At 46.6% G+C, this 72,089-nt stretch overlaps 2 protein-coding genes and 1 long non-coding RNA gene across 3 annotated transcripts; 2 read left to right on the forward strand and 1 right to left on the reverse strand.

The window, feature by feature from the left end:
• Positions 1-16,069: 16,069 nt before the first annotated feature.
• On the reverse strand, positions 16,070-19,341 carry LOC123067101 (uncharacterized). The gene is made up of 4 exons (XR_006431519.1): positions 18,821-19,341; positions 17,823-17,974; positions 17,266-17,357; positions 16,070-16,316 (listed from the first exon to the last, which is right to left on the reverse strand). It is a non-coding gene; the product is annotated as an uncharacterized lncRNA (long non-coding RNA).
• A 38,303-nt stretch (positions 19,342-57,644) lies between these two features.
• LOC123067102 (myosin-9-like) lies at positions 57,645-59,816 on the forward strand. Its single transcript, XM_044490042.1, has 2 exons — positions 57,645-57,773; positions 57,881-59,816. Exons 1-2 carry the CDS (start codon positions 57,734-57,736, stop codon positions 59,767-59,769), a joined length of 1,929 nt encoding a protein of 642 aa, XP_044345977.1. The 5' UTR covers positions 57,645-57,733; the 3' UTR covers positions 59,770-59,816.
• Positions 59,817-60,613: 797 nt separating this feature from the next.
• LOC123068130 (cingulin) lies at positions 60,614-61,784 on the forward strand. Its single transcript, XM_044490609.1, has 2 exons — positions 60,614-60,644; positions 60,829-61,784. Exons 1-2 carry the CDS (start codon positions 60,614-60,616, stop codon positions 61,584-61,586), a joined length of 789 nt encoding a protein of 262 aa, XP_044346544.1. The 3' UTR covers positions 61,587-61,784.
• The last annotated feature ends 10,305 nt before the right edge of the window (positions 61,785-72,089 follow it).

The following is a 72,089-nucleotide window of genomic DNA, read 5'->3' on the forward strand; positions in this document are numbered from 1 at the left end:
GGTAGTGAATTGCAAAAGCAATGGGCAGTCCTGAAAGAGTATCGGAAAGTAACTTTGAAATCTTCATGTGCAGTCGGCGATCATCTAGACTGAAGGGGCTCTCCAGGAGAAAGCGTTTTCGAGAACCTAAAGTTAGATTTTAGAAAATCATTTAACCCGACTAGAAGAGAGATCAGAGTCCCAGAGTATAGACGAGGAGTAAAAGATCCTAATACCACCCAATGGCGACGTGGGCCCGTAAGGCACACAGCCAAGTTAGTAAAAGTTTTGCAATGGCTAGACTCACATTCGGCCAAGGAGTTGGAAAGGGGATTCCTACAGGCAGTCGGCTCTGATACCAACTTGTGACGCCCCCGATTCAATCGTACACTAATCGTGCACGCAAACGTGTACGATCAAGATCAGGGACTCACGGGAAGATATCACAACACAACTCTAAAACATAAATAAGTCATACAAGCATCATAATACAAGCCAGGGGCCTCGAGGGCTCGAATACAAGTGCTCGATCATAGACGAGTCAGCGAAAGCAACAATATCTGAGTACAGACATAAGTTAAACAAGTTTGCCTTAAGAAGGCTGGCACAAACTGGGATACAGATCGAAAGAGGCGCAGGCCTCCTGCCTGGGATCCTCCTAAACTACTCCAGGTCGTCATCAGCGGGCAGCATGTAGTAGTAGGCACCACCAGTGTAGTAGGGGTCGTCGTCGATGGTGGCGTCTGGCTCCTGGACTCCAGCATCTGGTTGCGACAACCAGAAAGAAAGGAAAGGGGAAAAAGGGGGGGAGAAAGCAACCGTGAGTACTCATCCAAAGTACTCGCAAGCAAGGAACTACACTACATATGCATGGGTATATGTGTAAGGAGGCCATATCAGTGGACTGAACTGCAGAATGCCAGAATAAGAGGGGGATAACTAGTCCTGTCGAAGACTACGCTTCTCGCAACCACCGTCTTGCATCAAGTAGAAGAGAGTAGATTGAAGTCCTCCAAGTAGCATCTCCAAGTAGCATCTCCAAATAGCATCTCATAGCATAATCCTACCCGGCGATCCCCTCCTCATATCCCTGAGGTAGAGCGACCACCGGTTGTATCTGGCACTTGGAAGGGTGTGTTTTATTAAGTATCCGGTTCTAGTTGTCATAAGGTCAAGGTACAACTCCAAGTCGTCCTGTTACCGAAGATCACGGCTATTCGAATAGATTAACTTCCCTGCAGGGGTGCACCACATAACCCAACACGCTTGATCCCATTTGGACGGACACACTTTCCTGGGTCATGCCCGGCCGCGGAAGATCAACACGTCGCAGCCCCACCTAGGCAAAACAGAGAGGCCAGCACGCCGGTCTAAACCTAAGCGCACAGGGGTCTGGGCCCATCGCCCATAGCACACCTGCATGTTGCGTGGGCGGCCGGAAGCAAAACTAGCCCCCTTAATACAAGAGCAGGCTTACGTTCCAATCCGGCGCGCGCCGCTCCGTCGCTGATGTCTGAAGTGCTTCGGCTGATACCACGACGTCGGGATACCCATAACTACTCCCGCGTAGATGGTTAGTGCGTATAGGCTCGTAGCCAACTCAGATCAAATACCAAGATCTCGTTAAGCGTGTTAAGTATCCGCGAACGCCGAACAGGGCCAGGCCCACTTCTCTCCTAGGCGGTCTCAACCTGCCCTGTCGCTCCGCCACAAAGATCCACACAGAGGGCCGTCGGGACAAAGGTCCTTTCAGCCCCCAATCCGTGAATCACTCGCGGGTACTCTTCGAGTTGACCCGACTTTAGTCACCAACTGTATAGTATGTATGTATGTATAGTATATACCCGTGATCACCTCCCGAGTGATCACGGCCCAATAGTATAGCAAGGCAGACCGACAAGAATGTAGGGCCAAAGATGATAAACTAGCATCCTATACTAAGCATTTAGGATTGCAGGTAAGGTATCAACAGATGTAGCAACAATGTCAGGCTATGCATCAGAATAGGATCAACGGAAAGCAGTAACAGGCTACACTACTCTAATGCAAGCAGTATAGAAGAGAATAGGCGATACCTGGTGATCAAGGGGGGGGCTTGCCTGGTTGCTCTGGCAAGAGAGAGGGGTCGTCAACTCCGTAGTCGTACTGGTCAGCAGCAGTGTTGGTCTCGTAGTCTACCGGAGAGAAGAGGGGGAAGAAATAATGAATACAGAGCAAACAAAGCATCACAAAATATAACAAGGCAATACGCGATGTTCGGTGTGCCCTAACGCGGTAGTAGGTGATACTGGTGAAGGGGGGAAAACATTCGGGAAAGTATTCCCGGTGTTTCGTGTTTTCTGACAGATGAACCGGAGGGGGAAAGTTGCGGGTTTGATATGTTAGGGGTGTGTGGTGGACGAACGGGCTACGTATCCGGGTTCGTCTCGTCGTTCTGAGCAACTTTCATGTAGAAAGTTTTTCCATCTGAGCTACGATTTATTTTATATTAATTTTTAAAGTTTTTGAATCATTTTAGGATTAATTTAAATATTTTAATTCAACATTATCCAGAATGGTGCTTGCTGATGTCAGCATGACGTCAACAGTCAACAGAGGTGTTGACTGGGTCAAGCTGACGTGTGGGTCCCGCATGTCATTGACTAGTTTAGTTAATTAAGTTAATCAATTAATTAGGTTAATTAATCTTAATTAGTTACTTTTAAAAGGATTAATTAAGTTAATTATTTAGTTAATTAATTAATTAATATTTAAGTTTATCTATCTATTTACTTATTTATTTATATTTTTAATTTAATTAAACTTTTTCTTTTCTTTTCTTTTTTTTTGAAACCGTTCTGGGGCGGGGCCCCCTAGTCAGTGGCCCGGGGGGGCCTAGCGGGTGCTGGGTACGGGGTGCGGGCGTTGTAGGCGCCCGACCCGGGTGACGAACCGCAGGAGCGGAGGGGGGGGGCGATGCAGCACGGCGTCGGGCGCCGTAGATGGCCGTGGCGAGGCCACGGCGGGGCGGGGTCGTGGCAAGGCAGACGGTCACCGGAGGAGGGCGCCGAGAGGAGGCCGCGGCCCGGGGCGGCAACAAGTGCGGCCGGGCGCGCGCGGGCGACGACGGGAGGGCGTGCGAAGGGCGGGCGCACGGCTTGCGCCGGTGGCCGTGGCCGGAGCGCGGGGGCTCGCCGGGATCCGCCGGCAGGAGGAGCCGGTCGAGGAGGCGCGCTAGGGAGGGGAGAAGAGGCGCGGCGGGGCGCGGGGCATGGATGCCCCAGGGGCACGCGGCACACGGGCCGGACGCGGCGACCGCGGTGTAGGGGCAAGTCCGGGCGCGGGCCGGAACGGGACAGAGGAAGGAGAGGAGGGGCGCGGCTCACAAGGGAGGAAGTAGGGTCAGGGCAGCGGGGCTCGGGGTGGATGCCGGGGACGACGTGCGGCGGGAAAGCAGGCCGGTGGGGGAGGGGCTCCGGCGGCGCGGTCCTCGTCCGATGTGGGGGCGAGGTAGCTCCGGGCGGGGTCCCGCGTCGGCGTGGTCCTGGACGGGCGACGGGGCGTCGGTGGGGCGCCAGGAGGGGCCGGCTCCGCGAGAGGGGTGACGGCGACGTCGAGGCGGCGATGGGGCGATGGGATCTGGGGGGTTGCCCTGATCCAGATCGGGGAAGGGCGAGAGGGAGGAGTGGGTGCGAGTGGGGGATCAGGGGAGAATTGGGGGTTAGGGTTTCGGTCTAAGGACCGAGGGGGTTAAGTGGTGGTGCGGGTGGGCTGGCCTGTTCGGGCGGCTGGGCCGGCCATCTGGGCCAAGGCCCAGTGTGGCCGGGGGGTGGCCTCCCTTGTTTCCCTTTTTTTTTTGTTTTTTTTGTTTTTCTTATTATATTTATTTTCTGTTTTAAATTTTAGACCCACATTATTTTTACTTAGTAAAATATGACAACAGCTCCTAAAATAACGTTTCAAAATAACCCTCAGCCACAAAAGGTTTTAACCCAAAATAAATTAGTTTTGTGTTTTATAAAATACCAAAGGCATTTAAAAAATGTTTTTGCTACTGTTTAAATCATTTTAGTGCATTTATACATTATATAAAAATGTGGATTATTCATCATAGTCATCTGTGCAATAACTGACACAACCCGGACATTTTGGTTTTTAATAATTGAAAACTTTTGATGTTTTCCTGATTTTGAATTTGAATTAGAATCGGTTTCGAACTAACGCAAGATTAGCATCAGTAATCAAGGTGACGTGGCATCATTAGCAAAGGTTTACTGTAGCTTGATTATCCGGGCGTCACAGTCACATCGGCTTTATTATTATCGTGGAAAAGAAGGTGCAACAGTTTTGTTTCCTTATGTGCTTTAGACACTAACTGCACATTGAAATGAAAAGGAGATCAGAAAACTTTTTCATGTGTTCTTAATAATAATATAAGAATGGCTGGGGAATACACTAACAGGGTTTCTCATGGTGTTGGGCACGTCATATCCATCATAATCATGAATGCAAAGCATTGATGCAAAGGAACTGTCTCGGCGCTTGACATTGAGAAGAACAACATTCAACCTCAAATTGAAGATGTCGACCACTGGCTAGGCGTAGCCTTGCTCCAAATAGGCATCGTTTACCTGCTCCGTGAATGTTCTATTGAAGGTTTGAAGCTCAGACTCTTCTATTTTCGAGTCAATGGCATGGAAGTGAGAGATCTGCTTTTTCACTATTATCAAGAAAAAGCACAATGCTTTCTTCTTGGTGAATGAGAGGACAAGATATCTTCCAAAACAAACATGTATTAGAATGTTTTATTATCATTGAGTGTATTGTCATTAAAATACTTGACCACTTACGAATTTTCATGATACTTTTTTTTATTGTTGGCTCTCCCAATCACTTTCATAATCTCTTGATTAACTTCTTGCCTATCTGCACTCAAAAAGATTTTGCTGACAATTAAATCTATGTTTCTTGCAACCAAAGCTATGTTTCTTGCAGAAAACTTACCAGCTGTTGTGGTGGGATAACGAATCTATAAGATTTGTCGAGTTTTTTTATTTTATCATCAGACTTGAGGCATTCGACGATAGTATTGATTATTTTTAGGGCACTCTTAGAATCATCTAACCATCTATTCAGCTCAGCCCCCCTCAGGGTAATCCCGCCCACTTAAAAACATCACAATATCAGTGCTTCACCAATAAAAAAACATTATATGACTTTATCGATAAAACTCAAATTAAAACTTTTAGTGAATAAATGAATAAACATACCATTCCCCTTTGATGATTTGCCAGATCTTGTCAGACTGATCGGTAGACAAGTCCTATGCTTCCTAGGCATAACAAACCTCCTGTTGCCAAGCAATTCCATTGGTGACTTTGTAATTGTATCAGGTGTTTTATTTGTACGAGGGTTAGCATTCTCCTCAGCCTTTTCATTGCCTTCTTGCACTTCTAAGGTATCGCAGTTCACAGGAGGATCTTCATTGTCCTTGACATCCAGGTTAGTTTGCTCACTGGCTAAAGTGCCATCCTCTTAACACCGTCATTTTTTCTGATGGACATCCATAATATCCGTATCGATGGAGTTGGCTGAACTGCCATCAGTATGAGCCTCTGGAGGGACCAAACCAAAACATGAGTTAATAATTGCAAGACTGTCTCAATTTGGCAGTAGGTGGGATCCCAACCTGTTGCATTGTTTTAATGCTCATCCATAATTTCCCCTTCAGCTGAGTTGGCTGATGGATCCATAATTTCCTGAACCTCATCTGCATTAGGGTCAACTGCAACTTCATCGACTATGTCTTTTTGGTTGCTTACATGATTGTAGAGGTACATAAAAAGCTTCTAACAAAAATCGTACACCTTATCCTGCATTTTTTAGGCATAAGTCATTTTTCTAGAATTTGGATAGAAAAAATTTGAAAAGCACTAGGCTCAATCTTCACCTTGGTGATGTCATATATATCTATCTACTCGAAGCCCTTGATATAAAGCAGAATGTGAAATGTGCAATCACGGCTGGAATAATTGCAATGATCATTTAATTATCACCAAATAATTTTAGGTATAAACAGAGACTATGTTTTGTTATTGGGTGATCACTAAATGATCATTGTAATTATTGCAGCCGTGATTGCGGATTCCATGTTGTGCTTTATATCAAGGGCTTCGAGCAGATGGATATATGTGACATCACCAAGGTAAAGATTGAGCCTGGTGATTTTCATTTTTTTTCTATTCAAATTCTAGAACAATGACTTATGCCTAAAAATGCAGGATAAGGTGTACGATTTTCGTTAAAAGCTTTCTATGTACCTCTACGATCATGTAAGCAACCAAAAAGATAAAGTCAATGAAGTTGGAGTTGACCCTAATGCAAATGAGGTTGAGGAAATTATGGATCCATCAGCCGACTCCGCCAAAGGGAAGATTATGGATGAGCATCAGAACAATGCATCAGGTTGGGATCCCACCTATTTCTAATTTGAGACACTCTTCCAATTATTAATTCGTATGTTGTTTTAGTCCGTCCAGAGGCTCGTGTTGATGACAGTTCAGCCAATTCCGTAGATGTTGAAATTATGATGACCATCAGAACAATGACGGTGTTTCCCAAGAGGATGACATTTTAGGCAGTGAGCAAAATAAATTGGATGTCGAGGACAATAAAAATCCTCGTCTAAACTGCGATACCTTAGAAGAGGGGCAACGAAAAGGCTGAGGAGAATGTTAACCCTCGCACAATAAAACACATGATACATCAGCAAAGACACCAACAAAATTGCTTGGTAAAGGCTTGTTATGCCTAGGAAGCGTAGGATTCTTGGCATTATTTTTGAACATGATAGATTATTGTCTACTGAACAGTCTGACAAGATCTGGAAAATCATCAAAGGGGAATGGTACATTTATTAATTTATTCACTAAACTTTTGACTTTTAGTTTATCCGTAAACTCATATAATGTTTTTAATTGGTGATGAAGCAATGATACTGTGATGTTTGAAGTGGGCTGGTTTACCCTTAGGGGGCTGAGCTTAATAGGTGCTTAGATGATGCTAAGAGTGCCCTAAAAAAGATCAATCCTTTCGTCGAATACCTCAAGTATGATGATAAAAAGAAAAAAAATCGACAAATCTTATAGAATCGTTATCCCACCACAACAGTTGGTAAGTTTTCTGCAAGAAACATAGCTTTGGTTGCAAGAAACATAGATTTGGTTGTGTGATAGAAAACTCTTTTTGAGTGTAGATAGGCAAAGAAGTTCAGCAAGAGATTATGACAAAGATTAGGAGAGCCAACAATAAAAAAAGAAAGTATTGCAGAAATTCCTAAGTGGTCCATTATTTTAAGGATAATAAACTCAATAATAATACTACATGGTAATACATTTTTTTGCAGATATTTTGTCCTCTCATTCACCAAGAAGAAAGCATTGTGCTTTTTCTCAATAATAGTGAAAAAACACATCTCTGACTTCTTTGACATTGACTCGAAAATAGAGGAGTCTCAGCTTCAAACCTTCAATAGAACATTCACCGAGCAGGTAAACAACGCCTATTTGGAGCAAGGCTACGCCTTGGCAGTGCCCGAGATCTCCAATTTGAGGTTGAATGTTGTTCTTCTCAATGCCAAGCGCCGAGACAGTGCCTTTGCATCTGTGCTTGCATTTAGGATTGCGATGGATATGACATGCCCAACACCATGAGGAACCTGGTTAATGTATTCCCCAACCATTCTTATTTTATTACTAAGAACACATTAAGAAGTTTTCTGATCTTGTTTTTATGTCAACTAGCAGAGTGACCCGCGCATTCACGCGGCTAGGGTTACGTGAGGTTTCTACTGCCATTTAGTTCTCTCTCTTTCTTTCTAACATTTATGCTATTTCGGTCATCCCTATTCCCACCGAGAAAACATGGATGTGTCTCCCTAGAATTGTTTTTAAAATACTTTTGTAGTCAGTTCTTATGATGGTAATAATATTTCATTTCAATTTTTGATTAACATTACAAATATTAGATTTAATTAAGTGATAATCTTGACTTTATGGATTTTACTCCAAATCATGTAGGGTTTATCCTTTTAAATAGTTTCATGAGAAATTTCCATGCCACTTATCGTTGGCAATGGCAAGGCATGCATACTGAATTCCAGACCATTCTTAAGTATGTATTCATGACCCTCGTGAGGATACTACTAATCAACTACCTTAGTGTTATAAATCTAAGTGGACGTTACCACCTCATAATGAAGCTACTTAGATTTATACCATCCGCCAATCCCGCGTTGCTAAATTATTGGCAAAATCACCTTTGATACATCATCCTCTACTGCCTAGACATCATGTATTGACTCATCTTATGACCTCAGCTGCACCATGATCATCACTAATAAAGGTATTCAAGGTCTCTACCAAATATTGTTAAGTTTTTCAAATTTCAGATTTATGTATGAACTTTTATGTCAGTAAAAACTTTAAGTCCGAACTAAATCAAGGTTTTTGTTCCAATCTGAAATTGGTCTTAAAAACATTTGTGCGTCTGTTGTGTTTTAACATGACACATCCGATCTCAAGACTTCAAGCGGGTCAGCCTACGGCTTCAACCTCCCATCCCAAAGGCGGAGTACTTCCCGTTAGGCCAGTTTAGTGAACTAAACCCGAGCGGCTTTAGAGAGAAATTAGGCCGTTTGGCGATTGACCACACACTCGAGTCGAGAAACGATTGGTAGAAAAAGACTTTTGCAACGACTAAGCAAAAAAAACACATTTACTATAAAACCGCTCAAATAAATTCTAGAGCCCCCAAATGACTTGGATAAAAGAATTTTATGTATAATGATTGTATGTACCGAAGTATTTATATAATATCTGTGTTCACTCGAACTTTAAACGCGTCTTAACCGACCGTCGGTTTCTCCTCTTCGGTCAAGGGCCGAAAAGTGTTATGTACTCCACCTGTCAAGAATTTCCACGGTGTTTCCGATAACCAGGCAATCAGGCCATAAGGCTGTAACAGACAAAGCGCGCTCAAGGAACTTATACTATATTACTGACGAAGTGTAAGAAGCATCTTCAAAGAAAATAGTACCCCCACCGATACCTTTCTTTGGTTGCTCATTGTTACTATGAGACTTGTGCAATACATTTTTTGTACTCATGAGTTCCATTGTGTGCCGACCATGATTGAAAACAATAAGAGACCTAGCTTTCGGCTTCACCCAGTCTGAGGTCCGAGCTCGGATGACCCGATCGTGACAATCGCAGAGGTGCTCCATTTACTCCCTAGCCGAAGAATCGGGAACGTAGGGGTAAACACAGGAGCAAGGCAACCCAGCTTGCGGAACACTTAAAGTCAACATGGTGCATATTGTAGCGTAATACACGAACAAGGAACAAACACATACAAGTATAATCATATACAAGAGGAAAGGCTTCATAAAGGAAGCCCCCAAGTAAACGGAGTATTTGAATTTGTGTGTCACAAACAACGTTTTGACAAGGAAGTCTTTTTTCACAAACAACTTTTTGCCAAAAAAGTATAATGCTTGGTCGAACCGAACAAAATTTAAAATTGAAAGTCTTTGAGCATTAAAGTGACTTAGCTGGTTAATGTGCTCGGTGTTGATGACGCGGTCCTAGCTTGATGCGGGACAAGGTCCTAGCCCCCAAGCCGGTCTTGAGGTGGCAGAGCGAAGAGCTCGGCACTCCGAAGTGGCGACATAGCATGGCCAATGTGACTAGGTGGAATCCCCAGTCCGACCGAGGCGGGGCAGGCCGACAGTATGACACTGAAGTCCCCAGCGTGGGTTAGTGAAAGGATGATGAAGCCTCCGGTCCAGCCGAGGTGGCATGGTACGTCGGTACGCCGAGGTGACAGTGCTGCCCAACCCAGATCATTTACCTGTGCACAGAAAATCTGCAAGCCGGAGATAGTAGTAATAATAATAAATTAAAAAAATCGTTGCATAATTAGTAATTTATGAAAAGTGAGTAATAAAATAACCCGTGTGCCGAACACTCGGTGAGGTAGCACTAGTAGGGAAAAGCCTAGCAGCAGCGCGGGTTCTAGGTATATCAGTAGCGCGGGACACGGCGCTACTAATAAGCCGCTACAGCTAACCTGTAGCAGCAGCGCATGCGCACCCGCGCTACTGATATACAAGTGTAGCAGCAGCGTTCTTCCCGGGAGCTCGCTACTGCTACTGTCGCGCTGCTGCTAACTTTTCTCCACTCGCTACTGCTAATTTTAGTAGTTTTGTTTTTTTTCTGCATATTTGTTTTGTATTTGAATAGGTTCGAGACCATAAATGTAATCATAGCATATACATACAAATAGTCTCATCATAATCATCATCCAACACAAAGTGGTATCTTGTCATCATCTTGAAAATAGCGATACATGCTAGTCTCGAATACTTGCAACTACAACGTCATCCATCTAAACAAAGGTATACGCGAGAGGAGCTATCACTATGAGTGAGAGCGGAACTATGAAGTACATGAGGTGGCGGTTACGAGTCCTCTCTCGTGCTAGCGTGGACCTCAAGTAACTAGCTTCTCCTTCTTGTCTGCTTTTGAAGCCTTTATGGCTGGCGCCCGAGAACCCATTCACTTGCGCCTGACACTCAGGCCACTCATTGTACACCCCCGGAACCTTTATTAATAAGATATGGTAAACTTCCCTTCTCATAGTATTCAATGGGCGCTTTGCTTTCGGAAACACTAACGCCCACACGTGTGGGCGTTCTCCAACTCGCCCACACGCCTGGATTGTCGTTGATTGTCTTTTGCATGAATCTTGACACGAAAAGGTGGAATTGATGTAGCACATAGGATGGGGCTGGTGTGTGGGCGTTGGAGAGTTTGATCTCTCTACAGAGTTGCATACATACGGTGTCATCTATTCGGCAGGGCTTCGTCGTCCAGAACAAGTTCCTGCCGGAACCCAGACAGCCTTACGGCTCTACGAAACTCTTTTTGTGGGAGGGAGAGAAGAATCCAGGTAATGCATGGCATGTGTATGAGAGCAAGGGATGATCGTAGTTTCGGTCTTAGTTCGTGAGTGCCTCCCGAAGGGCTGTCCGTGTGACCGTCCGAGTTTTGAAGGTCCTCCCGAAGGGCTGTCCGAGTGACCGTTCGAGTTTCGACGGTCCTCCCGAAGGGCTGTCCGCGACACCGTTCAGGGGGGGGGGGGCTGTTCGACCGCCTCCCGAAGGGCTGTCTGAGGAGCTGATGAGGGTATACATCCTTGCGGTTGGGAGGTTGTAAATCCTAGCTGCGGGGATCTACACCGGCGTTCGTCATCGACTCTACTTCCCGCTGCACTACGAGTCGGTAACAAAAAAGATCAAACCATGTATGCAGTCTCCATAGTGGTCCTGGGCTGGTGCGTAGGTTGGAAATTTTTTGTTTTCTGCTGCGTTCCCCTTCAGTGGTACCACAAGCGAAGCATATTTACACCGATGTGCCATAGGTGTGAAGTGCATTAGCATTAAACTAGATTATTGACTCTAGTGCAAGTGGGAGTCTGTAGGAGATATGCCCTAGAGGCAATAATAAATGCTATTATTTATCTCCAAGTTCATAATTATGTTTATGTTCCATGCTATAACTGATGTAGTTCCTGAGCCCGTATATCCATAAAGGCTCTGGGGAAACCCCATGTGCACGTGTGGAATAATAAACGGTAAAATGTATTCCTAGTCATGCCTTTAAGACTAGCTCAAGTGTTGCATGATGATTATGTTTTCCCAATCATGGGCATGTCTATGCCAGCAAGTTTGAGGGCACAATGTTAAGAGAACATTTGTGTTGAATCGACCCGCATTGATGTTATGCTATGATATTCATTCGTCACAAGTTAATGGTAAATAACACAGAGATGGTTAATGTTTGCATGATTCCTTAGGCCATGAGAGTATCGAGTTTCTTCATGCTTGCTTCATGAACTTTGGGGTTTGTTAAACGTTATCCGTAAATGGGTGGCTATTACGGCGGCTTACGGGTTCATGGAAAAGTATGTCAAGTAACTTGATAGCTCAACATTGGGATTTGCTCCTCCGACGATGGAGAGATATCTCTGGGCCCTCTCAGTGTTACGGTATCCATCATCGTCTGGCTAGACACTTTTTGATTTGATGACGGGGATGCCGGAACACGGTAACGAGAAAAGAGAACAATACCGGTAACGAGGTAACTAGCATAGTGGACAAGTTGTTGATCCACGGGAATGCCAACATGTCTCACCTCGGGTATTTGTAACATGTCGCGAAGCAATAGGAATAGCACACTGCAACTGGAGGTTCACTCGAATATTCATTCGTGTGGGTATAGGGGTCAATATGGGTGTCCACGGCTTCGATGTTGATCATTGATCGGAAGGGGTTCCGGGTCATGTCTATACTTCACCGAACCTATAGGGTCACACGCTTAAGGGTCATCTATCTGCTGAATACTAGAAAGGAGTCTGAGAGAAAATCACCGCAAAAGTTTCGGACACCGGAAAAGTTTCGGACAACGAAAAAGGTTCCGTAGAGAGAGGTCATCGGATGATTTTCGATGAAACTAAAAAATTGTTTCAGGGGATACCATTAAGTCAAATTGGTTTCGGCACATGCCTGATAATTCTTGGAGGGTGCCAGAATCATTCTAGAAGCTTTCTGGAATTTTCCGGGATAATAACCGGATATTCTCCGGAGCTGCCAGAACCACTTCAGATGCTTTTCGCAGATGAAAATCACTAAACCGAAATTGTTTCGGAACGCGTTGAAAATAATTTTGGTGGGTACTAGAAATGTTCTAAGCCCACATAAATATTTTCAATTCGAACGGACGCTGAAAAATGTCGTCGTGAATAGTGAAATGCACTGATTGGTTGCTTTTTGGGAATATATCTAAAGGGGATCTTTCCAAATGATCTAGGGATGACATGGATGGATTGGGAGGCCCTCAAGGGTGCCCTCCAAGGGGTGTGGCCGGCCACACTTGGGGCTCCACCTTGGAGCCCCTCTTGTTCCTTGGTTTTCACTCTTATGCCCTTGAGGAAGGACTTCATTCATGTGCATTTTAGGTTTTTGTGTTAAACTACCCTACCCCTTGGGATTTCCTATAAATAGAGGTGGAGGGGCAGCCCTCCACACTCATCCCTTGATCTCATACACATGCCATGCATTATCTGGCTTCTTCTCTCCCTCCCACGAAAAGAGTTTCGTAGAGCCGTAAGGCTATCTGGGTTCCGGCAGGAACTAGTTCTGGACGGTGAAGCCCTGCCAGATAGATGACACCGTATGTGTGCAACTCTGTAGAGAGATCGTAGTTTCGGTCTTAGTTCGTGAGTGCCTCCTGAAGGGCTGTCCGTGTGACCATCCGAGTTTTGAAGGTCCTCCCGAAGGGCTGTCCGAGTGACCGTTCGAGTTTCGAAGGTCCTCCCGAAGGGCCGTCCGCGACACCGTCCGGGGGGGGGGGGGCTGTTCGACCGCCTCCCGAAGGGCTGTCTGAGGAGCTGATGAGGGTATACATCCTTGCGGTTGGGAGGTTGTAAGTCCTAGCTGCGGGGATCTGCACCGCCGTTCGTCATCGACTCTACTTCCCGCTGCACTACGAGTCGGTAACAAAAAAGATCAAACCATGTATGCAGTCTCCATAGTGGTCCTGGGCTGGTGCGTAGGTTGGAAATTTTTTGTTTTCTGCTGCGTTCCCCTTCAGTGGTACCACAAGCGAAGCATATTTACACCGATGTGCCATAGGTGTGAGGTGCATTAGCATTAAACTAGATTATTGACTCTAGTGCAAGTGGGAGTCTGTAGGAGATATGCCCTAGAGGCAATAATAAATGCTATTATTTATCTCCAAGTTCATAATTATGTTTATGTTCCATGCTATAACTGATGTAGTTCCTGAGCCCGTATATCCATAAAGGCTCTGGGGAAACCCCATGTGCACGTGTGGAATAATAAACGGTAAAATGTATTCCTAGTCATGCCTTTAAGACTAGCTCAAGTGTTGCATGATGATTATGTTTTCCCAATCATGGGCATGTCTATGCCAGCAAGTTTGAGGGCACAATGTTAAGAGAACATTTGTGTTGAATCGACCCGCATTGATGTTATGCTATGATATTCATTCGTCACAAGTTAATGGTAAATAACACAGAGATGGTTAATGTTTGCATGATTCCTTAGGCCATGAGAGTATCGAGTTTCTTCATGCTTGCTTCATGAACTTTGGGGTTTGTTAAACGTTATCCGTAAATGGGTGGCTATTACGGCGGCTTACGGGTTCATGGAAAAGTATGTCAAGTAACTTGATAGCTCAACATTGGGATTTGCTCCTCCGACGATGGAGAGATATCTCTGGGCCCTCTCAGTGTTACGGTATCCATCATCGTCTGGCTAGACACTTTTTGATTTGATGACGGGGATGCCGGAACACGGTAACGAGAAAAGAGAACAATACCGGTAACGAGGTAACTAGCATAGTGGACAAGTTGTTGATCCACGGGAATGCCAACATGTCTCACCTCGGGTATTTGTAACATGTCGCGAAGCAATAGGAATAGCACACTGCAACTGGAGGTTCACTCGAATATTCATTCGTGTGGGTATAGGGGTCAATATGGGTGTCCACGGCTTCGATGTTGATCATTGATCGGAAGGGGTTCCGGGTCATGTCTATACTTCACCGAACCTATAGGGTCACACGCTTAAGGGTCATCTATCTGCTGAATACTAGAAAGGAGTCTGAGAGAAAATCATCGAAAAAGTTTCGGACACCGGAAAAGTTTCGGACAACGAAAAAGGTTCCGTAGAGAGAGGGCATCGGATGATTTTCGATGAAACTAAAAAATTGTTTCAGGGGATACCATTAAGTCAAATTGGTTTCGGCACATGCCTGATAATTCTTGGAGGGTGCCAGAATCATTCTAGAAGCTTTCTGGAATTTTCCGGGATAATAACCGGATATTCTCCGGAGCTGCCAGAACCACTTCAGATGCTTTTCGCAGATGAAAATCACTAAACCGAAATTGTTTCGGAACGCGTTGAAAATAATTTTGGTGGGTACTAGAAATGTTCTAAGCCCACATAAATATTTTCAATTCGAACGGACGCTGAAAAATGTCGTCGTGAATAGTGAAATGCACTGATTGGTTGCTTTTTGGGAATATATCTAAAGGGGATCTTTCCAAATGATCTAGGGATGACATGGATGGATTGGGAGGCCCTCAAGGGTGCCCTCCAAGGGGTGTGGCCGGCCACACTTGGGGCTCCACCTTGGAGCCCCTCTTGTTCCTTGGTTTTCACTCTTATGCCCTTGAGGAAGGACTTCATTCATGTGCATTTTAGGTTTTTGTGTTAAACTACCCTACCCCTTGGGATTTCCTATAAATAGAGGTGGAGGGGCAGCCCTCCACACTCATCCCTTGATCTCATACACATGCCATGCATTATCTGGCTTCTTCTCTCCCTCCCACGAAAAGAGTTTCGTAGAGCCGTAAGGCTATCTGGGTTCCGGCAGGAACTAGTTCTGGACGGTGAAGCCCTGCCAGATAGATGACACCGTATGTGTGCAACTCTGTAGAGAGATCGTAGTTTCGGTCTTAGTTCCACTACAAGAAATCTGTCAATACGTGACAGTCCCAATCCGTCACCGACCTGCACAAAACTGTCATGCATAGGAATACGTGACGGAACTCAAATCCGTCATGTATATCGCGTCATAATTTGACCACTGCACGCTCCATGACGGACCATCCTAAACCGTCATGACCCATGACGGTTCTTAGCCGTCATGGATGGCAGTTAACTGACTTGCACATGACGGCGTTAACTTATCTACCACGTCATAATCTGACATGGATCTGATGTGGCAGCCCATGTAGTAATCAGCCCACCACTTTTGTCGGCCCACTAAACTTCAGCTCGGTCCAAGAGTGTTTGCCCATATAGTAACTAACCCAATTATTAGAATTTAGGTCCATTTAGGTACAGCCCATTAATTTCAATCCAGGACAAGCCCACATGTCGTTTCTCTTGTCCATGGAAATTTAAGAAAATAATAATTTGACAGAAAATATATATGCTCATGTCATTGAAAAAACAAAAATATGTAAACACACTAAAAAATACATGTACATGAGCAAAAAAAACGACCAAAACAATATTTATTTTACAAGCATATATTGAAGAACACTATGCTACTCTACAATCAGCAACGCCCCCATCAAGCAAGGCCCAACGCTCGTCGGACATCAACCACAGGTCATCCCGCATTCCTAGTCGTTAGATCCACCCATCCACACCAGTCTTGAGAACACATGTCTTCGTTGTTGAAGATGCACCAATAAACAAATATCTGCCACATGATGAGAAATATGTCACAATATAAAATGGAGTTGGTAGTATACTCCACTGCTTATTTGACATGAAGTTCCAGGCTATCACTACACTAAATCTAAATCACGCTATGAAAACATTCTGAATTTCCTACGATGCAGTCTCTCAGGTGCTGCAAAATATAAGGTATGTGAAACTCTGAAAAAGTATGAAAAAGTAAGTTAAGAGGAGGCACTTTCGTACCCACTGTAAGAAATAAATAACATAAGCAATACTTTTTATTCTTGTAATAAAGGCAAACATCGAAACAGAAAGGAAACAAACCCTTTTTCATCTTAACTAGGTAATTGCCCGTGCGTTGCCAACAGGGACAAATACATTTTAGGAGCATTGCCAGCTCTTTTTACTGATAAATCAGTATGCTTATTCATATCCACATATTGAATTAGGAGAAACGTTGTCATTAGAGCAATCTGAATTGACAACACTTTTTGTAATTCTTATATGATTTCCATTCTATTGAAAGTTACAATAATAGGGTGTATTATTTTACATGACAGAGCCAATTTATCGCAAATGCAGCAATACTCACAGCTGATGTAGCTAATCTTGTATAACATCTCACAATGTCATAACTAAGATCATTGCACCACATATTCTGCAAGTAACTAAGGCCAAGAATGCAGCCTGGTTACCTGCTGTGAGCTGCTAGTGCTCGAAGTATGTTACAAATGTGATTGGACCGATCTTTATCAAATAACTAACAGCTCAAGATCATAATCTATTGGTATCCAGTTATCATAAAACAATCTGGGCAAGTCTAACATTGATATTTGTGCACATATTTAGTCTAGCAAATTTGAAACAAAAACAGTCCAGCAAAACAGCAAGGTATATTTTCTATACACACAAAGTTGAATCAAATCGGTGCAAATTAAGAGGACTGTGTGGAACAAGGCAATGCTCACATAATATTGGGTTGAAGGCAGATGACATGCCACAACAGCTTGGAGTTACAATTCCATTACACTGCTCAATCCAGCACACTCCTTGCTTTGGCCTATTATACATCCAAGGCTTTAACAAAATCGTACTGAATTTTTACTACGCATAGATGCGTTCTTTTTCTTCAGGATCACATCAAAGGAAATAAAAATCACGAGAGGAGAGCCCCTGTCTGCGTAACATCATACTCCCTCCGTCCGGAAATACTTGTCATCAAAATGAATAAAAAAAGATGTATCTAGACGTTTTTTAGTTCTAGATACATCCCTTTTTATCCATTTTGATGACAAGTATTTTCGAACGGAGGGAGTATTATCTGGATTAGCATTAGCTTGCCCTAATTAAGTTATGGGTAATAGTGCAAGAGAATCAGACCCACAAAACCATCACAACTAATCAAGCTCAGACGTTCATCTCAGAAACTGACTCCACCTCTAAACTGAAGCAAAACATGATTTGTATTCAGATTGCAAGTGTCATCCAGATTTGGGGGTAATGTGGGGAGAGGGGATAAGCTCACCACGTTAGGAGGGAAGGAAGAAGCAGCCATTGGTGAGCTTGTCCACGCGCGATAGGACACAGGAGACAAGCGGGCGCTGGACTTGCTGCTCCACCTCCAGCAAAGGGAGCTCGTCGGGGATGGACGCTTTGAGGAGGACGTCCTGTACACCGCTGGAAGGGTGGAGAAGGCAGTAGACATTAGTAGCACAGAAATCGACCCTCATAAATAGTTCATATTTGACAACACAAGCAGCCTTTCCAAAATTTGATGATTCTCAAGAGGGAGAACAACGTTGTCCAAGAAGTCGAGAAACAGAAGCCAAATGCTAGATAGCAGCATAACCATTCATTCAGGGAACATAAGAGGTAGCAAAAGCAGCAACAGGTAATCCTTATAACTAGAGGCTAAGCATCCAACGTTGGCTACAGTCAGCTACTTCATAGCAACTAACACCGGTCAATAAAAAGCAGCACAAGTACTAGATACCTATGAGGGTGCAAAGTTGGTGCCAGTCAGTTGGCAAGCCTCGTGGATCTGGGGATCATTTGTTTGTACAAGTACAACTAGCAAGCACTTGTCTGTTATTGCAGCCATTACATTGGTACCGGTATCATAATAAAAATGTAATATAAAATCCTGGTGTTGTGCACTAGCAGTATAGCAACAGTACTTTTCAGCAATTACATTCGGTTCTTAAAAAATGGAAAGGAAGAATTGCATCCTCAATCAAGTATGCTGGCAGTATGAATTTGTGGCTCCAAGTGAGTCAGCAGTCAGTCGTACTGTTTGTTAAAAGAGCATTTTGTCCATGTGTACAAACAAATACAGAAACTGGTTTTGATAATATTTGGCATATCCAATAACAGATTAAAGTGTATATTTGATAGCACAAGCAACAATTTTCCCCAAAATTAAAACCGAGATTACCAAGCTACAGACTGACCATATCCAGCACAAGCAATTTGTCCCATCAAATGTTTACTCCGGGCAATATAGGCACAACGGCATAACCTTACCTAGCGCCATGGCCATTGTTCAGGGGCGGGGCATGCTTATGCTGTACTGGCGCTCGTCCTAGGAATTTGAGGATGAGGAGCAGCACTGGTATTTGCCGCAACCATCGTCAACCAAGACAAGCTGCGGTGCCTCATCCCGGACCGACGGCTGCAGGGTGCGCCGCGTCCGTGGATCTGTGGGAGGAGTTCCTCCGCGCCGTCCTGCTCGAGGTGGACCATCAGGAGGCGAGAGCGCGCGTGGGGGCGCTGCAGACGATTGAGAAGAGCCGCCAGAGGACGCCGGAGATGCGCTGACGACGAAGGCTATGCCGGAGGCCGAAACCCTAGATCGGGTGTGTGTTTTGGGCGAGCGGTAGAGGCTGAGAGGGGAAAATCTTGCCGGAGGGGAGGATGGACCCGAGCGAGGGGAGCTCCGTGGTGTGCTCATCGCCGGGGATAGCCGCCAGAATCGCCAGAATCAGTAGCGGGCAGTCGTGGCGGCTGAGGGGAGGAGAGAATGGGGATTAAGGTTAGATGGGTCTGGATTGTGGGTTAAATAGGATGGCTTGAAAATTTTCCCACCGGCCGCGTCGGCGACTTAAAACTTTGGATGTCCACGCGCGCTTTTGAAATTTCTAGCGCCTCTTCCTTTCATTTTTAATTACCGATGTGACATATGGGTCGAATCTACACACGACACATCAGCACCAGCCATCGGTGACGGTCCGGGTGGTAGGCCCAGCAAGTCGATCGATGACAAATTCTGTGACAGTTCATCGATGTTCATCGTAAAAGGGCTATCTTTTTGAGGGGGCACTCACATCCCGCTGGTCCATGACGATTTTCATGACGGATACGAAAAATCGTCATCGACTATGACGACTTCTGGGAACGTCATCAGAAATCCGTCATGTATTAATAGATTTCTTATAGTGTTCGTGAGTGCCTCCCGAAGGGCTATCCGTGTGATCATCCGAGTTTTGAAGGTCCTCCCGAAGGGCTGTCCGAGTGACCGTTCGAGTTTCGAAGGTCCTCCCGGAGGGCTGTCCGCGACACCGTCCGGGGGGGCTGTTCGACCACCTCCCGGAGGGCTGTCTGAGGAGCTGATGAGGGTGTACATCCTCGCGGTTGGGAGGTTGTAAATCCTAGCTGCGGGGATCTGCACCGCCGTTCGTCATCGACTCTACTTCCCGCTGCGCTACGAGTCGGTAACGAAAACGATCAAACCATGTATGCAGTCTCCATAGTGGTCCTGGGCTGGTGCGTAGGTTGGAAATATTTTATTTTCTGCTGCGTTCCCCTTCAGCCCACACGCCCCGCATCACGCTGTTGCCAGCTGCGCTGTGTAAGCGAACTAGTTTCTGCCCACACAGCCACCACCTAGTCCATGCGTGTGTGGGCGAACTGATTTTCGCCCACACGACACTCATGCTTGTGGATGGCAACTGCAGTTACGCGAACGTGGCAACTAGGTAAACAAACATGGCAACTCTGATTCTTTGCTAGACGGCAACTGCAGTTGCGCGTACCTAGCAACCAGATAAACACACATGACAACTGTGATTAACTATACATGGCACCTATGGTTGGACCACACGTGGCAACTAGGTAAACACACATGGCAACTACTGTTTGACCATGTGTGGCAAGTAGTTAGTCACACACCTCAACTACAGTTTGATTACACGCGGCAACTACCATAAATTAGACATGGCAACTATAGTTAATCAAAACAGATAGAGTTGCCATGCTTTTACAACTACACTTGACAACCCGGATAACTACATCTGCCAACCAGGACGGCAACTAAATCGTCATCTGATACGTCTCCAACGTATCTATAATTTTTTATTATTCCATGCTATTATATTACCCATTTTGGATGTTTATGGGCTTTATTTTACACATTTATATCATTTTTGAGACTAACCTACTAACCGGAGGCCCAGCCCATATGGCTATTTTTTTTGCCTATTTCTGTATTTCGAAGAAAAGGAATATCAAATGGAGTCCAAATGGAATGAAACCTTCGGGAGCGTGATTTTTGGAACAAATGTGATCCAGAGGACTTGGAGTGCAAGTCAAGAAGTAGTCGAGGCTCCCACAAGATAGGAGGGGCCCCCCTAGGGCGCGCCCCCTGTCTCGTGGGCCCCTCGGGCGGCCACCGACGTACTTCTTCTTCCTATATATACCTACGTACCCCAAAAACATCCAGGAGCAGGACGAAACACAATTTCCACCAACGTAACCTTCTGTATCCGCGAGATCTCATCTTGGAGCCTTCGCCGGCACTCTGCTGGACGGGGGATCGACCACGGAGGGCCTCTACATTAACATTCTTGCCCCTCCAATGAGTTGTGAGTAGTTTACCACAGACCTACGGGTCCATAGTTATTAGCTAGATGGCTTCTTCTCTCTTTTTGGATCTCAATACGATGTTCTCCCCCTCTCTTGTGGAGATCTATTCGATGTAAACTCTTCTTGTGGTGTGTTTGTCGAGATCCGATGAATTGTGGGTTTATGATCGAGTTTATCTATGAATAATATTTGAATCTTCTCTGAATTCTTTTATGTATGATTGAGTTATCTTTGCAAGTCTCTTCGAATTACCAGTTTGGTTTGACATACTAGATTGATCTTTCTTGCCATGGGAGAAGTGCTTAGCTTTGGGTTCAATCTTGTGGTGTCCTTACTCAGTGACAGAAAGGGTTGCAAGGCATGTATTGTATTGTTGCCATCGAGGATAACAAGATGGGGTTTATATCATATTGCTTGAGTTTATCCCTCTACATCATGTCATATTGCTTAATGCATTACTCTGTTCTTATGAACTTAATACTTTAGATGCAGGCAGGAGTCGGTCGATGTGTGGAGTAATAGTAGTAGATGCAGGCAGGAGTCGGTCTACTTGTTATCGACGTGATGCCTATATACATGATCATGCCTAGATAATCTCATAACAATGCGCTTTTCTATCAATTGCTCGATAGTAATTTGTTCACCCACTGTAATACTTATGCTATCTTGAGAGAAGCTACTAGTGAAACCTATGGCCCCCGGATCTATCTCTTATCATATTTGCTTTCAATCTACTTTTATTTGCATCTTTAATTTTTGCATCTATATTATAAATACCAAAAATATATTTATCTTATCTTACTATCTTTATTAGATCTCACTTTCGTAAGTGGCCGTGAAGGGATTGACAACCCCTTTATTGTGTTGGTTGCGAGTTCTCAGTTTGTTTATGTAGGTGCGTGGGACTTTTGAGGAGCCTCCTACAGGATTGATACATTGGTTCTCAAAAACTGAGGGAAATACTTATGCTACTATTGCTGCATCACCCTCTCCTCTTCGGGGAAAATCAACGCAAGCTCAAGACGTAGCATCATCCCGTGGGTACCTAACGTAGCTGCGCTAGGACGTGTGGGGATTTTTTACTTCGTGCCACACGCGCGGGGTGGAGATGAGTAGTACTTGTTGGGCGTGTGGCACGAAGTTGCCGCGGCCACACGTGTGAGCAATTCTAATGTTCGTCCACACACAACCCGTGTGGGCTGCCTCCTACTCACACCACACACAATATGTGGCCAGACCCTTTAACGCCCACACGTGTGGGCGTTATCGGCGTCCTTTGCTTTTTAGCTCGGCCAGGGGATCTGTGCGGCCAATAATTCCTCCCCGTGACTTGTTCTTCGGATGAGACAACATGCATTGCTGCCGCCTAGGCCGTCCGGAGGTGTATGATGCCGCTTTATCAATCTGAGTAACATGGATTTGCAGATCGCTGGCGACCACGCGTGACGCACTCCATAACTTTTCCTCTGCCCGGCCTACAAACAAAATTGCGCTAGACAGCCGTAATAATCCTCAAGGAGACAAAACAGAACATAGCTGAAAGCGTAACACCTAATTTATGCCGTCGATCCGTGACGACATCTAGCGGGTTCTCAATGAAAGCACCAATATCGGTGTCAAAACCGGCAGATCTCGTAATAGGGGTCCTAAGCTAGGCGTTTTGGAGCGATGGTAACATGGACACGGGATTTTACCCAGCTTCGGGCTCTCTCGAAGAGATAATAACCTACATGCTGCTTTTGATTATTTTTATATGGATGTAGTACAGAATACATGTATCTACCACGAGATTATAGTAATGAATATGAGATTGTCTATTGACTAGCCTGACCTTGATTTATATAACACACTAGAGGCCTAGGATTTAGTGGAGTCCTTGTCTTGGGTGCTATGTCTTGTGGAGTCCTTCTTGTATGCGGCACGGGCTGCCCGAAGTGGCCCGTGAATGAATCGCCGTGGGGGTCCTCGGCCCGACCAGCCGGTCGGGGGACGACATGGTGAGTACGCCCTAGTCCATGACACCGTCAGAGCCCATACCTCAAGTACGTTGCAGCCAGCGTTGTTTCCCCCTTCCAGGACGGAGCTCCGGGCACCTGCCCTTCTTCTACCTATGGAAATCGACTGACGCCATGAAAGATTTCACCCAACTTAAGAAAAGGAAAAAAACGAAAGAGAATTTTGCCAGTACCCAATACTTGTGTGAGAACGCAAACAGAAAGGTCTAGGCACAATTTACCAGAGGAAGAGTCAAAGAATACATTTTGCTTCATATGCAGAAATCGTTGAACAGGCCAAAACACCGGTTAAATAACACAATAGGCCTAGGCCGACAATTAGGTAGCAGTGAAGTTGTTTTTAGTGGTGTCTTTTGCTGTGTCAATCTATTGCCAAATAAGTATGAAACCATGCAAAGCTATGTGGTGCCAATTCATGGATTTGTACAAATTTGCATCAGGACCAATAGGGAGCTTAAAGATAGAAATAAAAGGAAGATCAGCAGGAAGGTAGACCGGCTATAGAGATTTGAGTTGGGTGCCGCTAAATGAGCGGTTATTGGATTCACATATAATTTTTCAAAAAAGTTTTAAAATTGGTAACTATAGGCTCGCTATGCCTGATTTATATGACCACCACTATTTCTCATAGCCTGCTATTTTAAACGATACTATTGTGTAATTAGCAAACTAAATCAGCTACACTGCCTACACCCGCGTGCGAGCATGGGAGAAATCGAGTGGCTTCCGAGCCGCGTCACGGAAGGGCGGCTTTGTGTGGTAGACAACTTAAGATTTTTCCTTTTTTTTTACGGGAACCTAAGATTTTTTCCTTGATTTTCTACATAGTGTACATATGAGTTCTGTGTACGTAGGTTTTTGTCACACAGCTTTTTCTCTTTTGACAAGCAAGTTGGGCTGGAATTCGAGCCGAGTCGAGCCAGCTTGGCTCGACTCGCTAGAACTCGTTTCATTAACGAGCTAACTCGACTCGACTCGTTACTATAAGAAGCTCAAATTCAAGATTGGCTCGACTCGTATAACTCACGAGCTGACTCGTTTAGCTTGTTAAACTCGTTAAAGATATAAACATAAAGCCCTTAAATATGATAAAAATGATTATATATATATTAAACATATATATCACTAAATAATTGTAATTTCCTTGTAACATATGAGTCTCCTAGGAGGCTAGGCCTTCAATGGTTGGGGCTCGGGTTGTGCGCCTGGGACGTAGGCTGTTTAATGGCTGATCTTTCTTTGTATTTGGGAATGGCTGATCTAACTATTGAGCCTAACGAGTTTCACGAGTACTAGTGAGATTTGCTTCTTTAACTTGGTCCATAAACGATCTTAAATTAAAGCTCGGCTCGACTCGTTATTCTTCGAGTTCGAGTCGATTCGAGCCAAGTCACGAGCTACTTGTTTAGCTCACGAGTTTCAAGCTTTTTTTCCGGCCCTACAAGCAAGCAATCAATTGGGCTTCTTAGCACATTGGACTTTTTGATCAGTCTACATGGATTCTAAGAAATAAACAAATCCGTAGTCCATATAGGTAACGTTAACGAAGCCCAATTGATATAGGTAACGAAGTCGATGCCGTGCGTGCAAGGTCAATCCGATCGACGCATCAATGGCCGCCGCCGCAGCATCGGCGGACCGGCTCCCCGATCTCCCGGACGACCTGCTTATCCACATCCTCTCCTTCGCTCCTTCCCGTGAAGCCACCAGCACCATTGCCCTCTCCCGTAGATGGCACGGCCAACTCTGGCGCCACACCGCCGCCCTCAACCTCGACTACATGTCCTGCGCTAGCGCCTAGCGCCCACAATGAGCTCTACTTGGGCCGTTCTTGCGGCCGTGTCATCAAGAAGATGACCGTCCTCATTGGCGACGAGGATATCCCCAACGTAGCCCTGGCCTCGGCTGTTGAGGCCGGCGTGGAGCAGCTCCGCATAGAATGCCAGGATGGCGGCTGCCTGCAATACACGTACACGTATGCCGCGCCTCCGCCGTCTTCTCCGTGGCGCGACTTCAAAGTGTATTTGGAGATGCTGCCGCTAACGCTCTTCGTGTCCTTGACCTCACAGGCTACTACGTGACCTGGGGCTGGGTGCAAGTGGATTATTTGCTGCCGTGCTGGTACGACGACCCTCCCAGGCCGAACCCGCTAACGCCTTACCGTGTTTGGAGGCGCTGCGGCTGCGGCGTTGTGGCATCGACATCAACACACTTCAGAACGTCATCAATGCTGCACCCAGACTGGCCGACCTCCGCATGGACTCCCTTAGCATCACAGATAGAGGCATCTTACCGCAAATCCTGTTCCGCCTCCGCTGCTCGCCATGGCCAACCTCCACATGTTCGATGGCAAGAACACCCGCACAATTGCCGAGTGCATCGTGGAGCTTGACGCTCCACAACTGTACCACCTCCGGTACACCCAGTTCATGTGTTCCACCACTGCCTTTTACTTCAAGTCGCCAACGCCACATCTGGAACGAGTCCACCTCGCCGCGCACTCCCATGGCGCGTCGCGGCTGCACCGTTCGGTGCTGGTTGTCGTGCCGCACATAAGGTTTCTCAAACTCACCGTCTACTCCATCACCGACATTGCTGGCGACAACAATAACGACTCACCAATGTTATTTCCCAATCTGGAGCGGCTTGAGATTGAGGAACTAACATGTGGTTACCCTGCCAACCACGCCGTTGCAGCTACCACCATTGTGAACCTGCTGCGCTGTTGCCCCATGATCCGCGAGCTCCGACTAAAGTTCAGCTGGCTCCACTATCTCCGTGAAACAGTTTCAGACCCGGTTATTCAGACCGCCGTTCTGTCTGATTTTAGGCCGTGCAGTTCCATTAATTCTGGCAAAGATAAAAATTGCTGCGAGGGTTTAGACTTCCTTCACAAATTGAAGTCCATGTGGATTTGATGGCTCATTGAGTTCCTTGAGGAGAGTGGTTCTGGAATTCGACACAGATGAGCTCGGCTGCTTCCAGGTCTGGCTTCTCAAGTTCTTCACCTGCTACGTTGTGGCCGTAGAGGAGGTTGTTTTCGCTGGTGCAAAGGGATACAATTCGAGTTGCATTGAGCGGAAGGTGGCCGGATGGAGGAGGGATAGTCATCATCATCGTTTTGTTGGGGAAGAAGGTAATGAAAGTGTGTGCTACAGCTTAATCACAACAGGATGGATGAAAGGAGCAGCCAACCGTCCTCGTCATATGCTGTTGTAGGGTCGGGACGTAGGCATCTATGGCACTAGTGCTGACGCCAGTGACTCCAAGTCTGCAGTGCCAGCGACTTGTGTCCTAGTTGCTATCAATGTCTGAGCTCCGCAGTGATTGATATGGGGGAAGAGGCCATGCTTAGCGTCATGCTTGCAACGGGTGCACAATCTCGGAAACAATAATTCACACGAATCTGTTTGGGAAACAAGCAAACGCTTTAGATCTTCACTGGGATGTTGTAGTGTTGAAGCTTTTTTACTCTTTTGTTGATGGCCTGCTGTGATGCAGGGTAGCACTCATGAACGGTATTATCAAATTTTAGCCCTCTTTTCGTAGATCATTAACTATTCATTACACTTTGTGGAGTAAGTGTAAGGGCATCTCCAGCCGCGCCCCCAGGAAGGCCTCCCCAGGCGTTTTTTTCGCGCCGGCGCTGAAAAAACAGCCCAGTCGCGCCCCCAGGAGCCCAATTTTCGCCGGCTTGGGCCGAAAACAGCGCCGGCGGACTCAGCCCGAACCCGGCGCGCTGGGGGGCGCCCGGGGGCGCCGGGCGAACTGTTTTGGCGCGAAAAAGCCGCGGGCCCGCCGCGTCAGCGACACGACTCTCTTCTCGGCCCTTCTTCGTCCTCATCGCCTCGTTTCCCGCGGTGAATCAATGCCAAAGCTGCCGCGCTGCCGCGCTGCCGCGCCGGTCAGCCTGCACCATTGATGCCTTACGGGCGGCGCAGTGAAGACCGGACGACGCGCGTCCCTCGCCCTCCCTCGCCCGCCACGCGTACACACGGTGACACGCGCGCCTTGGCCTATATATGAAGCGCCCCGGCGCACTCGGCGACTCACACTCTCCCGCCGCCGTCGTTTCCTCCCTCTCTTCTCCTCTCTTTCGCTGTCCCCAGTTCACACCCATGGCCGAGCGCTTCTCAGGCGACGGCGCGGCGGCGAACGGCTTCGGCCGCCTCCATCTTCACGAAGACGAGGGTCGCCTGCTTTACGAGGCCGAGTACCCGGTCCCGCCTGACATGCGGGTGCCCGGGACGTGGAGGATCAGCGCGGGCGGCGTGCCGGTGCCCCTGGTACCGACCGGCGCGGCGCGGCGTGCGGAGATCGCACACATCCGCTCGAACCTGCCGCGTGCGGCGAGGGAGGCGCCACGGTACGCCCCCGACAGCCCGCTCTGGGAACCTTACTTCCGCTGCCGTCAGGCCGAGCAGCTCGAGGCCACCAACGGCGTCGTGCCCTCCGGCAGGCTCAACGCCGCCGGCCAGCGTCTGTGGTGGGGCGTGCCCGGGCGCACGTTGGAGGCTACCCCGCTCCCCCTTCCTTCTCACGCCGCCGGGGAAGCTCCTGGACCCCGAGGCGCATGGAGACCGGGGGGTCCTCCTCCTCGTCCGGCGGCTCGCCCTGCCTCCGCCCTGTCAAGCCGGAGCCCCAGGATACGCCGGTCAGTGCGCGCACACGCAGCTCCGGCGGCGCTAACGCCTCTCCACCAACTGGCCGCTTCGTCCTCGCCGAGCCCAAGCCAGAGCCCGTCCTCCCCGCGGAGTACGAGGAGATAGCCCGGCGCGGCTTCTCCGACGAGGACGCCATGCGGTGGGCGCGGGACGACTACCTCCGTGACGAGATGGTCCGGCAGCACCGGGCCCTGGAGGAGATCGCCGCCCGCAAGCGTGGGCGCGAGGACGAGCACGGCGTCGTGGTCCTCGACAGCGACGACGACGACGACGCCCCCGGACCGTCCAACCCGCCGCGCCAACCGGGGGACGAATGCAGCAGGGACGGTGGAGGCGGCGACGACGACGACGACGATGATTACGACGACGGCGGTGACTACACGCGGTTCTACTGCCTCCTCGGCATGTAGAACCGCGTGGGCGGGCGGCGAGGGAGACGGCGGGGGTAGCCCGCGGTAGTTTTTTTTCTTTTTTGTAAAATATGTTTAAGTTTGAATGAACTCGTCGATGTTTGCGTTAAATTTGAGTCGTTTTTGCGCCGTGTTTGACTTTTTTGACTAACAGTGGGCGCCGCGACTGGGGGGCATCACGCCCCAGTGCGCCGTTTAGCGCCGGTGCGCCCCCGGGGGGCTTTTTTTGCCCCTCCTGGGGGGCCAACGGCTGGAGATGCCCTAAGACTTGATAGCGTGGCGATACGCCATGTTATAATGAACTGTTTGCATGGAGTGATGCGTGCTTTGTATTGTATCAAAAATAGTGCATAGGTACTTGCATAGTGTGATTAGCCAGACTGTTAATTATGCTTCATTCAGTATGTGGGTGTATTGGCTTGGCAATAAGTTTATTCGGTTGTCTGCTGCATCTAGCAATGAGATTCAGATTACATGAAGATTCAAATATCCTATACGTATGGCTGACTCATGCTCGATCACCTCAGCTCAGGGCTCAGCTCAGCTCAGCTCAGGGCTCGATCTTACCAGCTTGCTCTGCAATGCTTCGTGCTGTTTTGCGCAGGCCCTGTAAATTTCTTTCATGTTATTCTGTTGATCGTAAGAACGTTCCAGGGTGTGGCGCTCCATGACTTAGGGCATGTTGGGAGTCTCACTACTCCAGAACTCCACTGCCGGAGCGGGGTAGCTTCAGCTGAAAATAAAGGAGCAGGGAAACACCCGCTCTGCAGATCCTCGTATTTCTTGGAGCTGGCGGATTACCGAACAGGGCCTTAATGTACTCTGAATACCCTCCTCCTTGACTAATCCAATTACTTATTCTCAAAGAGAAAAAACATCCTAGGAAATTGTTATTTACTAGTGAGGGAATTCCATATTACAGCCCTCAAACTTCAAAACCATCCACTTTACAACCTTGAACTTTCAAAACCAAACAAAAATCATCCCTCACCTGGTTTTGACTCTGTTTTTACCGGTTTGACTAGTCACCCAGCCACGTCACCCAGTTTTGACTGTCTTTTTTTCACCAAAAGCCTATCAGAATCAATCAATCAAAGGCAGGCAGTAGCTGCTAGCTTCAGTCTCGATAGATCCCACCACAATCGATCCATCCCGCAATAAGCGGCCGACGTCGGAGGCGAGATCAAGCGGACATCACGGACCTTCACGGCTGGGCATCGGCGACCAGCAGGACGGCAGCGCAGACGCGTGTGGAGGCGCCGTTGACCGACGAGTGGAGGCGCGCAGCGACGGGAGATCGGTGAATGTCGGCTGGCTGCGTGGTTGGCTGGAGGTCACGCGTCAGCGGAGGACGACAACTTCTACACGTCAGTGGGCAGGCGGTTGTGGCTGACGTCCCAGTGAAGGGCAGCGCCGGCGCAAGTCTCGGGTGGAGCTCGATGAGAACATTCGTGCGGGTGGAGTTGAGCTCACTGGTGGCTGGCGTGATTGCCGCGAGTGGAAGCAGGGCTCTGGCAGCGTGGCAGAGGAGGTGAGATGGACGGCGGGTGGGAGCTGTGTGGGGCGAAGGCTGCGCGAGCGTGGCAGTCGTGGCCGTTGGACAGAGGCGAGGGGCAGTGGAGGGCAAGTGTTGGGGGCGTGGGGAGCGGCTGGAGGTGGCACCGCGCACCGGCGGAGGACTGCCCGTCGTATCGAGTGAAGAGGAGGTGGCGTTGGCGGCGGCTGTGTGGCCGAGATGAGTGGATCGTTGACTAGGGTGCTGACTAAGTAGTCAATGGGCAAGTCAAAACAGAGCCAAAACCGTGTCAGGGTTGCTTTTTGTCCGGTTCTGAAAGTTTGGGGGTGGAAAGTAAACAGTTTTGGAGGTCGGGATTGTATCTTAGACTTTGATGGTAGTTTAGGGTTGTATGGAATTCTACCTCTACTACTCCCTCCGTTCCGATTTACTTGTCAATTTGAACTAAAACCACGACGAGTAAATCGGAATGGAGGGGATAGTATATTATTAATCTGTATATATGAAGGGTCAGGTCATGTATTATATTTTCTGCCTTCCTTGTGCTGGCGGACTGAAGCCGGGACCGGATGGGTTCCCCGCCCGGTTTTACCAGCGGAATTGGGATGTGATGAGAGAAGACGTCATAAATGGAGTGTTGGATTTTTTTGAGAGGGAGACATTGCCGGAAGGAATTAATGATACAGTGATCGTCCTCATCCCAAAAGGAAAGGACCCTCAGTCTTTGAAGGATTATCGGCCAATTAGTTTATGCAATGTCATTTATAAAGTGATATCCAAGTGCCTCATCAATCGCCTCCGGCCTTTTTTGGATGATATAATTTTCGAGACGCAAAGTGCGTTTATCCCTAGGCGGTTGATTACGGATAATGCCACCATTGCCTTTGAGTGTTTTCATAAGATCCAACACAACGTCAGCAGACACAATACCCACTGTGCGTATAAACTTGACTTAGCGAAAGCGTATGATAGAGTGGACTGTAACTTCTTGGAGGGGGTCCTGCAAAAAACAGGTTTTGATCTGAAATGGATTTCTTGGATTATGCACTGTGTCCGGTCGGTCGGGTTTTCAGTCAGATGTAATGGGGAGTTACTGGAACCTTTTATTCCTTCAAGAGGTCTACGGCAAGGTGACTCACTTAGCCCTTATCTCTTTCTTTTTGTGGCCGATGGCCTAGTGACACTTATGAAGAAGGAGACCGAGGCGGGAAACCTGACTCCCATCAAAATTGCTAGAAATAGCCCCGGCATTTCAAACCTCTTGTTTGCTGATGATAGTTTGATTTTCTTCAAGGCCTCGGTGGAGGAAGCTATAACAATGAAAAGGGTTTTATCCATGTTCCAGAGATGCACGGGTCAGTTGCTGAGTGAAAGTAAATGCTCTTTACTTTTTAGCGAACAGTGCCCTGAGGAAGTTAGGGATAATATTAAAGAGACCCTTGGCGTGGTATCTTCATCTTTTGAGAGTAAGTACTTAGGACTACCAACTATTGAAGGTAGAGTGAAAGATGAGAACTTCCAGCCAATCATGGATAGATTAAGGAAAAGATGTAGTGATTGGTCAGAGAAATTCATGGCTTATGCTGCTAAAGAAGTTCATGTCAAATTGGTTGTGGAGGCACTCCCTTGCTTCACCATGGGTGTCTTTCTATTATCCAAAGGTTTTTGCGATAAGTACGAGAAGATGATCAGAAACTTCTGGTGGGGTGATGAGGAAGATCATCGCAATGTTCATTGGATGTCATGGGAGCATATGATTCGGCCTAAACGGGCAAGAGGTATTGGCTTCAGAGATACGCATCTGTTCAACTTAGCACTTTTAGCAAAGCAGGTTTGGAGGCTGGTCCAAAAGCCAGACAATCTATGTGCTAGAGTGCTTAAGTCTAAGTATTTCCGTCACGGGAATCTGCTGGATACGGTCTTCTCATCAGATGCTTCACCTGTGTGGAGGGGTATTGAGGTGGGGCTAGAGTGTAACGCCCCGGTTTCGATGCGCCAGGTGTCTGCCAGTTATTCGCTGTCATTGCCATGTCATTTGCTTGCGTGTTGCATTTTATTATGTCATCATGTGCATTTCATTTTGCATACGTGTTCGTCTCATGCATCCGAGCTTTTCCCCCGTTGACCTTTTGCAATCCGACGCTCCTATGCCCTCCGGCGTTCCCCTTCTTGCCTCTCTTCGTGTGCGGGTATTAAACTTTCACGGAATGGACCGAGCCTTGCCAAGTGGCCTTGTTATACCACCGGTAGACCGCCTGTCAAGTTTCGTGTCATTTGGAGGTCGTTTGGTACTCCAACGGTTAACCGAGTTAGCCCGAAAGTCTCTCTCTCTTTGCAGCCCAACACCCCTTCCAAAGTGGCCCAAAAGCCATCTAAGTCCCCTCCATGCTCTCGGTCGTTCGATCATGATCGTGTGGGCCAAAACCGCTCCTCATTTGGACTCTCCTAGCTCCCTCTACCTATAAATATGCCCCCCCCTTCCATTTTTCGCAGTCCAAACCCTAGCCCCGCTCCCCTCGCACCGCCGGACATGTCCGCTCCCTCGCCGAACATGTCCGCCGCCCCAGCCACCTCACTCCGACCAATCGGAGGAGGCCACGTCACCCGCACCGCGCCCGCAGCCAGTGGCGTTGCGCCACGTCGCCCCAGCTCCTCCCCACCGCGCCTCCTCTCTCTCCCCGCCGCCCGCGGCCCGTGGGGCCCGAGGCTGGCCCGCCCGGGCCCAAGCCGTCCGCCGCCGCAGCCCGCAGGCGCCCAAGCCAGGGGCTCGTCCCGCTCGCCTCTGCCCTCCACGCCGGTGGCCCGCGCCCCACCACCGCCGCGCGCCGCCGGCCACCGCCGACCTCGCCTCGATCTGCCGCGCCCCGCCGTCGGCCTCCGCAGCCCGCAGGGCCTTCGTCGCTGCGCCCGTCCTCCGCCCCATCCCGAGGCGCCTGCAACTCCGGCCGCCGGAGTGCGCCGCCTCGCCGGAGGCCGAGGTTCCTCCGCCCCTCGCCGCGCCGCCCGTGCTCCCTCCGCCGCGCGCCCATCCCTTCCGGCCCGGATTCGGTGGGATCCGGCCGGATCCGCCCCAGATCTGCCTCGCCGGTGCTGCCCTGCCTTCTCCGGTGACCTTCTCCGATGATCCTCGCTATCCGTGCAAACAGGTTGACCCCCGAAAACGCTTGTCCCAGATTTCTGACATTTTCATGCCATGTTCGTCATGCCGTTTCTCTGCATCCGTAGCTCCGTTTCGTGCGTGTAATATGTCAAATTGTTCGCCTCAATGAGTACATCATTTCATTCCATTGCATCATATTCATTTGAGGTCATCTAGATGCCCGAATCATCATCGCAAGAGTGCTTCATAATGTTTTCTGCTGTCTGTTAACAGAACGAGCTCTTTTGTCATTTTTGCCATGATTGATGTGTGCATCCTATGAGCTTGATGTCTACATGTGTTTTGATCTATGCTATGTTTTCTTTACAGAGGTGTATGACATGTATTTTTGTGATCAATGTGGTGACTAGCACAAGCATGCAAACTAGGCATTGTGATGTTACTGATTTTAGTCCCTGTTTTGCTGTTATTTTGATGCCATGTAAACTTGATGCTACAGAGAGATCCATGCATATTTAGAGATACTTCAGTAAGGATGTTTTGAACATATGGTTATTGTCTATCCATTCATGCCCTTTGTTGCAATTATGGAGTAGTCCAGCATGTCATTTTTATGCTCTATTTTTGCTTCAAAATGTTTCCTGGCAGATTGTTTACATGTTATTCAATTTGGCCAGGGTTGCTATAGTTGATCCTTGCATGCTATAGACTTGTTCTTGACTTGGTTTGTTTCATAAACATGCCTTCTTGATGATGCTATGCTTATCTTGTCATGCAATGACTTGTGGTGAGTGAATCGAGCTTGTTAAGTAGTGTACTTGATGTTGCTGTTTTGCTAGGTTGAATCTGTTATTTCGTGATGCTATATAAACCTGTTGCTACTAAACATTCTATGCATAATATGGAGATGTCCACTAAATATGTTTTGATCTACATATCATGCTCTATCTATACATGCCCCTGGTTGCATTTATAGGTTGATGTAGCTTGTTTATATCTTGCTCCAAAGTTGCTTCATAATGTTGCTATCAGCCTGTTAACATTATGTTCAGTTGTTTCCATGATTTTTGCTAGTGATCCATGCAGCCTATGACCTTTCTATTGCCATGCTTAGCTTCACAAACATGTCTTCTTACTGTTTGTTGCCTTGCCATGCCATGTGTTGCTCTGTAGTGAGTTGCACAAGCTCATCTACATGCCTTCATAATTATGTTTCTGCCATGTTTGAATCAGTATTATAACTTGCCATGTTTACGTGGGTGCCATCATAATTTCTGATCCTTTTTGGCTTATGGTCAGTAAGGGACTTTTGGTCTATGCATTTAGTAGATTCATGCCATGACTTTGCTTGCCATGATAAGTTCCTGTAACATGTTGTTTGATAGCTCTGAACATTGCATCGTGATGTTATTTTCTGCAAAGTCTGTAATTGTTATAACTTGCAATTTTACCATGTGTGTTTGAGAATGTTCTAGTGATTCTGGAGATAGCTCAGTGTTCATGTTTCATTATGCTTTACCTGTACATCATGACCATGCCTTTTGTTATCATGTTGAGATGCTGTAGCATATTGTTTCGATGCTTGCAATATGCCTAGTTGCTGTTTTGGACAGATTGTTGCTATAACTTGTTTAGTGTGCATGTGTTGAACCGTTGCTCCGTTTTGAGTGTGCTCTATATGAAACTTGCTTAGAATCGTGTGTAGTTTCATATTATCATGTTGCATCCATGTTTTGAGGTGTTTGCTTGATGTTTGGGTGCATTTTGCATCAATGCCATGTTTAACTTGTTTTGCTCATATCTTCTAGGCCGTAGCTCCAAACTAAATGAACTTTATATGTAACTTGACTAGAATCTCGTGTAGATCATCTTTGTGTATCTTAACTTGCTGTTTAACAACTTCAACTTAACGTTTGTTCAGATCTGGACCAACTTCGAAATATGCATATGAGGACTTACCGGAATTGTTATATGTTGTTCCCGGCCTCATTTAAACTTGCCTTGATGTGTTGCTCTTGTTTGCATCATCTCTTGCCATGAGTAGCTTCATGTAGCTTTGTCATGCATCATGCTTGTTGTGCATCATGCCTTGTTCATGTGTGGTGTGTTTACTATGTTGTGTGCTTCTTCTCGATAGTTCTCGTATCGTTGCGATCGTAAGGATTCGTTCGTCTACGCTTGGTTCGTCTTCGTGGCTTCATCCATTCGTCTTCTTCATGGACTCGTTCTTCTTCCTTGCGGGATTTCAGGCAAGATGACCGCTACCCTGGATCTCACTACTATCAATGCTATGCTAGTTGCTTCGTTCTATCGCTATGCTGTGCTACCTATCACCTGTTTATCAAACCATCCCATATTGCCATGAACCTCTAACCTTTGACACCTTTCCTATGCAAACCACTGTTTGGCTATGTTTGCTCAGCCCTCTTATAGCGTTGCTAGTTGCAGGTGAAGTTGAAGATTTCTCCATGGTGGACAGGATTTTGGTTGGGATATCACAATATCTCTTATACTATTAATGCATATATATATTTGGTAAAGGGTGGAAGGCTCGGCCTTTTGCCTAGTGTTTTGTTCCACTCTTGCCGCCCTAGTTTCCGTCATACACGTGTTATGTTTCCGGATTTTGCGTTCCTTACGCGGTCGGGTGATTTATGGGACCCCCTTGACAGTTCGCTTTGAATAAAACTCCTCCAGCAAGGCCCAACCTTGGTTTACCATTTGCCTCACCACCACCTACTTTTCCCTTGGGAGTCGCTCTCTCGAGGGTCATCTTTATTATAGCCCCCCCCCCGGGCCAGTGCTTGTCTAAGTGTTGGTCCGAACTAGAGCCCTTTGCAGCGCCCCCTCAGGGAAACTTGAGGTCTGGTTTTAGTTGTACGGATTGCTCATCCGGTGTTGCCCTGAGAACGAGATATGTGTAGCTCCTATCGGGATTGTCGGCGCATCGGGCGGCTTTGCTGGTCTTGTTTTACCATTGTCGAAATGTCTTGTAAACCGGGATTCCGAGTCTGATCGGGTCTATTCCTTCGTTGATCGCGAGAGCTTGTCATGGGCTAAGTTGGGACACCCCTGCAGGGTATAATCTTTCGAAAGCCATGCCTGCGGTTATTGGCAGATGGGAATTTGTTAATGTCCGGTTGTAGATAACTTGACACCTGATCCGAATTAAAACGCATCAACCGTGTGTGTAGCCGTGATGGTCTCTTTTCGGCGGAGTCCGGGAAGTGAACACGGTCTTTGGGTTATGTCTGACGTAAGTAGGAGTTCAGGATCACTTCTTGATCATTGCTAGTTGACGACCGTTCCTTTGCTTCTCTTCTCGCTCTTATTTGCGTATGTTAGCCACCATATATGCTTAGTCGTTGTTGCAGCCTCACCACTTTACCCCTTCCTTTCCCTTTAAGCTTTGCTAGTCTTGATACCCATGGTAATGGGATTGCTGAGTCCTCGTGGCTCACAGATTACTACAACAACAGTTGCAGGTACAGGTTCATGCGATGATCATGACGCGAGAGCGATGCTTGCTTGCGTTGAGTTCTTCTTCTGCTTCTTCGATCAGGGGATAGGTTCCAGGTCGGCAGCCTAGGCTAGCAGGGTGGATGTCATTTGAGTTTCTGTTTGTGTTTCATCCGTAGTCGGATGATGATCTTATGTATGATGATGTTGTATTCATGTGGCATTGTATGCCTTATGTATGTATCCCCATCTATTATGTAATGTTGATGTAATGATATCCACCTTGCAAAAGCGTTTCAATATGCGGGTCTATCCTTTGGTGGGACCTTTGAGTTCCTTTTGGATAGGTCGCATATTGGGCATGACAAGTTGGTCTTAGAGCCCCCTTGATGGATCGTGTAGTTTGGCCGTTGTTGAGTCAAGAAGAAAATTGTTTTAGGAGTCTAGTTATATCGGAGAGTAGGAATTCTTTTTACTCCTCAGCCCCTTCGTCGCTCTGGTAAGGAACCTTGACGTAGGTGTTTTGAATTACTTCTCTTCCCCTTCAAATTTTCTTTAGGATCACGCAGTTGGTTTTCCGATCGTTGGCTCTCAGCTCTTTTCATCCGGTGCATTTCTCGTCAAGTTGACTCGACCCTCTTCGCTTTGCCAAGTTCAATCCTCAGTTGTCTTCTTTTCCCACCCGCCCACCCCTTCTCCTTCTCGGAACTGGAGTCCGTAATCGAGTATCCATCCTACTCGTGTGAAGCCTTTGCTTGCTTTCAACCGGTGTTTCTCTTCAAGATATTCGTTGGTTCTCCCTTCCAAGTTACCTTTGTTTTCCCGCCCTCCCACCCTTTCTCTTCCCGGAGTCTGAGTCTCTCTCGACAATCTATTTCATTCGTGCGGAACCCTTCAGTCTTTCGTCAATTGTTTCAACCGGTGAATTCTCGTCTCGGTGGACATTCTTCATCTCTTTTCTTTTCCGGTGGACTCAATTCAAGTTTTTTGGGATGATCATATTCTCTTCCTTCGATCAAGTGTTTTCCTTGCTCGATTGCCTTTCGCCAGTTTATCCTTCCGGAGTGCTCAAGACTTCTCAGGAGATTCGTCTGTGTTCCAATTAATTCGAGGTTGTCACCTCATTCAAATATTTCAATTGTTCCGGTGCATCATCTATCTCTTCAACAACCCCTTTTTCAACGGTGTTTATCTCTTCAGTGGGCCCTAACCCACACGTCTTTTGCTAGGATCTTACCTGACTCTTCTAATTTCCCCGGAGTTATTCTCAATTCTTCTCAAGTGTGACGTAAGAATGAATTTCATCAGTCACACGCCTTCTCCAAGATCGTTTTCAAACTCTTCTCATTGTTGGCTCAACCTCTTCGTTTCTCATGCTCCCGGAGTACCTCAGTAATTTTGGTGGTGTTTCTCATTGTCATTTGAAGACCAAAGAAGAGTTCCTCTTAAATCTTTCCCGTTCTTGCGAAGATTCGTGGTTCTAGCTTCATGTTATCATCCTCTCGAATTATTTCAGTTTGCCAGATATTCTTTTCTTATTCATCCGGAGTATGTCAGGAGTTATTCTTTTCGTTTCACCGGAGGTCATCATTCCAGTTATCGTTCTCTATTTACCCCGACGCTTTGTTCAAGTGTTCTTTAATCAGATCGTCATCTCTTCGTTCTTGTGCATCTAGATCCCCTCGAGCATATTTGTTCTTCTTATTCTTGCCGGTGGTTCATCCTCTTTCATCAGGCATTTTCGAATTCTTATGGTGGTTCGTTTAAGATTCTTTTTCTTGGATTATCATATTAATCCATTCCTTCTTTCAATCCTACCGGTGGTTCATGAAGACCTTCTCAAGTTTGCGATATGTCCCTTCTCAATCCTTTTTCAAGAAGAATAAGTAATATGCAAAATCCATTGCTTGTCATCAATTTAATTTGATGAAGGATAAACATACAATAAATCTTATTCTTATTCCATCCAAGTGATTAATCCTTTCCTTCGGAGTTTGTTCTTCTTGAATAAATTCTAGTTCCAAGTGTTTTTCATCTTTTCTTTTTCCGGAGTTCAATTTCCTTGACTATTTTGTCGGAACCTCCATCTAAATCATCGCAAGGCTCATCTTATTCTTTCATCCTTCAGTTCTATCTCATCTCCTTTTGTTACCGGAGTTCTTCATGGTGGTTCTTCATGATTTAATTTATTTCTTTCTTCAAGTGTTCATCAAGATTTTGTTGGTGGAGTTCAATTATCTTTTCTTCTCGCGTCTCGAAGTGCAATTAATTCTCCGTATTCTTTTGAATTGGAGTTTTGCATTTCTTCGTTCTCCTCAGCCATTTAATCTTTTCCGTTTGTGGCTGGTTATCACCTCATAATTTTTGAGATGTTATCCATAAGTCCACGACAAGCTTATTCTTTTCGTTGTTGATTTTTCTCAAACTCCATTCAAACCTTCCTTCTAAGTTCTTTTCATTCAACTATTTAAATTCTTTCTGGAGGTTCTGTGTCATGACTTCATCAAGTATCATTCCGTCCTCTCAAGTTCGTATTCTATTCTTTCCTTGTTCAACCGGAGTTCTGCCTAAATCCTTTCAGTCTTATTCGTTTCTTATCTCGTTCTAACCGGAGTGCTTTCAGAGTCTATCGTGTTTCCATGAGCATTTGATTCTCGTCATTCTCGTCCTTCCTCTCTTCTTCTCGAGTGCTCTCGATTCTTTGCTTTTTCTTTGTCTTCTTGTTTCACCTCTTCCTTTTTCCCTTCCGTCTCGGTCCTAAGATCTCGGGACGAGATCTCTTGTTAGTGGAGGAGTGTTGTAAGCCCCGGTTTCGATGCACCAGGTGTCTGCCAGTTATTCGCTGTCATTGTCATGTCATTTGCTTGTGTGTTGCATTTTATCATGTCATCATGTGCATTTCATTTTGCATACGTGTTCGTCTCATGCATCCGAGCTTTTTCCCCGTTGTCCGTTTTGCAATCCGACGCTCCTATGCCCTCCGGCGTTCCCCTTCTTGCCTCTCTTCGTGTGCGGGTATTAAACTTTCTCGGAATGGACCGAGCCTTGCCAAGTGGCCTTGGTATACCGCCAGTAGACCGCCTGTCAAGTTTCGTGCCATTTGGAGGTCGTTTGGTACTCCAATGGTTAACCGAGTTAGCCCGAAAGCCTCTCTCTCTCTTTGCATCCCAACACCCCTTCCAAAGTGGCCCAAAACCCATCTAAGTCCCCTCCATGCTCTCGGTCGTTCGATCACGACCGTGTGGGCGAAAACCGCTCCTCATTTGGACTCTCCTAGCTCCCTCTACCTATAAATATGCCCTCCCCTTCCATTTTTCAGTCCAAACCCTAGCCCCGCTCCCCTCGCACCGCCGGACATGTCCGCTCCCTCGCCGGACATGTCCGCTGCCCCAGCCACCTCACTCCGACCAATCGGAGGAGGCCACGTCACCCGCGCCGCGCCCGCAGCCAGTGGCGTTGCGCCACGTCGCCCCAGCTCCTCTCCACCGCGCCTCCTCTCTCTCCCCGCCGCCCGCGGCCCGTGGGGCCCGAGGCCGGCCCGCCCGGGCCCGAGCCGTCCGCCGCCGCAGCCTGCAGGCGCCCGAGCCAGGGGCTCGTCCCGCTCGCCTCTGCCCTCCACGCCGGTGGCCCGTGCCCCGCCGCCGCCGCGCGCCGCCGGCCGCCGCCGGCCGCCGCCTCCTCATCGCCGCCGACCTCGCCTCGATCTGCCGCGCCCCGCCGCAGGCCTCCGCCGCCCGCAGGGCCTTCGTCGTTGCGCCCGTCCTCCGCCCCATCCCGAGGCGCCTGCAACTCCGGCCGCTGGAGTGCGCCGCCTCGCCGGAGGCCGAGGTTCCTCCACCCCTCGCCGCGCCGCCCGTGCTCCCTCCGCCCCGCGCCGGTCCCTTCCGGCCCGGATCCGGTGGGATCCGGCCGGATCCGCCCCGGATCTGCCTCGCCGGTGCTACCCCGCCTTCTCCGGTGACCTTCTCCGACGATCCTCGATATCCGTGCAAACAGGTTGACCCCCGAAAACGCCTGTCCCAGATTTCTGACATTTTCATGCCATGTTCGTCATGCCGTATCTCTGCATCCGTAGCTTCGTTTCGTGCGTGTAATATGTCAAATTGTTTGTCTCAACGAGTACATCATTCCGTTCCATTGCATCATATTCATTTGAGGTCATCTAGATGCCTGAATCATCATTGTAAGAGTGCTTCATAATGTTTTCTGTTGTCTGTTAACAGAACGAGATCTTTTGTCATTTTTGCCATGATTGATGTGTGCATCCTATGAGCTTGATGTCTACATGTGTTTTGATCTATGCTATGTCTTCTTTACAGAGGTGTATGGCATGTATTTTTGTGATCAATGTGGTGACTAGCACAAGCATGCAAACTAGGTATCGTGATGTTACTGATTTTAGTTCCTGTTCTGCTGTTATTTTGATGCCATGTAAACTTGATGCTACAGAGAGATCCATGCATATTTAGAGATACTTCAGTAAGGATGTTTTGAACATATGGTTATTGTCTATCCATTCATGCCCTTTGTTGCAATTATGGAGTAGTCTAGCATGTCATTTTCATGCTCTACTTTTGCTTCAAAATGTTTCCTTGCAGATTGTTTACATGTTATTCAATTTGGCCAGGGTTGCTATAGTTGATCCTTGCATGCTATAGACTTGTTCTTGACTTGGTTTGTTTCATAAACATGCCTTCTTGATGATGCTATACTTATCTTGTCATGCAATGACTTGTGGTAATTGAATCGAGCTTGTTAAGTAGTGTACTTGATGTTACTGTTTTGCTAGGCTGAATCTGTTATTTCGTGATGCTATATAAACCTGTTGCTACTAATCATTCTATGCATAATCTGGAGATGTCCACTAAATATGTTTTGATCTAAATATCATGCTCTATCTATATATGCCCCTGGTTGCATTTATAGGTTGCTGTAGCTTGTTTATATCTTGCTCCAAAGTTGCTTCATAATGGTGCTATCAACCTGTTAACATTATGTTCAGTTGTTACCATGATTGTTGCTAGTGATCCATGCACCCTATGACCTTGATCTTGCCATGATTAGCTTCACAAACATGTCTTCTTACTGTTGGTTGCCTTGCCATGACATGTATTGCTCTGTAGTGAGTTGCACAAGCTCATCTACATGCCTTCATAATTATGTTTCTGCCATGTTTGAATCTGTATTATAACTTGCCATATTTACGTGGGTGCCATCATACTTTTTGATCCTTTTTAGCTTATGGTCAGTAAGGGACTTTTGATCTATGCATTTAGTAGATTCATGCCATGCCTTTGTTTGCCATGATAAGTTCCTGTAACATGTTGTTTGATAGCTCTGAACATTGCATCGTGATGTTATTTTCTGCGAAGTCTGTAATTGTTATAACTTGCAATCTTACCATGTGTGTTTGAGCATGTTCTAGTGATTTCTGGAGATAGCTCAGTGTTCATGTTTCGTTATGCTTTACCTGTACATCATGACCATGCCTTTTGTTATCATGTTGAGATGCTGTAGCATATTGTTTCGATGCTTGAAATATGCCTAGTTGCTGTTTTGGACAGATTGTTGCTATAACTTGTTTAGTGTGCATGTGTTGAACCGTTGCTCCGTTTTGAGTGTGCTCTATATGAAACTTGCTTAGAATCGTGTGTAGTTTCATATTATCATGTTGCATCCATGTTTTGAGGTGTTCGCTTGATGTTTGGGTGCATTTTGCATCAATGCCATGTTTAACTTGTTTTGCTCATATCTTCTAGGCCGTAGCTCCGAACTAAATGAACTTTATATGTAACTTGACTAGAATCTCGTGTAGATCATCTTTGTGTATCTTAACTTGCTGTTTAACAACTTCAACTTAACGTTTGTTCAGATCTGGACCAACTTCGAAATATGCATGAGGACTTACCGGAATTGTTATATGTTGTTTCCGGCCTCATTTAAACTTGCCTTGATGTGTTGCTCTTGTTTGCATCATCTCTTGCCATGAGTAGCTACATGTAGCTTTGTCATGCATCATGCTTGTTGTGCATCATGCCTTGTTCATGTGTGGTGTGTTTACTATGTTGTGTGCTTCTTCTCGATAGTTCTCGTATCGTTGCGATCGTGAGGATTCGTTCGTCTACGCTTGGTTCGTCTTCGTGGCTTCATCCGTTTGTCTTCTTCATGGACTCGTTCTTCTTCCTTGCGGGATTTCAGGCAAGATGACCGCTACCCTGGATCTCACTACTATCATTGCTATGCTAGTTGCTTCGTTCTATCGCTATGCTGCGCTACCTATCACCTGTTTATCAAGCCATCCCATATTGCCATGAACCTCTAACCTTTGACACCTTTCCTATGCAAACCACTGTTTGGCTATGTTACCGCTTTGCTCAACCCTCTTATAGCGTTGCTAGTTGCAGGTGAAGTTGAAGATTTCTCCATGGTGGACAGGATTTTGGTTGGGATATCACAATATCTCTTATACTATTAATGCACCTATATATTTGGTAAAGGGTGGAAGGCTCGGCCTTTTGCCTAGTGTTTTGTTCCACTCTTGCCGCCCTAGTTTCCGTCATACCGGTGTTATGTTTCCGGATTTTGCGTTCCTTACGCGGTCGGGTGATTTATGGGACCCCCTTGACAGTTCGCTTTGAATAAAACTCCTCCAGCAAGGCCCAACCTTGGTTTTACCATTTGCCTCACCACCACCTACTTTTCCCTTGGGAGCCGCTCTCTCGAGGGTCATCTTTATTATAGCCCCCCCCGGGCCAGTGCTTGTCTAAGTGTTGGTCCGAACTAGATCCCTTTGCAGCGCCCCCTCAGGGAAACTTGAGGTCTGGTTTTAGTTGTACGGATTGCTCATCCGGTGTTGCCCTGAGAACGAGATATGTGTAGCTCCTATCGGGATTGTCGGCGCATCGGGCGGCTTTGCTGGTCTTGTTTTACCATTGTCGAAATGTCTTGTAAACCGGGATTCCGAGTCTGATCGGGTCTTCCTGGGAGAAGGTCTATTCCTTCGTTGATCGCGAGAGCTTGTCATGGGCTAAGTTGGGACACCCCTGCAGGGTATAATCTTTCGAAAACCGTGCCTGCGGTTATTGGCAGATGGGAATTTGTTAATGTCCGGTTGTCGATAACTTGACACCTGATCCGAATTAAAACGCATCAACCGTGTGTGTAGCCGTCATGGTCTCTTTTTGGCGGAGTCCGGGAAGTGAACACGGTCTTTGGGTTATGTGTGACGTAAGTAGGAGTTCAGGATCACTTCTTGATCATTGCTAGTTGACGACCGTTCCTTTGCTTCTCTTCTCGCTCTTATTTGCGTATGTTAGCCACCGTATATGCTTAGTCGTTGTTGCAGCCTCACCACTTTACCCCTTCCTTTCCCTTTAAGCTTTGCTAGTCTTGATACCCATGGTAATGGGATTGCTGAGTCCTCATGGCTCACAGATTACTACAACAACAGTTGCAGGTACAGGTTCATGCGATGATCATGACGCGAGAGCGATGCTTGCTTGCGTTGAGTTCTTCTTCTGCTTCTTCGATCAGGGGATAGGTTCCAGGTCGGCAGCCTGGGCTAGCAGGGTGGATGTCGTTTGAGTTTCTGTTTGTGTTTCATCCGTAGTCGGATGATGATCTTATGTATGATGATGTTGTATTCATGTGGCATTGTATGCCTTATGTATGTATCCCCATCTATTATGTAATGTTGATGTAATGATATCCACCTTGCAAAAGCGTTTCAATATGCGGGTCTATCCTTTGGTGGGACCTTCGAGTTCCTTTTGGATAGGGTCGCATATTGGGCGTGACATAGAGTTACTGAAAAAAGGAATTATTTGGAGGGTGGGGGATGGGAGAAAGATCCAAATTCAGCGAGACCAATGGATCCCACGCAAGGAGGGGTTGAAGATGGCTTCTTTCAAGAGGCGCTCGCGTCTTCGGTGGGTAAACCAGCTCATCCTCCCGGACAGGAAAGAATGGAACGTGGAACTCATAAATCAAATTTTCCAATAGTTTGATGCTAACGAAATTTGCAAGATACCCATTGCAAAATCGGAAGTGGGGGATTGCATTGCCTGGCACCCTGAAAAGAATGGTTTATTGATAGTAAAAAGCGCCTACAAATTGGCTTATGCTAGTCAAGGGCAGGTTAGTCAGTTTCCATCGAGCTCTACAATGGAGGCAAACGATCGGAGTATTTGGGACCTCGTTTGGAAAGCTAGGGTCCCTCCGAAAGTTAGAATCTTTGGGTGGAGGATTGCAACTAATATCCTCGCTACAAAGCAGAACAAATTTAGACGGACCCTTGCTCTCGATTCTACGTGCAACATCTGCAGAAATGGTGTGGAAAATGAATTCCATGCAGTAGTTGAATGTACTAGAAGCAGGGCTGTAAGACATGAGATGAGAGTGTTCTCGGCTCTTCCATCCGAGCTAGCGTTCAGGTTTACTGGCACTGACTGGCTGCAGCATCTGCTCGGCACTTTTTCTGAAGACATGCAGGCGAAGATCCTTCTTTTACTCTGGAGATGCTGGCACCTGCGAGATGACTGTGTACATGGCAAAGGAAATGAGTTGATTCGTCATTCTGTTAACTTCCTGGTCCAGTATGAGGATGAACTGAATATGGCTGGCCTTGACGTGATTTCAGAGAAAGGCAAAGAGAGCAGATTACTCTGGAAAATGTTGCACCATACTATCCAGTACGGCAAAGCATGCTTTGGTCAGCGCCAGCCCCCGGGTTTGCAAAAATTAATTCAGACGCCGGCTTTGACCTTGACAGTGGTCAGGGTTGGGCAGGTGCTGTTGTCAGAGATCACCGGGGCTACGTCTTCTTGTCGGCCGGAAGCTTGCTTCCTATTTCGGCGAGCATAGAGGAAGCCGAGGCACGGGCTGCTCTGTTTGGGTTACAGTCGCTGGCCAATGCCTATAATGGACCGATGGTGTTTTGGAGCTGGACTGCAAGTCAGTTGCTGAATACTTAAATTCGGAGGAGGCGTGCTTGGCCACTTGCTATGCAGTGATACAGGATATTAAGCAACTGCTTGGGGTATTCGCCTCATACAAAGTGCGGTTTGCTGGAAGGAAGAGCAATGGATTGGCTCATGAGCTGGCGATGATGGAGGCGAGGATGCATGGAAACTTTCGGATTATTGCAGGAGTTCCTGATAGTCTTAGAGAGTTGATGCAGTCTGAATACTGCCCCGTTACTTGAGGTTGTAACTCTTGTTTCTCAAAAAAAAAAACCCTAGGTGGCTAGGTTCATTCTTAGTTTTGTATCTGTTCCTTTGCCGAGAATGGTCGCGGCATCTCTGTTTTTAAGTGAGCCGAGTAATATATGTAATTGAGCTTGCTTCATTATTTCCAGGTCAGTAAGGAAGGTTGTGCATGGTGTGGACTGAATGTCACGTGGCCCGAAATAATATGTGTAACCATGTAAATGGATCATAAAAACAATACAAAAGGAACAAATCAGCTATAATGGATGCTCAGGGATCAGCATGTACGGGGCGATCCCCTTTCCAGACTATATATCTGCCTGTATTGCTGCAGCGATGACCACGTCCTGCCCGTTGTCCAGCAGCCGCTCTCTGATGGCACCCTGGTTCGCATCTACCTCTGTTCGCTAACCTTTGTTTGTCCTTTTTCTTTTCTTTGCAAGGGACATCAAAGTGCAGAGAAGTTCAGAAGCGCTTTTCAGGCTTGAAGTTCAGAACTGCTCTTTACAAACTTGGATGCAAGATAGGTTTTCCTGCTATAGAATATGGTGGAAAGTAGCTAGAACTAGAAGGTCATTAAGGCTGTATTTTACGTGGACGGACTGAATCTGTGTCCGGTGCACAGCGACGAAACTGCAGTTTTCGTGCCACAGCAATCACCTAGCTGATTAGCGCGACGCTGTACCCGCGGTCGTGATTGTGCCTTGGGGGTAAGGACGTGATCAACGCCGCCTATTCTTCTTCTGTCGCTAGGGTTAGCCAAAGTGTAGACAAGTTGACAATCACTCCCTCCATTCCTCAATATAAGTCCTTTTAGAGATTTCACTATAGATTACAAACGGAGCAAAAGTTTTCAGGCATCCAAGATCAGAAGGGACTCCTCTTTTGGCACTTGCAGCATGAGCTTCTATGCTATAGAATACCCAGTGGATGTGGGCTGACGGCATACATAACATGGCAGGGATGGAGACTGGCAGGCTGTGGGCAGCCGCCTGGGCTAGGGTGCTCAGCTCGTGGAGGTGGCAACTTAACGAGGGTGGGCGGTGACGACGGCATGTACCTAGGGTAGGGTCTTAGGTAGGTCTGACCTACATGCCCTATCCAAGGACACTACACAACAGGCCAAGGCCTACAATGTTAGAAAGAATGTACCGACTCAAATAACCATAGTCCTCAAGTCACTCGACAGAAGGTTCACTCGGTTGACTCTACCTCCACTCGACTGCCATAATTCACTCGGAAGTACATGGTTACATTAGGAGAACAGAAGACCTAGAGCCCCCCCTTGGGATGGCAACGGGCAGGCGTTCAATCCATCGTTGTAAAGATCATTAAGTACGGGAATTACCAGTAACGTACTCGTCTTTACCATCTCATTGAACCCTTGCATAACTGAGGACTGCGAGGGGTCAGCGGACTCTATATAAGCCACCCTTCCCCTGGTGCACAAGTGTTCGCACCCCCTATAACTCAACACTCTGCAGAAAAAAGCTCCCGCAACGCCGAGACGTAGGGCTATTACCTTCTCCGAGAGGGGCCTGAACTCGTAAATCCGAGTGTACAATCTCACCGTAGCTAGACTCTGCCCTCTCCTACGTACCCCCTACCTCTACAGTCAGATCCGTTCTCACGACAGTTGGCGCCCACTGTGGGGCAGGCGTCTAATCGACTTCCGGCGAGGTTGCGCTCTTATATAAGCCACCCCTCCCCTCGTGCACAGGTGTTCGCACCCCTATAACTCAACACTCTGCAGAAAAAAAGCTCCCACAACGCCGAGACGTAGGGCTATTACCTTCTCCGAGAGGGGCCTGAACTCGTAAATCCGAGTGTACAATCTCGCTGTAGCTAGACTCTGCCCTCTCCTACGTACCCCCTACCTCTACAGTCAGATCCGTTCTCACGACAGTTGGCGCCCACTGTGGGGCAGGCGTCTAATCGACTTCCGGCGAGGTTGCGTTCTTCGAACTCCATCGATATGGTTTCCTGCGACGGACCATCTTTGGGTCGCGAGACCCATCTCGGCACACTCAGCTTCATCGCTGACGATTCGGCCTAGCTCCTGGAGGCATCCCTCGACATTGAGCTGCTCCCCATTTGCGGGGCGGCGCACTTCCGCACGAGTGGTTGCGCCGTCCTTTTGTGGCAGAAGTCGACTTGGTATCGGTCGGCTCTGGTGGCGTCTTCCCTCCCCACTGTTCGCTGTTACAAGCTATCCGGTTGCTCGCAGCTCCAGCTGTGAGTGAAGCACGCGGAGGCTCGTCAGTCATCCACTCCGTAGAACGCGGCAATCGAGCCCGATGAGAGCCTTTATGGCTTGTTCGATCTTTCATCTGGCCACTCGGATATGCTTTACGAGTGCGAAAGTAATGATCGGGCCGGACAAGTCTTTGGCGGGGGCGAAAGCGGTGGCCCTTCGCACGTCAACGACGAGTACTGCCCGCAGGCCCTCACCGCGGAGCAAAGACAAGAGTTGCAACGTCGGAATGAGCAGTTCCTCTAGACCCCCATCGCTGGGGAGACTGACGAGGCCCATGCTTTGGAGGCCGCGCGCGTAGCCAATCTGGCTGAGCGCGTGCGTCTGGAAGATCTCCGGAGGTCACTCGACGACCGCGCTCACTAACAGCCTCCAAATCCCAATCGACGGCAGCGACAATTGTTCCCGACTGGATCTCGAGATGAGTGTCAGGTATACCACACTCCCATCCAGAATGTTGCAGCAGCCGCGCGTATTGTAGATTCGATGCAACCATCTCGTTCCGAGCCTGGAAGAGGGTTAGAGCAGATTCAGACGCTGCTCAGAGTGGCTGGGGAGCAGAATTCGACTATTTCTCAGTGGCGCAATAGGATTCACAACAGATCCGTCAGGGCGGACACAGTTCAGTCCGCTCACAGCCCAAGATCGCCTCTGAGGCGTGAAGATCATGGTTGCCGCCAGGACCAGTGCCTGGATCGAGGCCACAGTCAGTTTGATCCTCGACATCACTGCCGCGACCACCGTCGAGTGCCTATGCCCCCTCCGAGGGGTGGTTCGTACGCGTCCCGGCAGTATGATTACAGGCGCCCGTATGATGATGAGCGGAGGTATCAAGTCGACCCCTGAGAGCCTGGGGCAAGGTCGGTCCTTGTGCAGGGCCTGGTTGACAGAGGCAGGGCTAACTGAGAGGGTTTGGACAGGGATCGCCCGAGTGGAAGTGGAGCTTTTGTCTCTATGCCCGAGTGTTTCAGCAGGGCTATCCAAGCCATTGAGATTCCTCCCAACTTCAGGTTGGCTGCAGGAGTGAGCAAGTTTACTGGCGAGTCAAATCCAGATACATGGTTAGAAGATTACCGAGTGGCTGTACAGATCGGTGAGGGTAATGATGATGTTGCCATGAAGCACTTACCCTCGATGCTAGAAGGATCATCTCGGTCGTGGTTGAACCAGTTGGCCCCTGCTTGCATTTACTGCTGGGAGGACCTAGCCCGAGTGTTTCTCAAAACATTCCAGGGCACTTGCGAGCGACTAGCTGGACTGATTGAATTGCAGCATTGCGTCCAGAAGCTGAATGAAACCTTGAGGGATTATATCCCACGCTGGACCACACTTCACCATGTGGTGGAAAATTTTTATGAACATCAAGCAGTTTTCGCCATTAAAGAAGGCGTCACATACAGAGAGCTCATACCGAAATTTGGACGGTCTGGGCCCCTGTCCATGAACCGAATGATGGAGATAGCCACTCGGTACGCGAATGACGAAAAAGAGGACCGACTCCGTAGTGGCAAGGGAAAGGTTGTAGACCCTGGCGCTAGGGGCAGGAATCCGAGTCGAAAGTAGAAGCGCAAAGCTGAAGCCGCTGGTCAAATAGAAGCAGCAGTTGTGATGACCCAAGGCAAGTTCAAAAGGAAGCCGAAGGGGCAGTGGGTTCCCAAAAAATGAAGGATCGGTCAGGCCAGGACGTCCTGGATCTACTGTGTGCCATCCACACGAAGAAAGATGAGGAGGGTAACCTGATTTTACCCAAGCATACCACTCGAGAGTGCAGATTCCTTATTCAGCAGTTCCATGAAGGTCAACTGAATGAAAAGGGATCTGACAAAGACGATGATGAAGAAAAAGTAGATGATTTCCCGAAGGCCAATGCTACTCTGGTGATTTTTGCTGACATTGAGAACAAGAGTCGACTGAAAGTCATCAATCGAGAGGTGAACATGATTGCTCTGCAATTATGACGTACCTCAAGTGGTCAAAGAAATCGTACATCATCAGTGAGTTTGACAGCCACACTACCTCCAGTAACAAATTTTTTGATCCACTAACGCCATTTATCGGATAAGCCTTTCATTCCGAGGGTCTGTTGGAGAAATGACCATTTGACTAGATCGTATGCCTTTTACAATTTCAATTTTTAGTTATACCCCACTCATGTTCTTCTGGTACATCTCGTGAACGGTCTATGAAGGATAACTACTCCATCGAGTATATTTATTCCTTGCATGAAATCCGTTTTGGAAGGTCATACAACATGGTCAGCAACCATGTTGAGCCTATTAGTCACCACTTTGGTGAAGATTTTGACGTTGACATTAAGGAGGCAGATCGGTCTATACTACTGGATCCGGTTAGCCTCCTTGGTCTTTGGCAAGAAAACAATCTCGCCAAAATTTAGCATGGATAGGTCAACTAGACCGGCATGAAGAAACTACAATAATTACGTCGGGTCATTCTTGATGACATCCCAGAAGTTCTTGTAGAACTCTGCAAGGAAGCCATCGGGGCCTAGAGCTTTGTTCATTTACATTTGGAACACCGCATGTCGCACATCCTCTTTGAAGAAAGGTGTCGTGAGGATATCATACTCTTCTACTATGACTTGTGGAATATCATATGTTCCATCAAGAGTGAAGTTCCCTTCATCTGGAGCCCCAAACAAAGACTGGCAGTATGAGGAGATATAACGCTTCAGCTCGGCTTGACCCTCGATCTGCCCTCATCCTGTTGGAGGATAAAAGTACACTTCTTCATGTGCCGCCCATTGGCAAGCATTTGGATATATCGTCTATAGTCGTCTCCCTTCAAAATGAACTAGGCGTCAGATCTTTGGTACCACTTGATTTCCTCTTCTCGCAAAAGACGTTCAATCTTCTCACTGGATTGATTTTTCACATCAATCTCCTGTTGAGACAAAGTGCGAGTCTTCTCGGTTTTATCGAGGTCATCGATAATAGAGGAAAGCCGTTGCGTTTCCTTTTTATACATACCACTGGTGTGTTTCGCATATCCAGTTAGGAAATTTCTTGTTGCACAAATTTTGAAGTTCCATCTCTGAACCGGTGTGTGACCAACGGTAGGCCTCTCCCATACTATCCTTATAATATCCGCAATGCCATCATGTTGTAACCATCTCAATTCAAATTTAAATGGGCAGCAAACAATGAGAGGTCTAGTAGTGTTAGAATCAAGAATGATGGGTGCATGGTCTGAAAGTGTCTTAATATGCTCTATGGCATGCAGTATTACCAGAGGGAATTTTAATTCCCATTTGGTATCCATAAGTACCCGATAGAGTTTCTCATATGTCAGCGTCAGAGGATTGTTGTATATTGTCGCCCTGACATAGTGGCTTCCCGAAGATTCAATCTGTGCATCACAACATTGAGTAAGAAAGGCTAGTGAGTGTCAAAACGGTCATTATTTTTCTGGTCCTGGTGCCTAAGGATATTGAAGTCGCTTCCAATAAGCATTGGGTGCTGGTTATCCTTAGCCTCATTCACCAATTGTTGTAGGAAATCAGAATTATTTTCATCTTGGGCAGCTCCATAGACTGCGACCAGGCCCTATGTAAAATTATCAGCTCTATTTCACAGGTGGAATTTTATGTGATATTCGCACACCGAAAAAGCTAATAAGTGTCCGTGGTTGTGGTCCATATCCCTAGTAAGATTCCTCCAGGCCTTCCACGTGGTGGTAAATGATGCTATGTGTAGTCAAAATCACTACATATGTTATGAAAGACATGTGTTGACAACGAACACGTCACCGTGTACCCTCGACGCCGGGGTGATGCACCGCGGCTCACGTCGAAGGAGATCTGACCGACAGCGCGATACGCAGGACAGCTGGCAGATGCTTTTGAGACCCCAAAACCCCGCACGCCCGGGAGGGACCACGTCAGGGAGTGCGGCAGCTTTGGGCTGCTCCAGGTCGATTTGCTCGCCCCTAGAGCCTCATAGATCCGCAGCCCTCCAGCATGAAGAATTAACGAAAAACGAGAAGAAAGATACAAGGGATAGATAAAAAGTAGATGAACATGAAAAAGTAGTAGATGTGTTTGTTTGATTGTGTGTTGTTCAATCGGCCGTCACCCCTTAGGTATATAAGAGGCGGATGTACTTCCCGTGCAAGGAAAATGTTTGGATTCACGTTCAAAACCCTAATCAAATTCGGATTGGTTTTATCCGAACTTTCCAAAACTGTTCGGTCTGAAACTGGCTGCACCTTACGGGTCTTTTTTTGTGGTGGTAAACGACCTCCGATGAAAATGCACCCAAAAGCTTATTTATTCTTTTCGACAAGACGAACAACTTTCATGTTTAACGTTTTTCAATTTGAGTCCATCTTCAGGGCAAAATCGCTTGCGCAAAACAGCTAAATATTCACGCAGCTCATAAGACATACCCACACGTGTGTCTAGTTTCGGGCGTCCTATTTTGCCTATTGGAGGGTCGTGCTGTGCGGGCTCTAACTTTTGCGTACGACCTCTGATTGGGACAATCTTTATATAAAAATGGATCACTTCGACGAGAGGAAGACAATTCATGTAGATTAGTTTTCCTTTTGGGGCCGTCTTGGGGGTGTAATCAGCCGAAAAGTGTTCTAGATACAAAATCTCAGTACTTCGAACACAACTTTTGCCTTAGAGATGAGATCGGATGGCTATGACCCAAATATCAAAGTTTCACCTTTCAATTATATGAAACCTTCTCACTTTGAGAACTTTTCCATTCGAGGCCTTGTTAATAATGTTTTTGTCAATGCCAAAATCTGATGTAAATCCATGCCTCCCTGTTTTTCGGCGAAGCTTGTGTGCCGAAAAATAACTTGAACATAGCTTATTCTAAGGACGATGTTAACACTCCATTGGCCATTTTTCATGTTCTTAGGACGCTAAGTCTATATCGGCTATTGCTTGTTTGAACCTCTTGATGCAAACTTGGGTGAAAACTTCTCAACTTCCATAACAATCTGGTGATAAGGTTCCATAGATCAAAATCATACTGTTCATCCACCGTCGACCTACTCCAGCCTCCACGGGCTACTGTTCATCCACTGTCGACCTCCTCCAGCCTCCACCTGTGACTCATCATCCACGGGCTCCTGTTCATCCAGCCTCCACCCCGCGCTACTCCACCGGCTACTGTTCAACCACCCCTCTCCACGGGCTCCTATTGAACCACCCCTCCATGGGCTACTGTTCATCCACCCCTCCACCATCTACTGTTCATCCAGCCCTCCACGGGGTCGTCCTGTTCATCCAGCCCTCTGCGGGGTCCCGTTCATTCAGCCCCAGCCGGCTCGATCGATCGGGGTCCTGTTCATCCAGAGGCAACGCCACAAGGTCCTGTTCATCCACCCCCACCGCTCACTGTTCATCCACCCCCACCCCCCTCAACGATCACTGTTCATCTAGAGGCAGCATCGATCGATTTCAGTTAGCAGCAGTAGCGAAGGAATCACTCAATCGGGTTCAGTTAACAGCCACCGATCGATCGCTCGGGTTCAGTAACGCGTAGCCTGCAGTGCAATCGCTCGGGTTCAGTTAGAGCCCAATGCCTCGCTCGGGTTCAGTTAGAGCCAACGCCTCGCGCACACACACGTACATGTACGAGAAAAACGCGCATCGCTCGGCCCCCGACCACCCACCGTAACCGGGAACTCACCGAAATTTTCCTCGCCCTCGCTTCTACCACAATTTTTTCCGTCATGGATGACCCAAAGAATGTCATGCAGCTGCGTCTCCGGCCCGCCCAGGACGAAAAGCCCATTTTCTGTCATGATTTTTTGTCATAGAAGTAGGATCCCACCACATCTATGATGTTACCGGGTTTTGTCACAATTATCGTCATAGAAGTGTCATAAGTATGACAGAATTTTTTTTCGTTCAACCCAAAATGTCACGGATGTGTCTTTTTTTGTAGTGTATCTTGTACTCCATCCGTTCCAAAATAGATGACCCAACTTTTTATTAATTGAGTACAAAGTTGGGTCATCTATTTTGGAACGGAGGGAGTAATAACAATAGCAACGGAGAATGATTGTATGAATGGCAAGTGTATGTTGTAATCCCTAGGGATTTATCGTTGGTAGGGAATTGCAAAAGCGGTGGGCACATAGGGTCTCGGGTAAACATCGAAGAGTATATTTGGAATCTTCTGCTGAATCAAGCGATCATCTGGAGTGAGGGGCTCTCTGGAATGAGTAGTTACGAGAACCTAGAGTTAGAGTTAGAAAAATCTTTAACCTAAAAGGAAGAGAAATTAGAACCCAGTGTAAAGATGCGAAATAAAAGATTCTAATCCCATCCATTTGCGATGTGTGCCCGTAAGGCACACAATACTGTTAGTAGGTTAGAAAATTGTTTTTTCCAAAGACTAGACTTAACTTTGACCAAGGAGTTGGAAGGGGTTCCTACAGGCAGTCCACTCTGATACCAGCTTGTGACGCTCCTGAACCCGACTACCATAGTTTTGTCACGGCAGATATCCTCGCTAAAGGACTAAGTTGTGAGGCCATCACTTCTAGGTGGAAGCTTGGATGGGGTTCATCGGAAACGAGAAGACACGAGTTTACTCAGGTTCGGCCCCTCACTTTGCAGGAAAAAGCCTACATCCTGCTTGATTGCTATTGATTGTGGTGGTCTCGATTACAAGGGCGCTATTTTGCTACCTCTGTCTTGGGAACTATCAAAACATCTATCTCAAGACCTATCAAACATCTGTCTCGAGACCTATCAAAACATCTGTCTCATGACTTGTTTGTCTCAAAAACCATCCTTCTGATGACCCAGGGACTCCCTTTATATAATAGCTGAGTCCCTCGGATTACAAGAGATTTCAGGTTATTCCCGAAGTCAGAGTCCTACTCTAAGTCCTCTAAGTCCTCCATGTCTTCCAAGTTTGGGGTCTCCGTCTTGTATTTGGACTCCTGGGTGGAATTTCGTCTAAGTCCGGGTCCTGTAGCAGGCCGGGCCCTATAGTAGGCCGAGTCATAATTCCAGCCGGGTTAGGATTGTAGTCGGGTCATGATTGTAGCCGGGTCAAGATTGTAGGCGGCCGACTTAACTCCAAGACTGACTTAACTCCAGAGATGACTTGACTCCAGAAATGACTTAACTCCAGAGATGACTTATCCTCGGAGCTGGATTTAGCTGCGGGTAACTCCCGTGACACCGACCGTGCACTAAACATACACACAACAAGCACGATCAAGATCAGTGACTCATGGTAGGATATCACAACACAACTCTAAGACACAATTTTAAGTTCAAAGCTTTATATTATGATAGGTGTCACAGAGGCCCGGGGTTACATCAGTGCAAATACAAACATGTCTGGGTACAGACAGGTCGAACAAGGGGTTGCCTTAAGAAGGCATAATCAAACAGTGACAATAATCGAAAGAGGCAAGGCCTCCTACATGGGACTGCCGAACTACTCCTGGTACACGACCTCCATGTAGTATCCAAGCTCGGGATCCTTTGGCTCTTGAGCTCCATCATCTGATCGCAGCAATCGGTAGAAGAAAAGAGTAGCAAAGCGACCATGAGTACTCATCCAAAGTACTCGCAAGACTTACATTAGAACTATGCTAAGAATACAGCGGTATCAAGGAAGGGGACTATATCGATGGACTATACTGCAGAAATGCAAAAGATGAGGAGGGAAAGCCAATCTTAACGAAGACTAGCATTTTGTAGCACTAGAAGAAAGTAGTGTATTACACTACAGAAATTAGCTGATTTGCCGTCTGCCATGGCAGACGACAAAGAACCAGAAAGCTGACGCCAAAGGTCTTTGCCGTTAGCCATGGACGACAAACATGCCCGACCCAGTAAGTTACGGTAAACAGCTAATTTGCCGTCTGTTTTTCCACAACGAACGACAAATACACCTTTGCCGTCGGTGGCATACGGCAAAGAAGGTAGACGACAAAGAACAGACGTTAGCCACGTTATGGTAAACAGCTGATTTGCCGTATGTTTTTCCACAACGAACGACAAAGACACCTTTGCCGTCGGTGGCATACGGCAAAGAAGGTAGACGACAAAGAACAGACGTTAGCCACAGGAGTCTTTGCCGTCAACCGGATGACGGCAAAACATGCTTCGACACGTTACCCACGTACATGGCGTGACGTGTGGCGTCCAACCGCGTCGCCCTGTCAAACCGCCGCGCGTCGCCCAGTCAAAGCGCGTCGTCTAGGGAAAGTGCGTCATCTGCCACCCCCGACGACTCGTCTCGTCGACGGCCGCATTGCCTTCCACCCCGTGCCGCCACGTTGCGTCATCCCGTCACGCCCCGAGGCGCCGACATTAATGAGCAGTAATGCTGGCTACCGGCCTGGCCGCCCACCTCCAGTCGCCCGGGCGGCTATAAGAACCCGCCCCGGCACCGGCCCCCCACACCCGACCTCCTGTCGCCGACGAGAAAACCAGTGCAGCGCCGTTGATGGCCTACCACCGCTGGAGCAGCAGCCCCGGCGGAGATGACGACGGCCCGAGCGCCTGGCCGTCCAGCCTCGGCAATCCGTAGACGGAGGAGCTGCACCGGTACGGCCTCCTCATGCTGCCGGGTTGCCGTCTTCCCCGGCAGCGGAAGATCAGCGCGGACGGCTATCTGACGCTCGGCCCCGGCGCGACGTCGGAGGAGCTCCGGACCCACACGGGAGGCCGCTAGAACATTCATGGCCGGCATGACTTCTGGCGCGACAAGGTGTACGGTGACGTTGTCGCCGCCTTCCCGCTGGCGGCGGCCGGCGTCATCCCCGACCTCACTGGCGCGAGCGGCCGCCTTCGCGCCCTGGCACCTGCGCATGGCCCGGCCCCAAGGGAGCACCGCCGTGGTGCTGCCCGCCGCCAGCCAACCCCCCGACGCCCGCGCCCGCACGTGCACTGGCCGTTCCCCCCGCCGTGGAGCTGCCGCTGAAACAAGTGATCCTCCGCGAGGACGGCGACCCGGACGACACTCCGGGTTAACACGTCGCCCAGAATCGGAACGCGACGATACATACGCTGGAAAGACGTCTTTGCCGCGTTAGCAATTAAGCCGGAGCGCAGCCATAAATACGCCGGAAATGCGTCTTGCCGCGTTAGCAATTAAGCCGGAACGGGACGAAAATGACAACGAATACGCCTAAGCGAGACGTCGAAGCGAAGGCAGACACGAAGTATGTGACGCGATGAGTAGGCCATGAGCCCATGACGACGATTAAACAAAAACGACATGAGGTGTAGTATTCCTTGGTCATACGTCAAGTACTACTTTGGAAATTGTTCCCTGACGGATATGGTTCTCACGTTGCACCTCCCATGGCATGGCACGGCTTGAAGGAAACAAACTGCTTTCGTCCACGGACAGGGAACACCGTCAGAATACATAGCAAATTTGATATACCAAAAAAGTCAAAGCGAGGATTTTCATTTGGAACGAAGGGAATAGATGCGAGGATTTTCTGTTTCCTTTTTATTAGTATTATTATTATTGTTATTATATAAAAACGGAAAAATAGTTACCACTACACATTACCATGGGAGTTGCGAGGAATCTAACCGTTCTGTCCTTTGATTTTTTGCAATGGAAGCACTGTTGCAAAAAGTAAAGAAAAGAAAAGAAAAGAAAAAGGATGCCTTGCGACTGCAGTTACCGATGCCTTGCAGCTAGATAAGTCGGAATATGTTCAATGTTCTTCTTAAACCAAACAAAACCCATCCTTCTTCCCCACCCACACTCCATCCCTTCCCTTGTCTCCCCACGCTTCTTCCCTTTTGCTCATGGAGTCATGGACACTTCATCCTCTCCTCATTTTGCATATATTCAGTTATTGCCCTACCCAGCTGAGGCAACTTCAGCAGGTATATATATTCCTCTTTTCCGTCTGGTGTGGTGCACAGCGAGACAGCGACGCGTCTTCCATTCCACCTCCGACGAGTGCGTGACAACAGCGGCAGATGACAGACATGTCGTCACCGACCGCGCCTTGGTTTGCGGGTGTGTGCCAAGTCATCCTCTTTCCTTTTTTTATCTGTGCAATATTGTGCGTGTAATGTACCAGCTCTCTCCTCTAAAACATACAGTACATATGTATGTCGTTGCAGATCTCTTCACAGATGTCAGGGTGAGGACCCTGTCGCACCAGGTCACCACACTTGGGGATAGTGTGTGGGAACTGGAGGGCAAAATTACCCAGCTGATCTGCGAGAAGGGCAAGCTGGAGAAGCAACTGGAGGAGACGAAGGCGATCTCAAGCCACAAGGAAGAGGTGGAGAGAAGCTTCAAGGCTGAAAACGATAAGCTTCGGTCGGAAGTTTCGATCGCAGAGGAAAAATGTGGCAAGTCTGAAGCGGAGGTTGAGAGGCTAAGCAAGGAATTAGGCGCGCTGGCGGAGGCAAAAGAGGGTGCTGCCAAGGAATTCAACGACGAGAGAGCAAAAATCTGGCTAGAATCAGAGAATCTCAAGAGACGGTTGGAGCAAATTCAGGCTATCAAGGATTTGGCAGAGAGCGAAAATGACAAGCTTCGTTCAGAGGCTTTGATCGCAAAGGAAAAGCAAAACATGTCCGAAGCAGAGATTGAGATGCTTAAGATAGAACTGGGTGGGTTGGCGGAGGCCAAGGCATTTGATGTAAAAAATGCAGAACTCACCGAGGAATTAGAGGAACTCAAGAGGAAGCTGAAGGAAATCCAAACAAATAAGGATTTAGTGGATGGAGAAAATGATAAGCTTCGGTCTGAGGTTTTCACAGCGGAGGAGAAATGTGGGCAGTCTGAAGCAGAGGTTAAGTGCCTTAAACAAGTAGTGGGTGCATTGGTGGAGGCGAAGGAGGCAGCGGCAAAGGCATTTGAAGCCGAGAAGGTAGAAATCATGAAGGAAATGGACAATCTGAAGAGGACAATAGAGGAAATCCAGGCCAACAAGGATTCAGTGGAGAGTCAAAACCATGAGCTCCAGTCAAAGATTTTGATTGCAGAGCAGGAGAATAGTGTATTTAAAGAAGAGGTTAAGAGCCTCAAGGTCGAATTGGGTGCAGTACAGGAGGCCAAGGAGGTTTATGCCAAGGAGTTTGATGCTGAGAAGGTTGAAATCCTCAAGGAACTGGATGATCTTAAGGGGAATCTGGAGGAATACCAGGTCAACAAGGATTTGTTGGAGGCTAAAAATGATAAGCTTCAGTTGGAGGTTTTTGCTGCAGAGCAAAAGCAAAGCATGTCTGAAGCAGATGCTAAGAGCCTTAAGATGGAACTGGTTGCATTAGTGGAGGCAAAGGAGGCGGCTACAAAAGCATTTGACGCCGAGAAAGCAAAAATCACGAAGGATTTGGAGGTTCTTAAGTGGAAGGTGGAGGAAATCCAAACCAAGAAGGATTTGGTGGAGGGTGAAAAGGATAAGCTTCGTTTGGAGATTTTAATAGCAGAGCAAAAACATGCCATGTCTGAATTAGAGGTCAAACGCCTCAAGATGGACTTGACTGCATTGGCGGAGGCGAAGGAGGCAGCTGTGAAGTCATTTGACGCCGAGAAGGTCAAATTCATGAAGGAGGTAGAGAGCCTCAAGAGGAAGATAGAGGAAATCCACGCCAGCAAGGAAGCAGCTGAGGAAGCAGGGTACACCAAAGATGTCGAGGCAGATAGGCTGAAGGATGAGTTGGTGAAGATTCGCGTTTCTGTCTCACTGCTGCAAGCATCCTGTATTGAACTTGACGCGAAGCATTCACGCCTGAATGATGAGATGAATTCAGTCCAGAAAGCACTAGTGTCTGAGAAGGTTGAAGGTAACAAGCTGAAGCTAAAAATTGAGGAGCTCCAGAATTACATTGCTGAAAAGGATGGTGAGAATGGGAAACTAAAGGTGGCATTGGAGGAAAAGAAGAGTGAGATTGATGCCCTTAACAAAGACAAGGAGCAGCTACATCTCACAGTTGCTAAGGCACATGAGAAGAATAAATGTAGCATTTTATCATTCTTATCACCGTGCGGCTCCAAATAACTTGGTTGTAATGTGTTGCATTAGTAATGCAATGGTGAATAGTTGGTATTATGCAATGAACTAAAAAAAATCTTTGAGATATGTGATGTCTTTGTTCATGTTACATTCATTGGGATGTAATTTGTGGTGCCTTACATTTTTTCACTTTTGATGAAAGCCAGGGGTGGATATGGGCCTTGGGCCCTTATGCCCACGACCCTAGGTGTAGCCAAAAAGGTCAAGTAACAATGATCCAATCGTCCAAGGGAAGTTCATGGAGAAACCCCTAAATTAAGGACTATGCAACGATTTTGCATGCCAAACAAACAACATTTGATGACAAAGTACCACAGGAAACACAAGCAAAATGGACAGATGCTTAGAACATTTGTTTCACTACATGCATGAGAGCTGCACATCATTAAATTATAAGGGAAAAAAGTGGCAAAGAGCAAAGTTTGGTTTTGATCGGACCCTCTAGTTTCTTTTTAAAAAAATCACGCGAGATGTCTTGGACGAGACACATGAGCTGAGCCCCACTCCCTCACTCTTTAATTTGGCAGCACATTATGCACATACCTTCCCTCCTCTACTTCGTCCCTCACCAACACTCCATGCATCCTGCCTTTTATTAATTCACCAGCAGCACTCCATGTATGCCTTCTCTCCTTGGCCTTCCTCATTGACACTCCATCCTTTCCTTCTCTCTTTTCATTCTTCCGGTCCCTTATCTACATATAGATAGATATTCACCCGAGGTAGCTTCCATCCACATGGGCATGAAGGACGACGGGTTGCATCTTTTACCTTCGACGAGTGCGTGACAACACAACAGCAGCCGCAAGCAAGTGCAAGTCTCTGCAACATGTCGTATTATCGTCGTTCGTATTGGTCAGGTGCGCTACGCCAGAGCATATGTATATATTCTTCCATCAAATCAATCCCATCTCCATGTGTGCAGTCCAGCCTGCAGCGTGATCCCATGCATCTCTTTCCACTAATTAGTAATTACACCCTTTTCTAAAACATACACTTCAGACTATGTTGAAGAATATCATAGGGCACGAAGGCTAGAGTAAGAAAATTCCCGACTGTCCAACGAGAAGCGTGAACTGGAGAGGCAACTGGCGGAAAAGACGAGGACTGCTCAGGTGTCCTCGACTCAGGTCTTGACACTGGGGCACAAGGTGCGAGAGCTGGAGCGCCAAAACACCGGACTGTCCGGTGAGCTGTCCAAGCAAACGGAGGACACCCGGAAGGCGGGCCTGCTCTTCATGAATGCTGCCGATAGGTACCAAGAGGAAGCTAAGAAGCAAATTAGGGCAAAGGCAGAGGAACTGGAGAACACGAGGAAGGCAGGTCTGATGCTAATGAACACCGCTGATACATACCAAGAAGCGGCAATGAAGCAAATTAAGGAGAAGTCGGGGGAGCTGGAGGATGCGAGGAAGGCGGTTTTGGCGCTCATGAAAGCAGCAGATGCGTACCAGGAAGAAGCGAAGAAGAAAATTAAGGATAAGGTGCAGGAGCTGAAGGTCATGGGGGCACAGAAGGCAGAGCTGGATGCGAGGGTAGAATCTTTGGAGTCGAGGCTCAAGGCAGCTCTAGCAAAGAACTTGGAGTTGGAGGATGATTATGGTAAGGTGAAGGCTGAAAATGATAACCTTCGGTTAGAGGTTGAGAAAGATGCATCTGCAAAGGCATTTGATGCTGAGAAGGAAGAAATCTTGACGGAATTGGAGGACCTTAAGATGAAGGTGGAGGTAACTCAAGCCAACAAGGATTTGATGGAGGGTGAAAATGATAAACTTCAATTGAACGCTTTCACAGGAATATAGCTTGCTGGAAAGCATGAGCTGAGATGCTCAACATGCAATTAGGTACCTTGCCTCAGGCGAAGCATGTAGAAATCATGAGATAATAAGGATGCCTCAAGCGGAAACTTCCGAGCCATCAAGCATTTGGTGAAGGCAAGCTCTGGTTATCGGAGGTTTTGGTAGCAGATCATAGTCATAAATTCTTTCAGAAGCTGAGGTTGAGAGGCTTAAGGAGAATATTTAGCCCATATTGTTACCTTGAGAACATTCATCACATCCTCTTTTTAGTAGAAAAATACTAAAAAAATTGGTGTTCGAAATGGGCTTACATTTGATAACTAAACAATAATCGTGAGTTTGCTTATCAATATACACCGAGCACATTTATCTATATTATTTGATATATGCATGGTTCTCCGAGTCATGTAACATGAACACAAACATATATTATACCCTTTTTATGTGTTGCATATTCAGCATACGTACGTGTTCTGTAGCTTGTTTTCTCGAAGAAAAATACCTGCCTGTAGCAACATATATGAAGTGGTGATGGTAGACAGATGGAATAGAGCATAAAGGGAACTATTTGTTTAATGATTTAAAATATGTTACTAGATGTTTTTTCGAGCATAGGGAGAAAGAAACGAGAAAAACCGTAAAAAATGTGCTCGGTTTTTTCGAGCATAAAGGACAGGAAGAGGAGCAGGCATTGCTGATCGCAATCCTGGACTCGCTCACCGTACATGTACGTCCGAGCGCACCGTCCTTCGAGCACGTCCTGCTCAACGAGAAGCGATCCAATGCTCATCGAAGAAGCAGGCCAGTCACTAAGATACGGCTTGGTTCCTGGACTCCGGCATCAGCAACCACATGTGTGGGCGGTGCTAATTCTTCTCCGAGCTGGACACGAGCGTATGCGGCTTCGTCAAGCTCGGCGACTCTGGCTGGACATAAAACTCAGGCTTTTCGGCTCGGCCCGAGCTTTCTTGGGGTCGCCCCGAGTTTGACTCGGCCCACAGTTGATATGGACCGAGCCGAGCTATCTTTGCTAGACCAAAAATAGTGCAGGCCGAGCGTGGCTCGGCTCGGTCTGGCCCGAAAGCTCATCTTTTCTTTGGTAGCTTTAATTTCTGTCAAACCCACTGTTTTGGTTATCGCGTTTACCGCTACCCCACGGAAAACACTCATACCGTGCAAAAAAAATTGAGTTCTTTTTAAATTCTGAATTCAAACGGTGACCTTACTGTTAAATTTACGGCATCTCGTATGTAGCAGCATAGCTTGTTATGGCCTAGCTTGTTACCACCACCTTTCTGGAGCAGCGGCTCGCGGGTTCGAGTATTCCCCCTCGCATATTTATCTCCTTTTTAGAATGCAAAAGTGAAAAACTAAAAAAATTGTGAAATTGTGGGAGCTGCAGGGAGTCGAACTCGAGATCTGTGAGAGCAGCCGCGATAGGTGCGTGTGAACAGCAAATACGCTAGGGTAAGTTTAGCGACTTCAAAGAAGGACTTAAACTTTATCTATATGGACATTGAAATATTCTAATTCAAAATTTGATTTTTAAATTTCATCCGAATTTTTACGGTACTTCGTGGTTACCGTGGTAACCGTGAATTTTGGGGCTCCCTGAGAAAAAAGTCCGGCTTGGGATCCAAAACCAATAGTGTCATCCTCAGCCACCTGGGGCGCACGAGATGCTCCCATGCATCCAGCCACCACTCAACACTAGCTTTGCCTGGGTTCTGCTCCGCCCCGGCCGCTCCTCGCCGGTCATGATCTGCCTCGCCGCCCCACATATGTCGTCTCCGCCGTTGTCGGGGAAGACGGTCCCACCTGTCTGTGACCCACCATGGCGAGGCTCGCGAGCTGCACCGAGCTTTTCGAAAGCTGGGGCCGAGCTCCGTTTCATGGCTCCCCGGCAATGTCGAGCTGGCTCGGGGCTCGGCAACTTTGCCCGAGCTTTTTGCAGGCTCGCCCCGAGCCGGACCGAGTTGGCTCGTGTCCAGGCAGGTCGACGACGACACGTCCGTGGAGATTGAGGGGTGTGGCACGATCCTGTTCACATGCCGGAGCGGGGAACAACTCATGCTGTCAGAGGTGTACTTCATACCCTGCCTCTGCAGTAGCATCGAGTCGCTCGGACAACTATACGAGATCGGGTTGGACACACGCATCCTGCGCGGGTGGCTCCAACTGCGCGACGCTGACGGTCGCCTGGTCACCCGCGTGCCTCCTGCAGGTGATTGCATCAGCTGGAACACAACACGCCGGACACACGCGAGGACAACAGGTCTGCCTCGGCTAAGGCAGCATGCTCACTCACCCCTCCAGAAACTCCGTCCACGCCACCTCCCTTGACAATCTCTTCGATGCGACCTACATGGTTGATCCGGCATACAGCGACGTGTGCCTCTTCTCTGCCGACGAACCAGCAAGCTTTGCAGAGGCGGAGAAGGACAAGGAGTGGCGCGCCGCTATGATGGAAGAGATGACGAGCATTGAGACGAACAAGACCTCACGGCTCACGTAGAATCACTGTAATGAACAGGCTAGTGCTCCAGTTTAGAACATGACTACAAAGAGAATGTTTCAGTAAAATTGGAATTACAAATTTACAATTCAAAAGGAGCATCAGCACATACTCCAGAACGACACCATCCACCGGGCGAAGGCAAGGTGTGGACCTCCTAGTGCTCATGCCAAAGACCATGCCTTCATTCCTACCTCTCCCACAGATGCAGTACACACAATTACCCTGGAGTCCGGAACACCTTCGGCATACAGCAACACCAAATTGTTCCTACCAACAAACACTGAGTATCCACCCAAGTCGGCAACAACGTCCCAACATGGCTGGCGCCGGGGATCATACCTCAGAGCAAATATTTCATCCTGTGCCATACGGCGTCGACCGCATCCTTGGAGCTGCAAAGTAACTGTGTTGGCTTCATTCCTCCAGGTTTGATACAGCTGACACTTGCAGAACACCAGATTCTTGGCACTAGTAAAATTTGAGGCCTGGATGTATGGCGGGGACAAACTGGTGCCGGCGTCCAATGGTAGGTTGCCCACAGACAACAACAGTCGCTCAACTATGGCTGATGAATTTAGGTCTGGTCAGTTCCCATGCATTTGGATGATCCGCTTGTTATGCCATTGCCATGCATGATGTGCTGATGTGTGGCCCTCGAGAATGATAAGTTCCCGACGGCGATGTTGTGGCAGGTGGAGCACGTGTATGTCCCAAACCGAGTGAGGCAATAGACCATATCATTTCCATGTTAGAGTAGGTCGACGAGCTGGTCTCCAGCGACAAGGTGGACATGGTCTAGGACGGCCCATCTCCTGGCCCCCGCAGTCACATAGGGGAGCTTGTAGATGTTGTTAGATGATATGGTTTGAACTTGATGTAATCTCAACCATCTTCTATCTCTATTCCCTCTCGTAAGCTATCTAGTTCTCTCTTCTCTGTACGCAGCTATATCCTAGCAATCGGCCTTCCCTTGTACGCCGCGAACAGGTGCTTTCCCATCGCACATAAATAAACACCACGCGGCTCCTTATGAAGAGTAGGAACGCTTCCAACCTAATATGGTATACAGAGCCAACCACTTCCCAAACTAACTATCGATCAATCTACCTCCATCGCCATGTCTTTCACTTCGACCACCATCGTCCTCAACCTCGGTGCTCCGCCGTCCAAGAAGTTGACTAGGGGAAACTTTCTTCTATGGAAGCTCAAGTAATGCCCGGCCTACGAGGAGCGCATGTCACAAGGTTGCTCAATGGAGTATAAAAAATAATCAAATGTCAAAGAAATATGAGGCATATAACTAGCTAACATATAGGGAAGGTGAACTATCAATGTGCAAAGTAACTTGGGCGAATGACCAATGTATCGCATGGTAGGGGTTTGCGTATCATGTAGGCAAGTGTCTCCAAACTTGATGGACTAGAGGAACTAAACATTTCTAGTAACTACTTGACTGGTGCTGTCCGCCAGATGGTTCTCAGTAAAGCAGTGAAGACACAGAGCTCCACTATTTGTGGTTCATTTTTTCGGTAGACACTGGTTTAAAAATGGCTTTTATCAGGTTTGCTATTATCTAGTAGGCTTGTTTTTATATTCTCACTCTACGTTATTTGAGTCATGGTAGAAGACTCATCTCTGAGAGGACCGGGAGGGGGGGGGGGGGGGGGGGCACTGGCCATCTCACTATTGTGTTCATGTTTCACAATGTAAATTCACATTGAAGATTTAATCTATGATATATGCCATAATACATTGCTTCCCGATGTGTGGCCTTGTTATTTACATTGTCATTGTGCTCGTTTTCTCACCAATAGCCCACGCATATAGTCAGGTGATCGAGCCGATCTTGAAGACCTTCATGGCAACATATTCAAGGATTGCAACCATTCCTACTAATGGCATAATGCTAAAGAGCCATGTGGGTGCAGTGGCATTTCATGCGATCAAAATAGTCGTGTCACAAGAATCAAGCCTATGGCCCTGGGCATTGTTAGTAGACAACGGGAAGGTGTCTCCATACTCGATCCAATAGAGGAACTAAACATCTCTTGGTAACTATATTACGGGTACTATCCGCTAAATGAATCTAAGCAATAACGTCTTCACCTTCATCAAAGAGGATTGTTTTACTGGCCCCCCTAGCCTTGTATATCTCGGGCTCAAGTGTGAAAACAGCAAATACAACGATTAGTCGTTAAACTTTTAGGTACATAATATTTTAAAAATGGCTTGTATTAGGTTATCAAGTATCTAGTAGGCTTTGTTTTTATATTCTCACTCTAGTATCGTTGTCGTTTCAATCATGACAACTGACTCATATCGGAGAAAACATAGGAGGGGGGCATTGCCCCACTCAATTTTTTCCATGTTTTAATTTATATGCATATAGAACACTTAATATATGATATTTCACTTCTCGATGGTTTCCTTATTCTTTATATTGTTTATGTGCTCATTTTCATGCTGGGTAGCCCAAGCATCGAGTTGGTTGACCGAGGGGTTCTCAATGACCTGCAAGGCAGCATATTCAAGCATTACAATTGGTCTTGTTACTGGCATGATGACAGGGAGTCATGTGTGTATGCGCCAGTTTACAAAATAGCCTATATATGATGCTAAAGGCGCCAAATAGGCTTGGGTTAAGGCAAAGTGCTCCTATATGATGCTTGTTTGTGTCAGAATAGAGCGCGTGACGCACATGGTGCAGTCGGTACACTTTCGGCCCAAATGTCATGTAGCATCTAGTTTCCTTCCCAAAGATCTCCCACAATTTGGTTTTACAGAGTGGTCTTTGGTTATCTCCAATTATCTTGGTTTCTAGGATAGTTTTACGCTTTCTAAAAAAAGATCATTCTTTAGAGGAATACCTCTTTATATTTACATAAACATTTTGTGAAAATTAAATGCACATTCAAAAAACAAAGTGAACATTTGTATTTTTCTGCAGAACACTTCCGTAGAAGAAAATCAACGTGTAAAAATGTTCATCGTGAACTAAAAAAGTCCACCGTATTTTAAAAAGGTTTATTGTCTATTAGGAAGTATTCACCAGGCTTAAAAAACAGTTCATCCTGTATTCCAAAGATGTTTAATGTGCATTTAAAAAATGTTCATCATTTAATAAAAACAGTCCACCATGTTAATAAAAAGTGTAAACTCTATGTTGATAAATGTACATTGGGCAACTTCACTGTATGTTTAAAAAATATTCACCATGTACTAAAAAATGATCACCAGTCTTTCAAACATATTCACAACATACTTTCTTCAGAAATACTCATGTACACACAAAGACAAATGTGTTTTTACTAATGAAAAAGGGAATAAAGAGGGAAAGGAAAAGGAGTAAACAATAAAAAATTCAAAATAAGAAAAGAAAAATGAAAACCAGAAAGTACAAATAATCAAATAAATAGACTAATATGGAGCAAAGCGAAAAGCCAAAGAACTAAGGAAAACATAATGAAATAAGCAGTAGAAGATAAATAAAATTCCTATGGAGCCAAAACGAAATTGTGGAGCAAAAAAATGCTTACAACAAGAAATACCCAAAAAAATATACTTGAAAATAACCCCCCACAAACATAAAAAAAAATTAAATCATAGCGGAACGGCAACACAAAAGGATTGAAAAATGGGACATCCCAGAATGTGCTTAACATGTGGATCAAATAGGGTGCTGGTTAGGATTTCCCGATGTGTGTGGGTATCTCCCATCTGCCGCTGTTTGCGTCATATTGGTGGCATAACACACAGGTGGCCCTCAACTGGGCCGACCATTGGTGCATGTAGTGAAGCGAGCGGGTGCATGTTTGTAGTTAGTTCGAGAAACATGCACTAGAACAAACTGACATGCAGCAAACAAAATCGAGGTACTATAACTTACATGCAGAGTTTGTGTAATGAACACATGTTTCCAGAATTTTTTAAGAAAAGTCTTAGAACAATTATTAAAAATTAGGAACTTCTTTTGAATTTTCCAAACTTTTTTTAACACGAACAAATTTTTTAATTATGAACATATTTTAATTTTCTGAACATATTCTGGAAATCACAAACTAAATTTGGAAATGCTAACCTTTCTTGAAATTCTTATTATTTTAATCTTTTATCTTTTCCAAGAGCATCACCATTTTTTGTAAACATGATGTTTTTGAATTTGTATACAAATTTTGAAAAATGTGATGTTTCAATAAAATTTGAAACACGGTCATTCTATGAAAAAAATCTGGAAGATTTCCTGAATGCCAAACAAATATAAAATTCCAAACATTTTTTTCAATTTCATAGAAACTACTCCCTTTGTGGTGCCTAAAACGCCTTATATTAGTTTACATAGGGAGTATTTGTAAAATAAAAAATAAAATAAGAATGAAATCAAAGAAAATTGGCAAAAGAAACAGCTAGAAAAAAAATATGATCATGAGTAATGTCAGCACATGAACCTTGCAAATGGTTCACAAAACAGGTAAAAAAACCAGAATTAACCTTCTAGAAGGTTGGCAAAACCCGTGTGTACGCTAGCTAAAATTTGCCCGGCCCACCCAACCGCTAGGGTCTCATCCTCTCTCTGTTGGAAACTTTGGCAATTTGACGCTTAATTCTTCAAATAGGGTTTGCATTGTGTCCAGACGATTCTAGAATTATCTTGGGAGAGGGAGATATCTGGCCATGTGCCATGATGGGTGGCGAGAGAGAGAAAGGGAGAATCAAAAGGTGTGCTTGACTTTATTTCGGGCTAACCTGCTTACATTTTTTATATTCATGAACATCCAATTTTGGAATTCATGTGACTGTAAACCAAAGGAAATGTCTCCTTACATGATATTTTTATCATATTGTATTTCAGTTACTCATTTCATGTTTTTATTTATTCTTCATTTGTCTATTTAAATTTGTTTGTTTTCTTTTCTTTATAATTTAGATTTTAGTTTATTCATTGCAGCTCTATAATTCACACAGTTTGAATTGTATCATCACTTGTAAGCATGCATCCTTTACTATGACCGGATCCCATACACATACACATGGGGATTTCCTTTGCATTGACTGCTAGTAAATCTTCTTGCTAAGTATTACATCAGGCCAATCCGATGCAACAAACATGTTGAGACGGGGGCCTTTGTTTTAGTGGATTTTGCTTGGTGGCAGGCGGTAATCATGTCTATTTTGGAAGCTGTGCATTATGTACTGTGACCTGATAGGACTGCTATGTTTGTATTTTGGGTCAATCATAACACTGCTATGTGAAACGTCTAGATTTCTTTTAATCCTACTAGTCGTACCAATTCCACTGTTATTATTTTTGTATCTCTATGATTAACATGGAGGCTCATATGACGCTTCTGATTAGTGAAAATAAGATATAAGATAGTATATTCCTATCATTAGCAGCGTGCTCGACTAAAAGGAAACTATTCCATTCCTAATTAACATGACTGGTCGTCAACCCGTGCTACTGCACGGGCTAGCAATTTTTAATATTGTACGGGCAACTGCACATAAAATTATAATATTCTTCATTGAGTTTTGGAAGTTTTGTATTGTCTAACATTTTGTAGAAAAAATATAAAATATATAGGAACTACAGAATAAATATATGGATGTGTTCCCTCAATTATTGGATGCATGCCTGTAAGATTTTAGAAGTCACTTTGTACATTTTAAAAAAAATCCTTCTGACATCCCAAATGAGAAATTGGAAAAAGTGATGATGCTATTATTGTTTAGGCGATGAGCGCTAGCTAGATGTAGTCCTAATCCATGATATATAGCTTTATCCGTCTGATGCCTATGTGCATGTCTCCCTTTGGCTACTATTAAAAAAACTTAATTAAGTACTCTGCACTAGTAGAAAAAGAGCCTAATGTGAAGCTTATTAGTCCCGGTTTGTAACTGAACCGGCACTAATGTGACCATTAGTGCCGGTTCCAACGGCTAGGCGGGCGGCGCTCATTAGTACCGGTTCGTGGGGAACCTTTAGTACCGGTTCGTGCCACTAACCGGTACTAAAGAGGTGGTGGCCTTTAGTACAGGTTGGTGGCTCCAACCGGTACTAAAGCCCCCCCCCCCCTTAGTACGGGTTCGTGCCATCAACCGGTACTGAAGGGATGCGCTGCCACCCGCAGTGCACAATGTTTAGTCCCACCTCGCTAGTTGAGAGGAGCTCGCACCGGTTTAGAAGCCCCGCCACGGCTACCGTGTCGAGCTCCTCTCTAAGGAGGCCTTTGTGGGCCTATTGCAAGTCTTCTGCCCTATGGGCCCTATTGGGCCGTACGGGCCTGCATCCTGGCCCAAATAGAGGTTGGGTTTGTAGTCGTATGCAGGCCGTGCCGGCCCAGTAGGTGGGCTGTTTTTGTTTTATTTCAAAAAAAATCCTACCAACCGGGACTAAAGGTCCCCCAGACCACGGCGCGCCTCGTGCCACGTGGTGGCCCTTTGGTGCCGGTTCGTGCTGAACCGGGACTAAAGGGGGGGGACCTTTAGTCCCCACACTTTAGTGCCGGTTGCAGAACCAGCACTAAAGGCCCCTACGAACCGGTAATATAGCTCCTTTTTCTACTAGTGCTGGCATCATTGTGGTTTTATTCCATCAATACATGAGTTAAATGACCTGCCCAAGCTTCTAAAAAACAATGGGTTTTCTAATGCACTTGCACAGTTTAAGAATTTTATCTCTTTAAATATAATCTAGGATTGGTCTATTAATATATTTTTGTGACATAGATCTCAAAAAGAATTGACAGTTTTTTTTCATTTCAGCGAACTATGTGTTGTCCCAAACGATTTTGGGAGTATACATGTATGGGCGATTTCTGGACATGATTTATTTTGTCCATGAGTATATCCCTTGTGCTTGTGTGTGTGGTGATTTCTGGGTGACAAAAAATAGTGCACGTACCTAGTTGGGACAAGTTGTGATATAAATTTACCTATCGGCTACATGCATGCTTCTTGTACGTTTGGGGAAAGGAAAGCTTTAGTTTGTTTAGTTATGTTAGTTTGGAGGTCTCCTTGTTTCATTTCGTACAAACACAAAAAGCTGGGCGATACTTCTATTTGTAACATGCATGGACTCTTGGGCCTTGTATGTGAAGTGCTAGAGTTTCCTTAGCTCCTTTAATCTGGGATGTTGTCCCCTTCAAAAAAAACCTGGACGTTATAACATGTATGGACTCAGACTGGGTATTCTTTCCTCTCGTAAAAACCAAAAAAACTGGACTTTTTTTTATTGTAACATGTATGGATTCTTTGCTTGTATCGATTAATCATGGACGCATAATTAAGATCTATGGTTATTTTAAAGTACTTTTGAGGATTAACATGGAGGCTCGTATGGTGCTCCCAATTAGTAAATATAAGATTGATGCCACTAACAGGTGTGATTTATATTGAAAATATCGCCAGGTCACAGAAAAACGTGACACTAAAAAAATACTCGAAAATATTTCATGAAATAAATTAGATATGTGTCATACTCGTTAGCACACTGTCTATTTTGTGAAGTTGTGGGTTAAAAACCTTATATTATGCTCTTTTTTTGTTTTTCATCCATTTTAAATTTTTCCACTATTTTTATATGAAGTGATTGTAGCTAATTTCTTTCAAAATTTAAAATTTTATTCAGGTTTTGGAGAAGGAAATCCGAAAAAAAGATTTAGAGGGTTGGTCATCGGACGATTTTTCAGTGATGCGAGAGTTGGGATAAAAGATTTTTGCCCCCGTGATTTTCTCTCATGTCACGAAAGATTTGGAGAAGTGTTTCCTTATCTGGCCGAGGCAAGAGGTGACCGGTTGCAGCTTCCTTTATTTACAAAAGCTAATTATTTGGTCCCACCATTTAAGAAAATCAACAGTTCATACATATCCTTATCTACCAGAGGTAAGAGCGACCATGTTAAAAATGCTTATAAAATAAACATAATCCTTGCTGGCTACTACCTCCGTTCCTAAATATAAGTCTTTCTAGAGATTACACTATGGACTAT

The sequence above is a fragment of the Triticum aestivum genome, chromosome 3B (assembly GCF_018294505.1).
Source record: "Triticum aestivum cultivar Chinese Spring chromosome 3B, IWGSC CS RefSeq v2.1, whole genome shotgun sequence".
In the NCBI taxonomy this organism is placed as follows: domain Eukaryota; kingdom Viridiplantae; phylum Streptophyta; class Magnoliopsida; order Poales; family Poaceae; genus Triticum; species Triticum aestivum.

Coding starts and splice junctions, on each gene's coding strand:
- LOC123067102 (XM_044490042.1), top strand. CDS start 57,734: ATGACAGACATGTCGTCACCGACCGCGCCTTGGTTTGCGG. Junction 57,774..57,880: donor GACCGCGCCTTGGTTTGCGG/GTGTGTGCCAAG, acceptor ATGTCGTTGCAG/ATCTCTTCACAGATGTCAGG.
- LOC123068130 (XM_044490609.1), top strand. CDS start 60,614: ATGTCGTATTATCGTCGTTCGTATTGGTCAG. Junction 60,645..60,828: donor TCGTCGTTCGTATTGGTCAG/GTGCGCTACGCC, acceptor GGCTAGAGTAAG/AAAATTCCCGACTGTCCAAC.